Genomic DNA, 72,089 nt, shown 5'->3' with positions numbered 1-72,089 from the left:
GCCTGTATTGCTATGAACTTTCCTCTTATCACTGCTTTTATAGTGACCCACAGGTTTTGGGTTGTTATGTTTTCATTTTCATTCGTTTCTATGCATATTTTGATTTCTTTTTTGATTTCTTCTGTGATTTGTTGGTTATTCAGAAGCATGTTGTTCAGCCTCCATATGTTGGAATTTGTAATAGTTTTTATCCTGTAATTGAGATCTAATCTTAATGCATTATGGTCAGAAAAGATGCTTGGAATGATTTCGATTTTTTTAAATTTATCAAGGTTAGATTTATGGCCCAGGATGTGATCTATCCTGGAGAAGGTTCTGTGAGCACTTGAGAAAAAGGTGAAATTCATTGTTTTGGGGTGGAATGTCCTATAGATATCAATTAGGTCTAACTGATCTAATGTATCATTTAAAGTGCGTTTCTTTGTTAATTTTCTGTTTAGTTGATCTGTCCATAGGTGTGAGTGGGGTATTAAAGTCTCCCACTATTATTGTGTTATTATTAATTTCCCCTTTCATACTTGTTAGCATTTGTCTTACATATTGCGGTGCTTCTATGTTGGGTGCATATATATTTTTTATTGTTATGTCTTCTTCTTGGATTGATCCTTTGATCATTGTGTAGTGGCCTTTTTTGTCTCTTTTCACAGCCTTTGCTTTAAAGTTTATTCTATCGGATATGAGTATTGCTACTCCTGCTTTCTTTTGGTCTCTATTTGCGTGGAATATCTTTTTCCAGCCCTTCACTTTCAGTCTGTATGTGTCCCTTGTTTTGAGGTGGGTCTCTTGTAGGCAGTATATATAGGGATCTTGTTTTTGTATCCATTCAGCCAGTCTTTGCCTTTTGGTTGGGGCATTCAACCCACTTACGTTGAAGGTAATTATTGATAAGTATGATCCCATCACCATTTACTTTGTTGTTTTGGATTCGGGTTTATATGCCCTTTTTGTGTTTCCTGTGTAAAGATTATCCTTTAGCATTTGTTGGAGAGCTGGTTTGGTGGTGCTGAATTCTCTTAGCTTTTGCTTGTCTGTAAAGCTTTTGATTTCCCCTTCGTATTTGAATGAGATCCTTGCTGGGTACAGTAATCTGGGCTGTAGCTTATTTTCTTGCATCACTTTAAGTATGTCTTGCCACTCCCTCCTGGCCTGAAGAATTTCTATTGAAAGATCTGCAGTTATCCTTATGGGAATCCCCTTGTGTGTTATTTTTTCCCTTGCTGCTTTTAATATTTTATCTTTGTGTTTGGTCTTTGTTAATTTGATTAATATATGTCTTGGGGTGTTTTGCCTTGGGTTTTTCCTGTTTGGAACTCTATCGGGTTTCTTGGACTTGGGTGATTATTTCCTTCTCCATTTTAGGGAATTTTTCAGCTATTATCTCCTCAAGTATTTTCCCATGGCCTTTCTTTTTGTCTTCTTCTTCTGGGACTCCTATAATTCGAATGTTGGAGCATTTCATATTGTCCTGGGGATCTCTGAGATTGTCCTCATTTCTTTTAATTCATTTTTCTTTTCTCCTCTCTGATTCACTTATTTCTACCATTCTATCTTCTATTTCACTAATCCTATCTTCTGCCTCCATTATTCTACTATTTGTTGCCTCCAGAGTGTTTCTGATCTCATTTATTGCATTATTCATTATATATTGACTCTTTTTTATTTCTTCTAGATCCTTGTTAAACCCTTCTTGCATCTTCTCAGTCCTTGACTCCAGACTATTTATCTGTGATTCCATTTTGATTTCAAGATTTTGGATCATTTTCACTATCAATATTCGGAACTCTTTCTCAGGTAGATTCCCTATCTCTTCGTCTTTTGTTTGATTTGGTGGGCATTTCTCCTGTTTCTTTATCTGCTGGATATTCCTCTCTCTCTTCATCTTGGTTATATTGCTGCATTTGGGGTGGCCTTTCTATATTCTGGGAACTTGTAGAGTTCTCTTCATTATGGAGTTTCCTCACTGTGGGTGGGGTTGTATCAGTGGCTTGTCAAGGTGTCTTGGTTAAAGAGGCTTGTGTTGGAGTTCTGGTGGATAGAGCTGGATTTCTTCTCTCTGGAGTGCTATGAAGTGTCCAGTATTGGATTATGAGACGTCAATTGTTTTGGAATAACTTTGAGCTGCCTGTATATTGAAGCTCAGGCGTGTGTTCCTGTGTTGCTGGAGAATTTGCATGGTATGTCTTGCTCTGGAGCTTGTTGGCCCTTGGGTGGTGCTTGGTTTCAGTGTAGTTATGGAGGCGTTTTATGAGCTCCTATAGATTAATGTTCCCTGGATTCAAGATTTCTCTGATATTCTCAGGATTTGGACTTAAGCCTCCTGCTTCTGGTTTTGTTTTATTTTTACGATAGCCTCAAGACTTCTCCATCTATACAGCACCGATGATAAAACATCTAGGTTAAAGATGAAAGGTGTCTCCACATTGAGGGACACCCAGAGAGGTTCACTGAGTTACAAGGAGAAGAGAAGAGGGAGGGGGTAGTTAGAGGTGACTGGAATGAGATGAGGTGGGATCAAAAGAGGAGAGAGCAACAACATCACTCATTATTAGAGAAATGCAAATCAAAACCACAATGAGGTACCACTTCACACCAGTCAGAATGTCAGCGATCCAAAAATCTGCAAGCAATAACTGCTGGAGAGGGTATGGAGAAAAGGGAACCCTCCTACACTGTTGGTGGGAATGCAAACTAGTACAACCACTATGGAAAACAGTGTGGAGATTCCTTAAAAAAATTGCAAATAGAACTGCCTTATGACCCAGCAATCCCACTGCTGGGCATACACACCGAGGAAACCAGAATTGAAAGAGACACATGTACCCCAGTGTTCATCGCAGCACTGTTTATAATAGCCAGGACATAGAAACAACCTAGATGTCCATCAGCAGATGAATGGATAAGAAAGCTGTGGTACATATACACAATGGAGTATTACTCAGCCGTTAAAAAGAATACATTTGAATCAGTTCTGATGAGATGGATAAAACTGGAGCCGATTATACAGAGTGAAGTAAGCCAGAAGGAAAAACACCAATACAGTATACTAACGCATATATATGGAATTTAGAAAGATGGCAATGATGACCCTGTATGCAAGACAGCAAAAAAGACACAGATGTGTATAGCGGACTTTTGGACTCAGAGGGAGAGGGAGAGGGAGATTTGGGAGAATGGCATTGAAACATGTATACTATCATGTAAGAATCAAATCACCAGTCTATGTCCAATGCAGGATACAGCATGCTTGGGGCTGGTGCACGGGGATGACCCAGAGGGATGTTATGGGGAGGGAGGTGGGAGGGGGGTTCATGTTTGGGATCACATGTACACCCGTGGTGGATTCATGTCAATGTATGGCAAAACCAATACAGTATTCTAAAGTAAAATAAAGTAAAAATAAAAAAAAAAATTAAAAAAAAAAAAAAAAGAGGTGAGAGCAAGCTAGCCAGTAATCACTTCCTTATGTGCGCTCCACAGTCTGGACTGCTCAGTGGTGTTAACAGAGTTATACAGGGAAGAGGAGGGGGAGGAAGTAGACAGAGGTGGCCAGGAGGATAAGAGGGAAATGAAAAGGAGAGAGACAGATCCAGCCAGTAACCTGTTCCCTGAGTGTTCTCCACCGTCTGGAACACACAGAGATTCACAGAGTTGGGCAGAGAAGAGAATGGGGCGAGAAGAGACAGAGGCCACCTGGTGAAGAAAAAGGAGAGTCCAAAGGAGGAGAGAGTGGTCAAGCCAGTAATCTCGCTCTCAGGTAATATTGGGTACTAAAGATTGGGGTTTTAAATGTACAAAATTGACAACAAAAACCAAAAAGCAAAGATTAAAAATCTGGAGTAGAGACTGGATTTTCAAAAATACAATATTAAAGAAGAGAAGAAGAAGAAAAAACCAAGCCACAAGAATTATTAAAAGACAATAACATCAACCACAAAAAGACTATGTACGGGTTTGCTTTACAAATAATGTCTTTTTTTTTTTTTTCGAAAAGTAATAGTAGGTTATATAAAGAAAAATTAGAGAAGTAGAGGACTTAAAAATTTAAGAAAGTTTAAAAAAAGGAGAGAAAAAAAAAGAAGAAAAAACAATCACGCAACAACATCAACATTAAAAAAAAAAGAATGATCGTAAAAATAGTAAAGATATATCGGGCCCTTTCCCTGGTGTTGTGGGCAGTGTGGGGTCACTTCCAAGGCGGTTCCCTCTGTTTAATTCCTTCTGTTTGCTGGTCTCTTCAGCGTCTGATTTCTGTCTTGACTCAGGGAGGCGGTGGTGGACACATTTTTTTTTTTTTTTTTTAGGCTCACTTGTTTAGTTGTGCTGTGGGGAGGGAGGGATGCTGCAAACAAATATTACTGGTGTGTGCTTGCAGTGTCTCATCCACGCTGGGCTTGCCCCTGCTCGTGGCACACACCGCTCAGGCTCTACGTTGCTCCACCAGGGAACTGGGGAACTGTCTGAGGCCGGCCCTAGGCTTCATGCACCTTCCCGGTCTAAGCCTCTCAGGCTCGGCGCTCAGGTAGCCCTCAGAGATGCAGATTTGGTTGGGCCTGCGTTTTGTGCCCTTCCCAGGTCCGAGTAGCTTAAGAGTTAGGCGAGTGCAGTCACTACGACTTATCACCTTTCCCTGCTGCTCAGTTTTCTGGGTGTACCACTGGTGTTCCTTTTCAGGCAGATGATGACTGTCCAGAACCCCCAGAAGTCTTAGTTAGCAAAGAAGCCTGCTTACATTTTGATAGGTAATGCCTCTCTTGGGCTGCGATTGCCCCCTTCCAGCCCTTAAGGCTCTGGCTGCCTGTCACCGGAGGGGGATGTTCTGCAGCCGGCTATTTCCATTCCATCCTTTGTTCTGTGCATGGTCCTGATGATGTCTTATGTTTGAGTGTTTTGGGTGGTAGCTATCCCACAGTCTGATTTGCTAGCTGAAGTTAGTTCGCTCTGGTCATGCGCAAGGTATTCTGGCCCGATTCTTAAAAAAGCACTGCAGCCTGCACCTTCCACAGTGGCCCAATTCTTAAAAAGCACTGCAGCCTGCACCTCCTGGGCCTCCCTGTCCAGCCCCCACTTGCTAATGGCGGATGCAGGCATCTGCACTGCTTTTCCACTGGGGGAGTTACTGTTGGGCTTGTAATCTGTTGGTCTTAATTATTTATCTATTTTCCCTTTCTGTTATGTTGCCCTCTGTGCTTCCAAGGCTCGCCACAGACTTGGCAGTGAGAATGTTTGCTGGTGTTTGGAAACCTCTCTTCTTAAGAGTCTCTTCTGAGGACGGGACTCCCTTCCTGGGACAGAGCATCCTCCATACCTCCTTTGTCTCTTTTTTCATCTTTTATATTTTTTCCTACCTGTTTTTGAAGACAATGATCTGCTTTTCTGGGTGCCTGATGTCCTCTCCCAGCATTCAGAAGTTGTTTTGTGGAATTTACTCAGCGTTGAAGTGTTCTTTTGATGAAGTTGTGAGGGAGAAAGTGGTCTCCCCATCCTATTCCTCTGACATCTTAGGACCGCCCCCTGAATTATAGGTTTTAAAAGTAGAGTTGACATTGCCCTGTCGTGCCAACTGCAGTAAATTTATGTGACACCCCTGAGGGTAGATTTGTAGCTAAGAGGGAAGTAAAAGTCATATTTCGAGGGTATGGAACGGCTCCAACAATAGTTTAGATTTGGGAAAACATAACGGTCAGGTAGAGACCTTGGAACACTCTGGATTAAATTTTACTGCCACAAAAGCAACAAGTGACCTTTCCCCATACATTTTCTAATTTCATTTCTGGAAAAAATATTCTGTCTACTGTCTTCAGTTATGCTGCACTAGCTGTTTTTATTCTGCTTCTCATAATTATTCTTCCTTGTGTTGTCAAAACTCTTCAACAGAACACTCAAAAGCTCACGACAAATTACATCTGTCTTAAAAAATAAAAAAGGGGGAGATGCCGGGAGCCACGATGGGAGATCCCACCCTTGACAAGGTCATGTGGAAGAGAACTGTTAAGCAAGGCTTTAGAACTCAAGGGGCTCCCTAGGCTTTCTCGAGCAACTACCCCAAAACTAGAATCTGTCTGTTTTACTATTTCATGACTTTCACCAATTCCTCTGACATTAACAGGGGGCTATTCCTGACCACCTTTCTCTGGAGAAAATTAACTTAGGGCTATAGCTACTAAGTCTCCTGGACATGAGAGGACTATTTCCAATCAAAATCCCTCTGTTAGCATTCCAGCTTGCTTGGCAGGTATATCCAGACTCTTGCAGCTATGCATATGATTATTTACAGCCTCCCAACTATGAGAGGCATGGAAAGCCTAAAACATAGAGCCTTTTAAAGAGTTAAAATTTATTAGAGTAGTGCTGGCATAGGATTTCATTATTGGGCCAATGCTTGTTGCTAAGTTCCCATATCTCTTATCCACTGTGCACCTGGGAGTGCATTAGTTAACATAGTTGGAAAGTAAGAAAAACAAGTTTGCCTTGAAATTAACTACATCAGACTTTTGAGCTAATTGGTTCTTTCTTGTAACTCACTGCACTTTTGCTCTGTGAGAAATGTAACTTGTTTAATACTTTCTGAGGTTGACATAGATTAGAAATACAGAGAAAAAACACTTTGAGGGAAAATAAGTTTTCTGGTTGGGCAGCCTTTATCAAAAGAGGGTCATAAAATGTCCACAGGCCTCCAAGGCCAAAAGATAATGTACACAACATTACCTATGGGAAAGGATTGCAAAAAAAATCCTGGGTTCGATAAAGACAAAACAGATGTAATGTTTGGGCTGACTCTGTATGCCTTTGCGTCTTTCATTTCCCTCTATGTATAAGACAAGGTATAAAAATGCCTTTAAAAATAAAGTTATTGGGCCTCACTCGAAGAAGCTTGGTCACCCCGTGTTTTTCTTTTTTTCTCTCTTACTTTCTTTTTCAGGCTGATCCCTTGGAACACAGATGCTCTCTGCATTCACTTTTCTGCCTGGGCTTCTAAGACTTTATTAGCTTTCTATGTAAACCAAGGAATATCATCCTCTTTCTTGCCTCTATTTTCTTGTCTGCAGTATTCTTTCCTTATCTCTCTCTAAATCATCTGCCAACACGGTTTTTCCTTCAGATTCCCCTAGAACCTGCGGGGGCTGGACCCCGGCACTCTTCATTTTCTGCCATTAGAGTGGTATCATCTACATATCTGAGGTTGTTGACATTTCACCTGGAAATCTGGATTCCAACTTGTGATTCATCCAGCCTGGCATTTTGCATGATGTACTCTGCATAGAAGTTAAATAAGTAGGGTGACTATATACAGCCTTTTCACTCTCCATTCCCAATTTTGAACCAGTCCATTGTTCCATATCGAGCTCCAACTCTTTCTTCTTGATCTCCATACAAATTTCTTTGGCATTGCCTTTCTTTGGGACTGGAATGAAAACTGACATTTTCCAGTCATGTGGACACTGCTGAGTTTTCCAAATTTGCTGGCATATTGAGTGCAGCACTTTCAAGCATCATCTTTTATGATTTGAGATAACTCAGCTGGAATTCCATCACCTCCACTAGCTTTGTTCGTAGTAATGCTTCCTAAGGCCCACTTGACTTCACATTCCAGGATGTCTGACTGTAGGTGAGTGATCGCACCATTGTGGTTATCTGAGTCATTAAGGTCTTTTTTGTATAGTTTTTCTGTGTATTCTCACCACTTCTTAATATCTTCTGTTTCTGTTAGGTCATTATCATTTCTGTACTTTATCATGCCGATCTTTGCATGAAATGTTCCCTTGTTACATCCAATTTTCTTGAAGAGATTTCTAATCTTTCTCATTCTATTTTTTTTCTCTAATTTTTGCATTGGTCATTTAAGAAGGCCTTCTTATCTCTCTCTGCTTGGTATTCTCTGGAACTCTGCATTCAGTTGAGTATATCTTTCCCTGTATCCCTTGCCTTTCGCTTCTCTTCTTTCTTCAGGTATTTGTAAAGCCTCCTCAGACGACCACTTTGCCTTCTTGCATTTCTTTTTCTTTGGGATGGTTTCGGTCTCTGCCTCTGTACAATGTTACAAAGTTCCATCCAAACTTCTTTAGGCACTCGTCTACCAGATCTAATCTGTGAATCTATTCATCACCTCCTGTGTATAATCATACCACGTACATCACAGTAAAACTACCGAAAACCAAGAACAAAGAGAATATTTTAATAATAGCCAGGGACTAGAGATTAGTTTTCTATCACTAAACTAGCATCTGACATCTCAAAGAAAACAATGTACGCCAGAATTGCATGCAATACTGTTTTCAGAGTTCTAAGACAATGAAATTTAAAATCTAGAAATCTGTAGTCAATGAGACTATCCATCAAAACTGAAGGTAAATACTGTTCTTAGTTTTAGACAAGAGCAAACTGAAGCAATTTGTTATCAGAAAAGGAAATGTTGAAGCATATTCTTTAGGCAGAAGATACTACAGTGGGAGAGAAAGACTAATTATGATGTTAAAAGTCAAAATAGTGGTTATGTTTAGGAATGAGAGCTGCAGTAAGGAGTGACATATGGAGTCTTCCTAGGTACTAGTGATATTCTACTTGTTGATCTCAATTGCATGATATAGATGTGTTCTATTTGTGATATATCAATGAACTGTATGATTGGGTACATTTTTGAATGCTCAGTAAAAAGATTAAGAAAAGATAGGACGCTTTTGAAAAAATAAAAAAAAAAATTCTTCCTTCTTTTTAAAATTGAAGTATAGTTGATTTACAATGTTGTGTTACTTATTGTGATACAATAAAGTGATTCAGTTATTCATATATATGCAATATTAAAATATTTATTGTAAGATATTGACTATAGGTCTCTGAGCTATATAGTAGGACCTTGTTTTCTATATAGAATGGAGAGCTCTCTAAAGAAAAGCTTATATCTGCTAACATCAACCTCCCATTCCATCTGTCTACCTTGGCAGCTACAGTTTGTTCTCTATGTCCATGATTCTGTTTCTGCCTTACAGATACATTCATTTCAGTCATTTTTAGATTCCACATGTAAGTGATATCATATGATGTTTGATTTTCTTTTTTCTGACTTACTTCACTTAGTATGGCAATCTCTAGTTCCTTCTATGTTGCTTCAAATGGCATCATTTCATTCCTTTTTATGGCTTAGTGGTGTTCACCACTCAGTATAGTGACTATAGTGAGTATAGTCAGTATATAACTATATATATATATATATATATATAAAACATCAATTAACACAAATTTTTCAATTGGAGAAAAATAACTAGATTCTGTTTTCTAAAATCCTATATGTATTTCTTTATTATTATTTTAAAATTTATACTGAAAATCTTTTAGTGATGAAAAATTTATCTAATAAAGGAAATGAGTAGATGATCAGCAGAGTTATCATGTTAATAGCAAAAGTAAGTTAAAACTCCTTAACAATGTTTGAATACATAATAAATATTCAAAATGAAATATGATCAATTATGAAACTATGAGCGCTGTGGGACTATGACTATTTTGAAAATATCGACATGCTGTAAATGAATACATCATATGCATGATCGAATGCTTGATAGGACAAAATAAAGCGTTCAGAGCACCACCCAAGAAAATGTATTAGCATTCTCTTCATTTGGCAGATATTATGTAAATTATGCCAACACTATCAGTATGATAGAACATTTATGCAGAAGACTAATATTTACAACAAATAATACAGTAGCACATTATTTAGGGGATGAAATAGGAAACTAACCATTGAAATTATGGTAGATGTTATAGATCAAGCAATTTTTAAAATTTTAAAATATTTATTTCTTTGGCTTTACCAAGTCTTAGTTATGGCATGTGGGACCTAGTTCTCTGACCAGGGATTGAACCCAGGCCCCTTGCATTGGGAGCACAGAGTCTTAACCACTGGAGCACCAGGGAAGTCCAAATCAAGCAATTTTAAATAAGGTAAGAAATGCTAAATATTTTTCACTATGATTTGATGATATCATCTCAGATATGAGCCAGGTAAAACATAATTATTAGATTTATGTATTTATAAATACATAAAACTTTTTTTTGTGTGTGTGTTGAATAGCTAGCTTAGTACATGAGATGATTGGGAAGGAATTATATAAATCATACATAGCTACAAAAGCTGAATACAGACAAAAATGATTTGAAACATCAGGTATATGATAGTACCACCCTGTGTGCAAAATATAATTGACAAGCACCTTGAAATACTTAAAAAAATTTTGATGGCATTCTATATAATTTGATCTGTGCACATTAATTTGAAAATTTTGATAGCAAAAGATATAGTGAAGGACAGGAAAGCCTGACATGCTGCAATCCATATAAATGCCACATGGATTTATTATTGGAATACAAAGAAATGATGTGGGTACAGTTGATTCTGAAACAATCTGGAGTTAGGGGTCCAACTCTTTCTGCAGTTCAAAATCCATGTATAACTTCACAGTTGGCCCTCCAAAACCACAGTTCTACATGTGCAGATTCAGTTGACCTCTGATCATGTAGTACTGTAGACTGTATTAACTGAAAAAAATCAGCTATAAGTGGACTCATGTAGCTCAAATCACATTATTCAAGCGCCAGCTGTACACAATTTGCTCTCTGTGCGTGGAATTAATAGTCACTGACAAGCTTTGAAAGAAGTGTTGTGATTGATCATTGATGTCATTGGTTACTGATTGCACATTTATTATTTCCACTGTCTTTCATAGAATGATGAGCTACTATTACAGTTTGTGCTTAATTCAATTACTAGTATTTAATATACTGTGGTAATTGAATTTTGAGCCATATTGTTGGGAATTTGGCATTATTTAAATAAACCATGGTAACTGAAACCTTTATATGTTGAAATTGCATAAAGCAAGGACAGCATATATTAGAAAAAAAAGAAGATTGTGTTGGTCATGGATCCCTAGAATTCAGTTCTGTGTTTACTTTTGCCAAGTGAACAGTCTGAAACCTTTAAAAGAATGAGCTATTAGATACTTAATATTCAAAAGACACAACAGAAATGACAATAACATTTTATTTTAAAAGGCTAACAAACAAGGATATATTATACAACACAGAGAGTATAGCCAATATCTTATAATAACTACAAATGGAGTATAACATATAAAAGTTCTGAATCACTATATCATATGCCTGTGATTTATATACAGTTTTATGTAAACTGTACTTCAGTTTTTTAAAAAAGCTGAAAAAATACCAGAAGTAATATATCATCCAAAGAAATAAGAAAATTTAAAAATTATCATCTTACTTAGAGATCATGGCAAGGTTATTCAGTCTGTTGTCTAGCATCTGTTGATCAGAATAGATTTTCTTTTTAATCGGTTGTTTAGAAAAGGTTTTGTGCATTCTGTGCATGCTCAGTCACTTCAATCATGTCCATCTCTTTGCATACCCATGAGCTGTATCCCGCCAGGCTCCTCTGTCTATGAGATTCTCCAGGCAAGAAAACTGGAGTGGGTTGCCATGCCCTCCTCCAGGGCATCTTCCCAACCCAGAGGTCGAACCCACATCTCTTACATCTCCCGTATTGACAGGCAGGTTCCTTACCTCTAGTGTCACCTGTGCATTCTGCGGATTTGGGCAAGTGAATAGTGGCATATGGACTTCCCAGGTGCACTAGTGGTAAAGCACCTGCCTGCCAATGTATGAGACATAGAGACATGGGTTTGATCTCCGGGTGGGGAAGATATTAAATTCTGATTGGGCATTAAAAATTAAATAGAAATTTTCAATGCCAAACTCACGTTAGCAAACCTGTGATTAAGAACTTTCATAAGAATAATTCAAAAATTTTCTAGGCAGAGCACAAGGCAGTCATAAGTTTTCTTATTATTTCCATGTTCATATGGTTGGATTTTCTTTTTTCCTAATCCAGTTTCACTGAGGGTGTAGTAAAAAGTCCCATGCATGCGTGCATGCTACGTTACTTCAGTTGTGTCCAACTTTTTGTGACCTTACAGACTGTAGCCCTTGAGGTTCCTCTGTCTGTGGGATTCTCTAGAGAAGAATACTGGAGTGGGTTGCCATGCCCTCCTCCAGGGGATCTTCCCAACCTAGGGATCAAACGCACGTCTCTTATGTTTTGTACATTGGCAGGTGGGTTATTTACTACTGGCCCTACCTGGGAACCCTTAAAAAGTCCCATGACAACTTGCATTTTGGGAGATGGATGATTTCAAGACATTACCTCTTCACTCATGTGGCTACTATAGACATAAGTCTTGGGAACCAACTCATGACAATGCCCTGGGAAGCCGAAGTGTCAGCTTCCATTTCCCACTCTTATTTTCAATGTCTTGTTTGAGTTCCTTCTTAAAGATTTTATTCATCTTGTGAGGTCAGCATATGCTTGTATTAATAATTTACAAAACTATAGGTTACCTAATATACCTCTGTCTTGTGGTAGTTTTTTCTTGTTCATTTCTTGGCTTTTATTTATTTATTTTTTAAATTTTAATTGGAGGTTAATTACTTTACAATATTGTATTGGTTTTGCAATACATCAACATGAATGCACCACAGGAATACGCGTGTTCCCCATCCTGAACCCCCTTCCTTCTTCCCTCCCGTACCATCCCTCTGGGTCGTCCCAGTGCACTAGCCCCAAACATCCAGTATCATGCATTGAACCTGGACTGGCGATTCGTTTCATATATGATATTATACAGGTTTCAATGCCATTCTCCCAAATAATCTCAGCCTCTCCCTCTCCTACAGAGTCCAAAAGCCTGTTCTATACATTTGTGTCTCTTTTGCTATCTCACATACAGGGTTATTGTACCATCTTTGTAAATTCCATATATGTGCATTAGTATAGTGTATTGGTGTTTTTCTTTCTGGCTTACTTCACTCTGTACAATAGGATCCAGTTTCATCCACCTCATTAGAACTGATTCAAATTAATTCTTTTTAATGGCTGAGTAATACTCCATTGTGTATATTTACCACAGCTTTCTTATCCATTCATCTGCTGATGGACATCTACGGCTCCAGAATCACTGCAGATGTGACTGCCGCCATGAAATTAAAAGATGCTTACTCCTTAGAAGAAAAGTTATGACCAACCTAGATAGCGTATGCAAAAGCAGAATCATTACTTTGCCGACTAAGGTCCATTTAGTCAAGGCTATGGTTTTTCCAGTAGTCATGTATGGATGTGCGAGTTGGACTGTGAAGAAGGCTGAGCACCGAAGAATTGATGCTTTTGAAGTGTGGTGTTGGAGAAGACTCTTGAGAGTCCCTTGGACTGCAAGGAGATCCAACCAGTCCATTCTGAAGAACAGCCCTGGGATTTCTTTGGAAGGAATAGTGGTAAAGCTGAAACTCCAGTACTTTGGCCACCTCATGCGAAGAGCTGACTCATTGGAAAAGACTCTGATGCTGGGAGGAATTGGGGGCAGGAGCAGAAGGGGACGACAGAGGATGAGATGGCTGGATGGCATCACTGACTCAATGGACGTGAATCTGAGTAAACTCCAAGAGTTGGTGAGGACAGGGAGGCATAGCATGCTGCAGTTCATGGGGTCGCAAAGAGTCGGACACGACTGAGAGACTGAACTGAACTGAACTGAGGTTGCTTCCATGTCTTGGCTATTATAAACAGTGCTGTGATGAACATTGGGGTACAAGTGTCTCTTTCAATTCTGGTTTCCTTGGTGTGTATGCCCAGCAATGGGATTACTGTGTCATAAGGCAGTTCTATTTCCAGTTTTTTAAGGAAACTCCACACTGTTCTCAATAGTGGCTGTACTAGTTTGCATTCCCACCAACAGTGTAACAGGGTTTCCTTTTCTCCACACTGTCTCCAGCGTTTATCGCTTGTAGACTTTTGGATAGCAGCCATTCTAACTGGAGTGAAATGGTACCTCATTGTGGTTTTGATTTGCATTTCTCTGATAATGAGTGATGTTGAGCATCTTTTCCTGTGTTTGTTAGCCATCTGTATGTCTTCTTTGGAGAAATGTCTGTTTTATTCTTTGGTCCACTTTTTGATTGGGTCGTTTATTTTTCTGGAATTGAGCTATAGGATTTGCTTGTATATTTTTGAGATTAGTTGTTTGTCAATTGCTTCATTTTCTATTATTTTCTCCCATTTCAAGGCTGTCTTTTCACCTTGCTTATAGTTTCCTGTGTTGTGTAGAAGCTTTTAAGTTTAATTAGGTCCCATTTGTTTATTTTTGCTTTTATTTCCAATATTCTGGGAGGTGAGTCACAGAGGATCCTTCCGTGATTTATGTTGGAGAGTGTTTTGCCTGTGTTCTCCTCTAAGAGTTTTATAGTTTGTGGTCTTACGTTTAGATCTTTAATCCATTTTGAGTTTATTTTTGTGCATGGTGTTAGAAAGTGTTCTAGTTTCATTCTTTTCCAAGTGGTTGACCAGTTTTCACAGCACCACTTGTTAAAAAGATTGTGTTTAATCCATTGTATGTTCTTGCCTCCTTTGTCAAAGATAAGGTGTCCATAGGTGTGTGGATTTATCTCTGGGCTTTCTATTTTGTTCCATTGATCTAGATTTCTGTCTTTGTGTCAGTACCATACTGTCTTGATGACTGGCTTTGTAGCAGAGCCTGAAGTCAGGGAGGTTGATTCCTCCAGTTCCATTCTTCTTTCTCAAGATTGCTTTGGCTATTCGAGGTTTTTTGTATTTCCATACAAATTATGAAATTATTTATTCTAGCTCTGTGAAAAATACCTTTGGTAGCTTGTTTGGGATTGCATTGAATTTGTAGATTGTTTTTGGTAGTATACTCATTTTCACTATATTTTTTCTTCCAATCCATGAACATAGTATATTTCTCCATCTATTAGTGTTCTCTTTGATTTTATTTTACAAAAAAAAGAATTTTGCCTGTTGTTAATATATTTACACTAAGAAAACTTAAGGTCCAGTGATAAGGCAATGCTTTAGGTTTCAAAATTTAGCCAAGGTGGTGGGCAGCACTAAGAATGAATGGATAGGGAAGAGTGGTGATAAAAGAGAGAAGAGACCCAGGCGACTCAGGTTAAAGGTAAATAGAGAATATCATGGAACCATAGAAAAGAAGTTCAGGAGCTAGAGAAAGAAAAGACTATGTAAATAAAAATAAATGTCAATACAAACCAAGTCAAAAAATGTTAGAGTTGAAGCAGAATTGGAGAATGTCAAATTCCTTTAGTGCAGCCATTTTACAGTGGGAGAAATTGAGACCTTGGGCAATAATCCAGGTATTCTATAAGAAGTTTAGCCTGGATCTCAGGGTGGTACCCTTCCCACTGCTGTAGATGTGAGAGGCAGGAGGACCCAGAACAGAAGCAGAGACTGCTGCTGGGAGCCAGGAAGGGGAGAGACTCACTTGAAGAAGTACTGATGGGGAAATGAAAGACCAGTAAAAGACATGTGTTATGGGAAGCAGTGCAGTTTCTTGAATAGGGAAGTGGTCAGAGGGTGAGGTTTCTGCTGGCACAGAGGGGATGATGGCGTAGAGTGTGACACTGTGGGGTGGGCTCACAACAGTGGAGTGCTGAGGACAGTCTAGCAGTTAAACAACCCACTGATTGAGCTTGGTGGAGGCCTAGGTAAGAGCCCAGGCAAAGGTGAGCATGAGGACACTAGTGGCTAGGCACCAGTGGGGCGAGAAGAGGGAGCCTGGGGAAGGCTGGTGTCAGAGGAAGAGCACTGGGGTCCCCCACGATGGGCAAGGACCCTCAGGCAGGATGCATTCTTTTTAATATTTGTTTACTTATGTGGCTACCTTGGTTCTTCCTTGTGGCATGTGGGTCTTCACTGCAGCATGTGGGATATTTTGTTGCTGTGCATGCACCCTCTAGTTGCAGTGTGTGGACTTAGGTGCTCTGCAGGATGTGGGATCTTAGTTCCCTGACTGCGATTGAACCCATGTCTCCTGCATTGCAAGGTGGATTCTTAACCACTGGACCACCAGGGAAGTCCCAGGTTGGACTTTAATCAGAATGTCCCATCCATATCAGATTATTCTGTGGGGATCATGTGTGTCTAGAGAGCTTATATAACCACCTCCTTCTTTCCCTGTAGCACTTCATACAGATTTCAGACTCTTGGATACATGTTCATAAACATTCCCTGATATAAATAGTCTGTCATTTTCCCTTCTTGCACATCTCACTCCTTTCACCTCCTCAACCCTTTTTGTTGGGTAATGATACATTAATATATGAACCTTTGTGTATAAAAGTGACATATATAGGAGCTTGGATTATTTTTATGAAATGAAATGAGCTATTAATAGCATGAACTTGACATGATGAAGTTTGCTTTTTTTTGTAGCAATGATGACCATCGTGCTGAAAAGATAGAGAGAGGGTTTGGATTGCATTGTCTAGATAAGGAGTTGTGGCCTTGACCTGGGACACATGTTATGAAAGCAGAGCTAAATGATAGTGAGGTTAGAGAGGGGCATATTTTATAGATTATGGAGAAAAATGCCATGGTGACTGTAAGGAGTAAGTTCAGTTTAGTTCAGTCGCTCAGTCGTGTTTGACTCTTTGCGACCCCATGAATCGCAGCACGCCAGGCCTCCCTGTCCATCACCATCTCCCGGAGTTCACTCAGATTCACGTTCATTGAGTCAGTGATGCCATCCAGCAATCTCATCCTCTGTTGTCCCCTTCTCCTCCTACCCCCAATCCTTACCAGCATCAGAGTCTTTTCCAATGAGTTAACTCTTCACATGAGGTGGCCAAAGTACTGGAGTTTCAGCTTTAGCATCGTTCCTTCCAAAGAAATCCCAGGGCTGATCTCCTTCAGAATGGACTTGTTGGATCTCCTTGCAGTCCAAGGGACTCTTAAGAGTCTCCTCCAACACCACAGTTCAAAAGCATCAATTATTCAGTGCTCAATCTTCTTCACAAGAAGAGGTAAATTTTCAAAAAGTGCAGATTTCTAGGTTTCTGTTTGAATGAGTGGTTGGACATTGTCATGTCAGGGGATAGAGCTGATACCATCTTATTTCCCATAAATATTTTTTTTTTCTTATACCTATTCTTTCCCATGACAATAGAGTGAATTAGTTCATTGGTGACTCCAGGAGAGAAAATGGGCTTGAGATATGTCTCAACAGCTTCTTCCTGCTCTTTGTCTCTGGAGCCAAGCTGCTCTCAGAAGTTTCAGCTCTGGTCTCTCCTCCATCCCCTGACTTGATCAGAAACAGACCCTGAGGTGGAGGTTCTTGGAGATTTTCCAGAATTGCCTGGACTAGATTAGTGTATTAGTCTGTCTAGGCTGCATAGCAAAACACAAAACCTTGTTTACATAAAACCACAGACATATTTTTTTTACAATTCTTGAGAAGTCTGGTGAAGGTTCTCCTTTTGGCTTGCTTATGGACAGCCACCTTTTTGATATGTCCTCATGCGAACTTTCCTCAGTGCGTGTGGTGAGCAGGGGGTGGGAGGTAGGAGAAAGAGAGAGAAAGGGAAAGAGAGAGAGGGAGAGAGAGAAGGTGAGAGTTCTCTGGTGTCTCTTCTTAAAAGTTCCCACACTCAGGACATTATTTAACCTCAATTATCAATACTTTCTTAGAGGCGTCATTTTTAAATATAGCCACACAGGAAGTTAGGGCTTCAACATACGGATTTTGGAGCTTGAACAAAAACAGTTTATAAGAGTGAGTAAGTCCACTTCAATTTGCAGTACCAGCAAGATTACTTGGATTACACACTTAAGGAAAATTCTCTAGGAAGTTTATCAGAAATTAAATTGACAATTTCATCCACACATCTTATCCTCTATATCTGTATCTCATTTGGTTCTCAATTCAGGAGAATGGAAAGAATACTAGTTACTGGGTTCTATAATATGGTAACTGAGCAGGACCCTGCAAGGCATTTCTGGGAACAAACCCAGTGTTCTCTGCTTTTTGTCTGTAGAAAAGCTTTCCCCTCCTGGTCCTTCTCTGAATTCCCAAGGGCAAACTTAATTGGAGAAGTGAGGAAATGCAGAAACAAAGGAAAATAGTCAAGCATGACAAGACAATATTATAGTTTAGCTACAAAACAAAGTCAAAAACCTTTAATTCCTCCTCAAGGGACATAGATAATATTCCAAACCATATCCGTGTGCTATTTTGCAGATGCTAAAACCTTTGTCAGGTGAAAGAAGTTAACTGTAGGCTGACCACCAACAGGTAAATCTCAGACTAGTTACAACCAGAGGTTGATGATTTTAACTGCTGAAATACCACCCAGTTACCTCATCATCAACCCATCAGAAGTGTGTGCACAAGCTGATCATGCACCTGGAGACCTTCGCCTTCATTCAGTCTTTAAAAAATCTTTCCTTGAAAGCCTTCAGTGAGTTCAGGTCTTTCGAGCATGAGTTGCCCATTCTCCTTGCTCGGTCCCACGCTGGGCACCTTGCAATAAATGCTTCACCATCACTCAATGTCAGTAGATTGATTTTACTGCGAGTTGGACAAGTAGACCCAAGTTTGGTTTGGTAACAGTATTAACCAGTAAAGATAGTTGTGTTGCAGTTTTAAATAAATCTGAGGATCCAGCGGCTAAAGTCAACAAAGTATATTTCTCAGGCAAGCAAACCTCATGTAGGCCAGACAGCCCTTTTTCCTTTATCTGCCATCTGTAATCGGTGACTGTCAGGGTCCTTAAGTGGACCGGAACCTGGTGGTCCAGAGTTGGTGATAAGAAAGTGAAATAGAGAAAGAGGCTGATATTCCGTGGTTTATGCTGAGAACCAAAGACCTTGACACAGGGCTTGTATCGCTCACAAATGCACAGGGCACCTTCTCAAGGGGTTCTTGGAAGCCCGGACAGGAGAGTGAGCATTGCGGGTTTGTACGCTCCAGAGAATTAGCCAGAGGGAGAGAGGGAGAAAATGAAAGAAAGAAAGACACGGGGACCCAAGCTCTGATGGTTCAAAGATGCTTTGATGATCTTTCTGTGAGTATATATAGGCTGTTGTACAAGAAATTTCTTTCAATGATGATAAAGATCAGAAAACCAAACATACAGCAACCATTACCAAGGGAACAAGGGATTAATATTGGTCACAAGGTCAGGAGACAATCCATATCTCAAGAAAGAGGATCGAGATGAAGCAGTTTTGTTGTAAAGAGAATGTTTACTGAAGGAGATTCAAGCCTGTCTCATATAATGACCTCAGTCCTGGGAGCAGCTTGCCGTTCCACTGATAAGGAACAGATGATTTATGAGAAACAGCACATAGGAATCCTCCTGTTAAACATTCCCTAACAGGTGACCTCCAGGATGGCACCGCATGGCAAGATGATCAGCACGTTGCCTGCATGGTCAGGCCTGGAGGAAGCTACATCTCCAGCACACTGCATTTCATTGCTCAGAACTCAGCAACATGGCCTTGAGTCAATTACAAGAGAGAAAAAACAGAGGCATTTTAAGAACAGTTTACTAGGCAAAAAATATGGTTAACATGTAGCATTATATCAGCTATAGCTTCCTAAAATTGCAAACTAAGTGCTTGCTAATGACAAGAAGACTCAACAAAGATGAGATCTGGTGCTTGTGAGTGATTTGGGTGGGGCTTAAATAGTGTTTGGTTCTTGGAGGAGTTTGGAGGTCAAAGAGGTTGCCAAATATCTGTATCCAGAAGTCAAGGAAAGCATGGAAACAACCCCATGTCAAGTTGCCCCTCCCATTGTTCTTGCCGAGGTTCAGGTAGTTCTTTGAATAGCTTTTGTTCCATATCTTTGGTGATTTTCTAGAAATCTAAGGTTGGTTATTTTGAAAATTTTGTCCAACTATTATTATCACTATTTGGAGAAAGGACTTGCTGAGCTCCTAACTCTGACATTCAGGATACCCTGCTCCACATAGACATTTAATAACATGATAAATTGAACAAACAGGAATTTCAATTCCTAAAAATTAAAGCAAAATGCAACAAGGAGCATGACTGCTTATCAAGTTGTAACACACCAGAAGTCAGGGTGATATAAAGCATAAAAATTTATTTGTCTCCAGAAGATACACTGTAGGGGAAGAAAATAAATCTTAAATTACCCCACATCATAGTTTTGGTGGTAGGGTTTCTATTGTTCTAAGACTATCGTGTGTATATAGGCTAGTCAGATCGAGTGTACAGTGGGACAGGTAGATAGTATAGAGTATAGTGTATAGTGAAATTAGGTGAGTACATTTGTGTTGATTCCCTGGGAACCAGGACTTTCTTTGTGGAGAAGAGTAGTTGATATGAGATGGATAAATAAAACTCTGTAGTTTTAAACTTGAAGTATACATAAAAATGTAAAATATATTTATTGCAAGTATAAAGTAAAATATCATAATATTTAAACTTTAGAAAAAAGATCCTAGTCACTTAAAAATCCCCCAAACCAATGCTTAGGACTCAGATTATGGTTTCCACATATTATTTTCCCATTGAAAGTCATCAAAGCATCTTGGAGAAATGGCTAATTTCTAGTTTGGGGTAGGAAGTTTCTACAGGAGTCTGGAACAACTTTGCTGTACCAGAAGGTAAAGGGAAGCTCAATGATAAAGGCATGTTGAAAGGATTCATAAGTGACTGGATTTAAAATGTTCCCATGTCAGAGTTGGGACAATTTGAACCTCAAGAGAAACAATGGCCAGGATAGATTCCAATATTTTTAATATGCTGAAATTCATGAGTGTTCAATAATGCAAAAACTTACCCATTGTTCTCCTAGGAAGCCGTATAAGCAATTCATTCTCTCGAAAATTGGTAAATATATGGAAAGAATCAAGTACTCATTCTGCCTTTGGTTACCTCAGGGTAATGAGATAGTTACTTAAAATGAAACTTTTGTAGAAATATTCTAACTTAGAAGACATGATACCTTCACACATGCCCTACAGAAGTACCAGATCTAGGTAAGTTGTTCTTGAGGTGTGTTCAGGGACACTTGCTTGCTCCTGACATGAGTTCAAAGCTATTTTTATACCAACACCAACCTGTTATTTGAGTGTAAATTGTTTTCCAGAGACTATTGGACATCAGATTATATTTGGGAGCAGATATGAAAATATAGCAGTGTTCTACTAAGTCACACGTTCAAGAGAACTGCAAAAATTATTTTAAAATTCTCTATTATAATTAGTTTATTTTTATTTTGAATAGTTAATAATATGTATTTTAAAATGTTAATTTTTACCCCTAATATAGTATGCATCTACTATATATATATGTATCCATCCACCCATTTAAAATTCCATCCCTCACACATTGCTTGTGGGAATATAAGATTGTACAGGTACTATGGAAAACTGAATATTACACAAAATTAGACACTGAGGTAATCATTTCACTCAGCAATTCCACTTCTAGTTGTAATACCCATAATGACTGAGAACAGATGTTCAAAGAAATATTTGTACATGGAGGTACATAGAAGCACTGTTCACAATCAGATCAGTTCCGTTCATTTCAGTTGTTCAGTTGTTTCTGACTCTTTGCAACCCCATGAATTGCAGCACGCCAGGCCTCCCTGTCCATCACCAACTTCCGGAGTTCACTCAAACTCACGTCCATCGACTCAGTGATGCCATCCAGCCATCTCATCCTCTGTTGTCCCCTTCTCCTCTTGCCCCCAATCCCTCCCAGCATCAGTCTTTTCCAATGAGTCAACTCTTCGCATGAGGTGGCCACATATATATATATATATATAAATAATGTGTATAATATATATAATTTAGAAAGCATGAATTTTTGCCTAATTAAAAAATTAATGACATTTTGATTCCACTTGTTTGACTTGGTATGAATAGAATGCTAGATTTCTAATTAAAAAAAATAGATATGCAACAAGCAACAAGGTTTACTGTATAGCACAGGGAACTATAGTAAATATCTGTAGTAACCTATAATGAAAAATAATTTCAAAAATAATATATATGTGTATGTATAATTGAAACATCTTGCTGTGTACATGAAACATTGTAAGTCAATTATACTTCAATAAAATATATACATTAAGGAATAAAAGGAATCTATGGATCCTGGACAAGACTAAGCCAAGCAATGTTCCTGAGCTAAAAGGGAGTCTGTGAATTCACTTTCAAGTTTGGCATAACGTGGGATGTGTTAGTGCTCAGTCGTGTCCTTTTCTTTGGACCCCGTGGACTGCAGCCCACCAGGCTACTCTGTCCATGGGATTCTCCAGGCAAGAATCCTGGAGTGGGTTGCCATTTCCTTCTCTAGGGAAACTTCTAGACCCAGGGATCAAACCCAGGCCTCCTACATCACAGGCAGATTCTTTACGATCTGAACCACATGAAGAGGTAGTGTAGAGATATTATATGTGCAAACAGTAGGCACTCAATAAGTCCTTGTTAAAAAAAATGAATGAGTGCATATATAAATAAGTAGGTTAAAATATACTGGTCATTTTCAGATCTACTGTTAACTATTAGCATTTGGTTAAAATCACAACATTAAAAACAAAAAGTAATACCACAGGTTACTCATTTGCTTCAATTTCTTTTGTTTAGTGTAACACCTTGCCCAAACCCCAGAAATGTCAAAATTAAACCCCCAAATAAATGAGTAATATTTAGTAAGAGTTTATTGTGGATATAAAAACAGTTCACAAACAGGGAGCTTCCAAACTCAAAGACTGATGTGAAGCTTGGGGACCTGAATTTACAGAATGACTTACAGAGTAAAAATGAGGATGTTATTAATTTTTACAGTGATTGGTTATTACAGTGGAAGTTTCTCATGCCAGTTTTAGGAAGATGACTATGTTTCTTTTATGACTGTCAGAGCCATTTACAAAGAATAATCTAGGTTGAATTTCACTTACACTCTTGAAATAAGCCAGATTTCGTTTTTCGTACATGATTTTAATGTCTGCTCAGGAAATTCTCAAACCCAGACTCCATTTGTAGTTAATACTAATACTCTTAGATACTATGAACACCACGCAGACTGTATAAGATTGCACACAGTAGCTGCCCTCAGGCGACCATTAGATACCAGCTCACTTGGGCACCTGCCTTGTACTTCTGTGGAAGGTCCTCTGTTGTCCTCAGGCTTAGAAATCTTAATTCTGGACCCAGGGTGTATGTTTTTCCTGCTTTTGGACTAGACTGTAAGATATTTGTTGTATTTGGTTTTTTAGGGAACTTAAGGGAATCAGAGGTAAATTTTTACCTTTTCATCGCTACCTTTCACTCTGCTTTTCACCAGTAAAGACAGGATCTTGTCTTCTGAGCTTCTTTATTGGAGTAACTGAGATTCAGAAATAATTTATTTCCACTCAGGTTTTTGCTCTGGCAACATGAGCTTTTGAGAGAGGACCTGAACACGAGTCTCCTGCATTGCAGGCAGATTCTTTGTCATCCGAGCCACTAGGAGAGCCCAAGAAAACTGGACTGTGTTTTACAGGATTAGTGTGGAAAAAAAATTAAGTTCTGAGGGCCCTTATTCCTGGCCATCCTCTTCATGTCCCAGTGAGTCTGTCAATACCTTTAACCAAGTTTTAGGCAAGTAGGAGATACTAATGGTGATGGCAACAGTACAAGAGCACAGATTCACTTTTCCGGTGTCTGACTCCCTGAAATGGGGGCTGGGGTTCTCAGAATCTCTCTTTCTATGGTGTGTCTGCATTCTCAGAGCAGGTCTCTCTGGGAACGTACAGCAAGGCGCTGTGGCCACACACTGATCCATTTGGTATTCTCTCCGAGACTACCTGCACTACCTCTGTGTTACTGCTACCTCACTGTCTGTGCTATATTTGTTGCATAAGAGAATTACCTACTGGTTATGCCCACACATAAAATTTGCTCTTGCCAGTGAATCTATAGTTTGTTGTATAAACTGAATCTTGAGTGTCCAACTCAAAGCTTACAAAGAACAAACAATGGTGTAATGTCATGATGTACAGGCAGTTAATGTTGTGTGAATGCTGTTGTCTGTGGTTGTTACACAAAAAGTGAATGAGATTATACAGTGTACTGGATTCTGGGAATATTGTTCAAACTTCCTTACTTTGGAATTTTTTATTCTTGATTTTATAATTAGGTAGTGAAAATCTTGGATGAAGTCTATCTTATGTCCAGGAAAAAAGCATGTATTATTACTCACTTTGTATCTTCTTGTCTATGTAAATTAGATGACTTAGTGAAAACCTCTCCTTACACTCAAAATGTAGATGATATATATCAACAAATTTGGAATATTTTTCCTGAGTGGGGAAAAACAAGAATTATCCTGAGAGCCAACATACTGATTGCAGTCCAAATATTTCTCCAGTGAATTCTAAGTGTATTGTTAAAACTTGCCAAATGTATATAAAGAGGAAATAGGATATGACATCTTAAGACAAACATTTCTGAACTTTTGGTGAAAAAATGTCAAGTTACTTGCTGACATAGCAATGCTTTATTTGGTAATAGGAAAGGCCAAAATATAGATGGAGATTATAAAATACTACAAAAGGAGAAGGAAGTTCTAATGTTAATGAGCCTACTACAAAAAGTTATTTTGACTTGGCCTGAATTTGGGGCATAATTCCTGAAGTTTTATTTGTCTCATGAACATTGGTTACTGAAAGTAGTAGAGGAGGAGAGCTACTGAAAAGAAGGTCACATACCATTGGCCAATGTAATTTTCACCCTCAAAAATTCCTGTGGTGTAAGGGAATTTTGCTCAGATTATAAACTATTTATTATATGTAACTCTGGGATTTGGGTCCCAGAATCAAACGTAAAAAAGACAGTGATTTTTAACACACGTGCACACTCAAAAAATTTAACGTGGAATTAAAAAGCCAGGTAAGAAGAATGAGATAAGAAAGAAGGGCCATTGAGATGTTGGGAAGAGGTAATGACAAAGTGCCAGCGGTGAGAAGGCAATGGGGAGAGAGAACAAGATAGGTAGAGAAGCCAAAGATATTCTAGATTAAAAAACTGGAAACTGAGAAATTGTTTAATATTATCCTCTTATCTCAGAGATGTGGAAATAAGAATTCGGAGGGTGAAATAACCTTTCATCATCATTTGCTACCTTGGAATGCTCTTCCAAGGTAGTAAGTATAAAAGAGACTGAGTTCATGGGGCAGAAATGAGAGGCAGAGTGGGAGTCTAGAGCTGTGGAAGGTACAGTTTTTCTGAGGTGTGCAATTTGGGTCAGAGATTTTTCAGCTGGGGGAGAGAGGAAATCACTTTAGAGTACTGAAAAAAAGGCTTGCTGAAATAAGGGATTAAATACCAGCTCTGAGCGTCAGAAGTTCTACTTCCCAGTGAAATGCTTCTTCTACCTCTTCTATTGTTAGCGGTTATCCTCCCAGGTGGTGACAATAAGGACAGTAAGAGTAACTCTGGCTGCTCCCAGCACAGGTGCAGGGGTTCTGGATAAAAGCATGACACAGCTGCTGCTAAGGGTCTGGGCTCTGCTGTCTCCAGCCCTCTCCCCTATTCTGGAGGCTGGGGATGGAGCCAGAAGCCTTGGGGAGAGAACTGTTTCAGGCTCTATATTGTTCCGACTCTGGGTGCTTTTACATTCTGTCCTGATTGTACATTTTTCCTCATTCTTTTCAACCTTCCACCAACACAGTGTTCCAGTGGCCAACCTCCTACCATATCATCCCTATTTGGACCTTTGCCAACAGCTCCTGGGATCAATACCAAGGCTCAGGCTGGTTGGATGATTTGCAAATTCAAGGCTGGGACTCTGACTTGGGCGCTACCATTTTCCTGAAGTCCTGGCCCAAGGGGAACTTTAGTGATGAGGAGATGACTGAGCTGCAGGACCCATTCCGAGTCTACTTCATTGGATTCACTCAGGTTGCGCAGGACCATGTCAGTGAGTTCCAGTTGGAATGTGAGTACAGTCCTCTGATCTGGAGAGACTCTCACTGACTTTTCTCTCCCTTGGTCAGGCTAATATTTCCTCTGATCATGGTCTACTCCTTCCCTCTTTACTCAACTGCATGCACACAGCTCTCCAGAGTAGTCTCCAACCCTGACTCCTTACCTCCACCCAGGATCCCAGATTCGTCCCGTTTCTTGCACTTTTGTGTAACAGATGATGTTTCTGCTTTGTAGCTGCTTCCTGTTTTGCATGTACGTCACTTGCCACTCTCAAAACCTAGGGAAAACTCGTTTTCCTACTGTGTGCCTGAATGAACTAAAGTATGACTTCCCCATCCTCCAATTCATATCCTCCAGCATCTGCTGCCTAATCTCTCTCAGTGTAACCTTCCCCTTCACCCTGGAATGCTGGCCTCCTGACTCCATCACACATTGGTCCTCTTCTCCCCTCTTGCCCACTGTACACCCTTAAAAGAGCCCATCCCCACCGTTTACGATAGGCATACATCTAACCAATGCTCTTCTTCCTGAAAAGTCCTGAATACTGCAATTGGTTTTTGAGTTATAATTTCACATCTCAGACCTTTCTTGTCACTAAAATCAAAAGGCCTTTGTCTTCTCCTCATCCTTTTCTTCATTGTTTGCACTTTAATAACTTGTCTCAGTTTTCCTTTACACAGACCGCTTTGTGATCCAGGTCATAGCAGGCCGTGAGCTGCATTCTGGGGAGGCCATAGGAAGCTCTTTGAGAGGAGATTTAGGAGGATTGGATTTTGTGAGGATCCAGAATGACTCCTGTGTACCTGCACCAGACAGTGGCAGCAGGGGTCAGAAGTTTTGTGTGCTCATGACTCAGTATCAAGGCACCTCCAATATCATTGAGAGGCTCCTCTCAGAAACCTGTCCTCGATATCTCCTGGGTGTCCTCGATGCAGGGAAAGCAGAGCTGCAGAAGCAAGGTTAGTCTTGTTCTCTCCCCAAGACTGTTCTGTTTTACCTCCCACCACCTTCTTTAAATTTAAAACTGGAGAACACCTAAGTTGAGAGGTGTTTAATCAATAAGTGATCTGATTCCCATAGGAGTGGAAGAGGCAACTATCCAAATTTGTGTTTCCGAATCCCCATGCTCTGGATTAGAGTCATAATCTGACATTCTTACTGCTCCTTCCTACCCCATTGAAGCCTGTGGCCTGGTAGTCCAGTGGCCCCATTCCTGGGCCTGGCTGCCTACTGCTGGTGTGCCATGTCTTGGGATTCTACCTAGAACCTGTTCAGGTGATGTGGATGAGGGGCGAGCAGGAGCAGCCTGGGACTCAGCAAGGAGACATCATGCCCAATGCTGATTGGACTTGGTATCTCTGAGTAACCCTGGATGTGGCAGCTGGGGAGGTGGCTGGCCTGAGTTGCTGAGTGAAGCACAGCAGTCTAGGAGACCAGGACATCATCCTCTACTGGGGTGAGAAGGAACTGGAGCCCAACTGGGTATGGGAGGAGGTGGTCTTCAAGAACAGAGGGCACTCCTGAGGAAGGGGAGAGACATGATGGGTGAGCTATAGAGGGAGGGAAGGAGAGGGGGAAGAAAGAGCGACGGAGGGAGAGGTAGAAAGGAAGAACAGAGAAAGAGAGATAGAGTTTGAGATTTATTTCTGGGACTCCAGTGCCAGAGGAATGAAAATAGCTGAACTAAGGCAGGCAATAGGTAAGAATGAAGGACTATAAACTGGGTGGGATGGGGCAAGAAGAACAGACTGTGGGTGGCTGTGAGAATATGACATCTGGGAATATGAGCAAGGGAATCAGAGATGTCCAATCATCAAAAGCAGGTAAGCACAAAAGTGGGTGTTGACACTCGGGTGGGCAAGAAGGCCTGGAGAACTAGAGAATGGGTTTGAAGTGATATCCCTTTGTCTTCTCCCAATTGCCAGGACACCCTGCATCCATTGGCTTGATACTTGTGGCAATAATAGTGCCTTCCTTGGTCCTTTCTATATACCTTGCATTATGGTTTTGGAGACGCTGGGGAGTTTTCATTTTTTAATCTTTCTTTTCTGTCCATCGTTTTATTTTTTCCCTCTGTTTTATCTATTAATATTATGCCTTTTTAGCCTCAATATTTCCACTAGAAACTTTCCCCAACTTCCATCTGTAGATGAATTTTTTTAAAAAAATTGCAGTAAATTACATCATGGAAAATTTACTGCATTAGCCATTTTTACACATATAGTTTAGTAGTCTCAAGTACATTCACATTTTATGCAGCCAATCTCTAGAACTCTTTTCATCTTGAAAAACTAGAAGTCTATGCCCATTTAACTACTTTCCCCAATCCTTGCTCCCTCAGACCCTGGCAACCACCATTCTACTTTCTGTCTACATGAATCTCTATTCTCTAGGTAACTCTAGAAGTGGAATCATTTGCTATTTTGTGAATGGTTATTACATTTAGCATTATGTCCTCATAATTCATTCATGTGGTGATCTGTGTTAGAATTTCTTTCCTGTTAAAGATTGTTTTGTTTACCTGTTGATCTCTCAACAGACACTTGGGTTAATTCAACAGTCACTTTTTGCCTGTTATGAATAATGCTGCTATGAACATAGTGTACAAATATCAATTAAGAAGAGCAATTTTTTGCTTGTGTTCTTAACAGGTCATATCAGAATATCTCATGAGCCCTGAATGTCTCTTTTCCATTTGGAATAAGTATCCAGGAACCCTGAAACTCAAATTGTCAGCCTAGGAATCAATCTCATCATATTTTATCAAATGATCATCACATTTGATCAAATCATTGTTCCTGTAGGTTGTAAGATAAATCATAATTTATACACTAGCAGAAACATGAATGAAAATTGTTATGGGACAATATCACTAGCAGGATCCACTCAGATTTCAGAGATGTGATGTGTGAGAAAGAATATACCTTGGAATAAATGAAATGATGTACACAAATTCATGGTGACACTCCTTTGACTTCTTATTGAAAACTTTTTTTTTTGCTTCTGCTGAAATATCATTTTTCAAATTGAACTAACTGTAATTATGCTGAGAAAATTGCATTTGCAGAGCTGCTGAGCATTTTAAATAAAATGTCTCCATCTTGGCCTGGATGATTTTCTGCCTATAATGGTTAGCTGAGCAGCTTGTTTCTCCAGAAAGCCTTCGTTAGTGCTACAGTGAAAGAAACCCTCCCTTGACTGGTAACTTGCATAGATCCACTTTACTCTTACCCAGAACACTACAGTTCTTATTGTTTTTCTTTTCTTTCTACTTATAAGTTCCTTGAGAGAAGAGCTTGCTCTTGGTGGATTTCTGGCCCAAATGATGTTTTTGTGTGTAGTGTTTTTATTATTATCTAAAGCTACCTTGTGTGTATAGGCTAGTGAGATATGGTGTGTTGTGAGACTGGTTCATAGTATGGAATATAGCATATAGTGGGTTTAAGTAAGTACATAATTGTGTTGATTCACAGGAAACTAGAATTTTTCTATGTGAAAAAGTTGATGTGAGTAAATGAGTAAAACTCTATAGTTTTAAACTCGAATTGCAAGTATAAATAAAAAATCATAATATTAAGACTGAAAAAAAGTGTCCTGGCCACTTAAAAAACCCTAAAACGAAGGCTTAGAAATCAGATGAAGGCTTTCACATAATATTTTCCCACTACAAGGAACCAAAGTACCTTGGAAAAATGGCTGCTTTCTAGTTTGGAGCAGGAAGTTTCTCCAAGAGTCTGGAACACCTTTGCCATACCAGAAGGTAAAGGGAAACCCAATGATAAATGTATGATAAAAGGATTCATAAGAGCCTGGGTTGAAAAAACTCCCATATCATAATTGTGACAGTTTGAGTCTCAGGAGAAACAATGGCTAGGATTTGATGTTGTTGTTTAATAGCTAAGTTGTGTTGAATCTTTGTGACCCCATGGACTGCAGCATGCCAGGCTTCAGTGTCCTTCACGGTCTCCTGGAGATTGCTCAAATTCATGTCTATTGAATCAGTGACGCTATCTAATCATCTCATCCTCTGCCACTCCCTTCTCCTTTTGCCTTCCATCTTTCCCAGCATCAGATTGTTTATCAGTTCATCAGCTCCTTCCATCAGGTGGCCAAAGTGCTGGAGCTTCAGCTTCATCATCATCAGTCTATCCAATGAATATTCAGGGCTGGCTTCCTTTAAGACTGACTGGTTTGATCTCCTTGCAGTCCAAGGAACTCTCAAGAGTCTTATTCAGCCCTTCAGTTAGAAAACATCAATTCTTTGTCACTCAACCTTCCGAACAGTCCAACTCTTACATCCGTACATTGTTGTTGTAGTTCAGTCTCTCAGTCCTGTCTGACTCTTTGTGACCTCATGGACTGCAGCACGCCAGGCTTCCCCGTTCATCACAAATCTGGAGTTTGCTCAAACTCATGTCCATTTAATCAGTGATGCTATCCAATCGTCTCATCCTTTGTTGCCTCTTTCTCCTCTTGCTCTCAGTCTTTCCCAGCATTAGGGTCTTTTCCAATGAGTCGACTCTTCACATCAAGTGGCCGAAGTATAGGAGCTTCAGCTTCAGCTTCAGCATCCATCCTTCCAATGAATATTCAATGTTGGTTTCCTTTAAGATACACTGGTTTGATCTCTTTGCTGTCCAAGGGATTCTCAAGAGTCTTCTTCAGCACCACAGTTTGAAAGCATCGATTCTTAGGCACTCAGCTTTCTTCATGGTCCAAATCTCACATCTGTTAATGACTACTTGAAAAACCATGACTTAGACAATACAGACCTTTGTTGTCAAGATGATGTCTCTTCTTTTCAATATGCTGCCTAGGTTTCCCATTGCTTTTCTTCCAAGGGCAAGTATCTCATTTCTGTGCCTGCAGTCATCGTCCACAGTGATTTTGGAGCCCAAGAAAATGAAATCTGTCACTGTTTCCATTTTTTCCAATCTATTTGCTGTCAAGTGATGGGACCAGCTACCATGACCTTAGTTTTCTGAATATTGAGTTTTTTAAAAATTATTTTTTATTTTATTTATTTTTTACTTTACAATATTGTATTGGTTTTGCCACACATCAACATGAATCTGCCACAGGAGCACATGAGTTCCCAACACTGAACCCCCATCCCGCCACCCTCCCCATATCATCTCTCTGGGTAATCCCAGTGCACCAGCCCCAAGCATCCTGTATCCTGTATTGAACCTAGACTGCCGATTCACTTCTTACATGATAGTATACACATTTAAATGCCATTTCCCCAAATCATCCCACCCTCTCCTTCTCCCCCAGAGTCCAAAAGTCTGTTTTTACATCTGTGTCTCTTTTTCTGTCTCACATACAGGGTTATCATTGCCATCTTAATTCCATATATATGTGTTAGTATACTGTATTGGTGTTTTTCTTTCTGGCTTACTTCACTCTGCGCAATTGGCTCCAGTTTCATCCACCTCATTAGAGCTGATTCAAATGTATTCTTTTTAGTGGCTGAGTAATACTCCATTGTGTATATGTACCAAGCTTTCTTATCCATTCATCTGCTGATGGACATCTAGGTTGCTTCCATGTCCTGGCTATTATAAACAGTGCTGCAATGAACATTGGGGTACACGTGTCTCTTTCAATTCTGGTTTCCTCAGTGTGTATGTCCAGCAGTCAGATTGTTGGGTCATAAGGCAATTCTATTTCCAGTTTTTTAAGGAATCTCCACACTGTTCTCCATAGTGGCTGCACTAGTTTGCATTCCCACCAACACTCTAAGAGGTTTCCCTTTTAACCACACCCTCTCCAACATTTATTGCTTATAGACTTTTGGATCACAGCCATTCTGACTGGTGTGAAATGGTACCTAATTGCGGTCTTGATTTGAATTTCTCTGATAGTGAGTGATGTTGAGCATTTTTTCATGTGTTTGTTAGCCATCTGTATGTCTTTCGAGAAATGCCTATTTAGTTCTTTGGCCCATTTTTTGATTGGGTTATTTATTTTTCCAGAGTTGAGCTGCATAAGTTGCTTGTATATTTTTGAGATTAGTTCTTTGTCAGTTCCTTCATTTGCTATTATTTTCTCTCATTCTCAAGGCTGTCTTTTCACCTTGCTTATAGTTTCCTTTGTTGTGCAGAAGCTTTTAATTTTAATTAGATCCAATTTGTTTATTTTTGCTTTTATTTCCAACATTCTGGGAGGTGAATCATAGAGAATTCTGCTGTGATTTATGTTGGAGAGTGTTTTGCCTATGTTTTCCTCTAGGAGTTTTATAGTTTCTGGTCTTACATTTAGATCTTTAATCCATTTTGAGTGTATTTTTGTGAATGGTGTTAGAAAGTGTTCTAGTTTCATTTTTCTACAAGTGGTTGACCAGTTTCCCAGCACCACTTGTTAAAAAGATTGGCTTTAATCCATTGTATATTCTTGCCTCCTTTGTCAAAGATAAGGTGTCCAGAGGTGTGTGGATTTATCTCTGGGCTTTCTATTTTGTTCCATTGATCTATATTTCTGTCTTTGTGCCAGTACCATACTGTCTTGATGACTGTGGCTTTGTAGTAGAGCCTGAAGTCAGGCAGGTTGATTCTTCCAGTTCCATTCTTCTTTCTCAAGATTGCTTTGGCAATTCGAGGTTTTTTGTATTTCCATACAAATCTTGAAATTATTTGTTCTACCTCTTTGAAAAATACCACTGGTAGCTTGATAAGGATTACATTGAATTTGTAGATTGCTTTGGCTATTATACTCATTTTCAGTATAATGATTCTTCTGATCCATGAACATGGTATATTTCTCCATTTATTAGTGTCCTCTTTGGTTTCTTTCATCAGTGTTTTATAGTTTTCTATATATAGGTCTTTAGTTTCTTTAGGTAGATATATTCCTAAGTGTTTTATTCTTTTCATATCAATGGTGAATGGAATTGTTTCCTTAATTTCTTTTTCTACTTTCTCATTATTACTGTATAGGAATACACAGAATTTCTGTGTGTTGACTTTATATCCTGCAACTTTACTATATTCATTGATTAGCTCTAGTAATTTTCTGGTGGAGTCTTTAGGGTTTTCTATGTGGAGGATCATGCCATCTGCAGTGAGAGTTTTACTTCTTCTTTCCCAATTTGGATTTCTTTTATTTCTTTTTCTGCTCTGATTGCTGTGGCCAAAACTTCCAGAACTATGTTGAATAGTAGTGGTGAAAGTGGGCACCCTTGTCTTGTTCCTGACTTTAGGGGAAATGCTTTCAATTTTTCACCATTGAGGATAATGTTTGCTGTGGGTTTGTCATATATAGCTTTTATTATGTTGCGGTATGTTCCTTCTATTCCTGCTTTTTGGAGAGTTTTTATCATAAATGGATGTTGAATTTTGTCAAAGGCCTTCTCTACATCTATTGAGATAATCATATGGTTTTTATTTTTCAATTTGTTAACATGGTGAATTACATTGATTGAATTGCGGATATTGAAGAATCCTTGCATCCCTTGGATAAAGCCCACTTGGTCATGGTGTATGATCTTTTCAATGTGTTGTTGGATTCTGATTGCTGGAATTTTGTTAAGGATTTTTGAATCTATGTTCATCTGTGATATTGGCCTGTAGATTTCTTTTATGTGACATCGTTGTCATGTTTTGTTATTAGGGTGATGGTGGCCTCATAGAATGAGTTTGGAAGTTTACCTTCCTCTGCAATTTTCTGGAAGAATTTGAAAGTAGGACAGGTGTTAGCTCAAAATTCTCCAAGCCAGGCATCAGCAGTACATGAACCGTGAACTTCGTGATGTCCAAGCTGGTTTTAGAAAAGACAAAGAAACGAGAGGTCAAATTGTCAACATCTGCTGGATCATGGAAAAACCAAGAGAGTTCCAGGAAAACATCTATTTCTACTTTATTGGCTATGCCAAAGCCTTTGACTGTGTGGATCACAATAAACTGTGGAACATTCTGAAAGAGATGGGAATACCAGACCACCTAACCTGCCCCTTGAGAAATCTGTATGCAGGTCAGGAAGCAACACTTAGAACTGACATGGAACAACAGACTGGTCCCCAATCGGAAAAGGAGTATGTCAAAGCTGTATATTGTCACCCTGCTTATTTAACTTATATACAGAATACATCATGAGAAATGCTGGACTGAAAGAAACACAAGCTGGAATCAAGATTGCCGGGAGAAATATCAATCACCTCAGATATACAGATGACACCACCTTTATGGCAGAAAGTGAAGAGGAACTCAAAAGCCTCTTGATGAAAGTGAAAGAAGAGAGTGAAAAAATTGGCTTAAAGCTCAACATTCAGAAAACGAAGGTCATGGCATCCGGTCCCATCACTCCATGGGAAATAGATGGGGAAACAGTGGAAATAGTGTTAGACTTTATATTTTTGGGCTCCAAAATCACTGCAGATGGTGACTGCAGCCTTGAATCAAAAGACGCTTACTCCTTGGAAGAAAAGTTATGACCAACCTAGATAGCATATTCAAAAGCAGAGACATTACTTTTCCGACTAAAGTCCGTGGAGTTAAGGCTATGGTTTTCCAGTAGTCATGTATGGATGTTAGAGCTGGACTGTAAAGAAGGCTGAGCGCCAAAGAATTGATGCTTTTGACCTGTGGTATTGGAGAAGACTCTTGAGAGTCTCTTGGACTGCAAGGAGATCCAACCAGTCCATTCTGAAGGAGATCAGCCCTGGGATTTCTTTGGAAGAACTGATGCTAAAGCTGAAACTTCAATACTTTGGCCACCTCATGTGAAGAGTTGACCCATTGGAAAAGACTCTGATGCTGGGAAGGATTGGGGGCCAGAGGAGAAGGCAACGACAGAGGATGAGATGGATGTATGGCATCACTGACTCGATGGACGTGAGTCTGAGTGAACTCTGGGAGTTGGTGATGGACAGGGAGGCATGGCATGCTGTGATTCATGGGGTCGCAAAGAGTCGGACACGACAGAACGACTGAGGTAAACTGAAGTGAGATGTTAGCTCTTCTGTAAATTTTTGGTAGAATTCAGCTGTGAAGCCATCTGGATCTGGACTTTTGTTTGCTGGATGATTTCTGATTACAGTTTCAATTCCCGTGCTTGTGATGGGTCTGTTAAGATTTTATACTTCTTCCTGGTTCAGTTTTGGAAAGTTGTACTTTTCTAAGAATTTGTCCATTTCTTCCGCTTTGTCCATTGTATTGGCATATAATTGCTGATAGTAGTCTCTTATGATCCTTTGTATTTCTGTGTTGTCTTTTGTGATCTCTTCATTTTCATTTCTAATTTTTTTGATTTGTTTTTTCTCCCTTTTTTTCTTGATGAGTCTGGCTAATGGTTTCTCAATTTTATTTATTCTTTCAAAGAACCAGCTTTTGGCCTTGTTGATTTTTGCTATGGTCTCTTTTGTTTCTTTTGCATTTATCTCTGCCCTATTTTTTAAGATTTCTTTCCTTCTACTAACCCTGGGGTTCTCCATTTCTTCCTTTTCTAGTTGCTTTAGGTGTAGAGTTAGGTTATTTATTTGACTTTTTACTTGTTTCTTGAGTTATGCCTGTATTGCTATGAACTTTCCTCTTAACACTGCTTTTATAGTGTCCCACAGGTTTTGGGTTGTTGCGTTTTCATTTTCATTCATTTCTATGCATATTTTGATTTCTTCTGTGATTTTTTGGTTATTCAGAATTGTGTTGTTCACCCTCCTTATGTTGGAATTTTTAATAGTTTTTCTCCTGTAATTGAGATCTAATCTTACTGCATTATGGTCAGAAAAGATGCTTAGAATGATTTCAATTTTTTTGAATTTATTAAGGTTAGATTTATGGCCCAGGATTCGATCTATCCCTGAGAAGTTTCCGTGAGAACTTGAGAAAAATGTGAAATTCATTGTTTTAGGATGAAATGTCCTATAGATATCAATTAGGTCTAACTGATCTATTGTATCACTTAAAGTTTGTGTTTCTTTGTTAATTTTCTGTTTAGTTGATCTGTCCATAGGTGTGAGTGGGGTATTAAAGTCTCCCACTATTATTGTGTTATTGCTAATTTCCCCTTTCAGACTTGTTAGGATTCGTCTTAGATATTGTGGTGCTCCTATGTTTGGTGCATATATATTTATAATTGTTATATCTTCTTCTTGGATTGATCCTTTGATCATTATGTAGTAGCCTTCTTCATCTCTTTCCACAGCCTTTTTTAAAAAGTCTATTTTATTTGATATGAGTATAGCTACTCCTGCTTTCTTTTGGTCTCTATTTGCGTGGAATATCTTTTTCCAGCCCTTCACTTTCAGTCTGTATGTGCCCCTTGTTTTGAGGTGGGTCTCTTGTAGACAATATATATAGGGGTCTTGTTTTTGTATCCTTTCAGCCAGTCTTTGCCTTTTGGTTGGGGCATTCAACCCATTTACGTTTAAGGTAATTATTCACAAGCAGGAGATACAACCAGTCTATTCTGAAGGAGATCAACCCTGGGATTTCTTTGGAAGAAATGATTCTAAAGCTGAAACTCCAGTACTTTGGCCACGTCATGAGAAGAATTGACTCATTGGAAAAGACTCTGATGCTGGGAGGTTTTGGGGGCAGGAGGAGAAGGGGATGAATGAAGATGAGATGGCTGGATGGCATCACGGACTCGATGGACGTGAGTCTGCGTGAACTCCGGGAGATGGTGATGGACAGGGAAGCCTGGTGTGCTGCGATTCATGGGATCACAAAGAGTCGGACACAACTGAGCAACTGAACTGAACAGAGCTGATGATCCCATCGCCATTTACTTTATTGTTTTGGGTTCGGGTTATACACCCTTTTTGTGTTTCCTGTATAGAGAAGATCCTTTAGTAATTGTTGAAGAGCTGGTTTTTTGGCGCTGAATTCTCTAAGCTTTTACTTGTCTATAAAGCTTTTGATTTATCCTTCATATTTGAATGAGATGCTTGCTGGGTACAGTAATCTGGGTTGTAGGTTATTTTCTTGCATCACTTTAAGTATGTCTTACCATTCCCTCCTGGCCTGAATAGTTTCTATTGAAAGATCAGCTGTTATCCTTATGGGAATCCCCTTGTGTATTAATTGTTGTTTTTCCCTTGCTGGTTTTAATATTTGTTCTTTATGTTTGATCTTTATTAATTTGATTAATATGTATCTTGGGGTGTTTTGCCTTTGGTTTATCCTGTTTGGGACTCTCTGGGTTTCTTGGATTTGGGTGATTATTTCCTTCCCCATTTTAGGGAAGTTTTCAACTATTATCTCCTCAAGTATTTTTTGATGGTCTTTCTTTTTGTCTTCTTCTTCTGGAACGCCTATAATTCAATTGTTGGAGTGTTTCATATTGTCCTGGAGGTCTCTGAGATTGTCCTCATTTCTTTTTATTTGTTTTTTTTTCCCCTCTCTGATTCATTTATTTGTATCATTCTATCTTCTAGTTCACTAACCCTATCTTCTGCCTCCATTATTCTACTATTTGTTGCCTCCAGAGTGTTTCTGATCTCATTTATTGCATTATTCATTATATATTGACTCTTTTTTATTTCTTCTGGGTCCTTGTTAAACCTTTCTTGCATTTTCTCAATCCTTGACTCCAGGCTATTTATCTGTGATTCCATTTTGATTTCAAGATTTTGGATGATTTTCACTATCATTATTTGGAGTTCTTTGTCTGGTAGATTCCCTATCTCTTCCTCTTTTGTTTGGTTTGGTGGGCATTTATCATGTTCCTTTACCTGCTGTGTATTGTCTGTCTCTTTATCTTGATTATATTGCTACGTTTGGGGTGGCCTTTCTGTATTCTGGCAGTTTGTGGAGTTCTCTTTATTATGGAATTTCCTCACTGTGGTTGGGGTTGTATCAGTGGCTTGTCAAGGTTTCATGGTAAGGGAAGCTTGTGTCAGAGTTCTGGTGGCTGGAGCTGGCTTTCTTCTCTCTGGAGTGCAATGAAGTGTCTAGTAATGAGTTATGAGTTGTCAATGGTTTTGGAGCAACGTTGAGCTGCCTGTATATTGAAATTCAGGGGTGTGTTGCTGTTTTGCTGGTGAATTTGCATGGTAGTTCTTGCTCTGGAACTTGTTGGCCCTTGGGTGGTGCTTGGTTTCAGTGTAGGTATGGAAGCATGATGAGTTCCTATTGGTTAATGTTCCTTGGAGTCAGGAGTTCTCTGATGTTCTCAGGATTTGGACTTAAGCCTCCTGCTTCTGGTTTTCAGCTTTATTTTTACAGTAGCCTCAAGACTTCTCCATCTACACAGCACCAATGATAAAACATCTAGGTTAGAGATGAAAAGTTTCTCCACATTTAGGGACACCCAGAGAGGTTCACTGAGTTACACGGAGAAGAGAAGAGGGAGGGGGTAGTTAGAGGTGACTGGAATGAGATGAGGTGGGGTCAGAAGAGGAGTGAGCAAGATAGCCAGTAATCACTTCCTTTTGTGCACTCCACTGTCTGGACCACTCAGAGATGTTCACAGAATTATACAGAGAAGAGAAGAGGGAAGATGGAGACAGAGGTGGCGAGGAGCATAAAAGAGGAAAATGAAAAAGAGAGACACAGATCCAGTCAGTAACCATTTCCCTACGTGTTTTCCACTGTCTGGAACACACAGAGATTCACAGAGTTGGGTAGAGAAGAGAAGGGGGAGGGAGGAGACAGACAACCTGGTCGAGAAAAAGGAGAGTCCAAAGGAGGAGAAAGCGGTCAAGCCAGTAATCTCACTCTCAAGTAAAAATGGGCACTGAAGATTGGGTTTTTAAAGGTACAAATTTGATAACAAATACCAAAAAGCAAAGATTAAAAATCTATTGTAGAGGTTGGATTTTCAAAAATACAATATTACAGAAAAGTAGAAGAAGAAAGAACAGAAAAAGGGAAAACAAAAAGAAAACAAAGTCAGAAAAATTATTAAAAAGGAAAAAAACACAACAGCAACCACACACACACACACACAAATATATATATATATATATATATATATATGTATGTATATATACATATATATACATGGCATTTGCTTTAGAAATAGTCTTTTTTTTTGAAAAGTAATAGTAAGTTATAAAAATAAAAATTAAAGGATAAATAGAGAACTTAAAAATTAAAAAAAAATGTTAAAATAAAAAAAGAAAAAGTAATGAAGAAAAAACAAATAAACAACAACAAAAAAAGAATGATCATAAAAATAGTAAAGGTATATCTGGGACTTTCTCTGGTGTTGTTGTAGGCAGTGTGGGGTCAGTTCATTTTTGGATAGTTCCTTGGACCAGCTTACATTTCTCGAGATCTATAGGCCCCTTCCTTTGTAGTCGGTACTAATGACGGGGTTTTAATCTATTGCACCTGTCACTTCCAAGGCGGTTCCCTCTGTTTTAGCTTCTTCTGTTTGCTGGTCTTTTCAGTGTCTGTTTTCCGCCCTGACATAAGGGGGTGGTGGTGGACACTTTTTTTTTTTTTTAGGCTCACTTGTTTAGTCACACTGTGGGGAGGGAGGGATGCTGCAGACAAATAACACTGGTGTGTGCTCCTAGTGTCTCAGCCATGCTGGGCCTGCCCCTGCTCATGGCGCACTCCACTCAGGCTCTAGGTTGCTCTGCCAGGAACCATCTGAAGCTGGCCCTGGGCTGCATGCACCTCCCCAATCTCAGCCGCTCAGGCTCAGGCACTCAGGTAGGCCTCAGAGGCGTAGACTAGGTTGGGCCTGTGTTTTGTGCTGTTCCCAGGTCTGAGCAGCTCAGGTGTTTGGCGAGCGCAGTTGCTGTGACTTATCGCCTTTCCCGTCCCTGCTGCTCAGTTTTCTGAGTGTACAACTGGCACCCCTTCTTAGGCGGATGGTGACTGTCCAGAACCCCAAGAAGTCTTAGTTAGCAAAGAAGCTTGCTTGCAGTTTGGTAATGTCTCTCTGGGGCTGCAATTGCCCCCTTCTGGCCCTTCATGCTCTGGCTTCCTGTCACCGGAGGGGGATGGTCTGCAGCCAGCTAATTCTGTTCCGTCCTTTGTTCTGTGTGCGGTCCTGGCGGTGTCTTATGTTAGAGCTTTCCGCGTGTTAGCTATCCCACAGTCTGGTTTACTAGCCCAAGTTAATTCGCTCTGGTTACACTTGGGCCATTCCGGCACGATTCTTAAAAAGCACTGCAGCCTGCGCCTCCCTGCCCAGTCCCCACTTGCTAGTGGTGGATGCAGGTGTCTGAGTTGCTTTTCTGCTGAGGGAGTTACCGTTGGGCTCATAATCTGTTGTTTTTAATTATTTATTTTTCCTCCCTGTTATGTTGCCCTCTGTGCTTCCAAGGCTCGCCACAGACTTGGCAGTGAGAGTGTTTCTTGGTGTTTGGAAACTTCTCTCTTTAAGACTCCCTTCCCGGGACAGAGCTCCCTCCCTACCTCTTTTGTCTCTTTTTTCATCTTTTACATTTTTTCCTAGCTGTTTTTGAAGACAATGATCACTTTTCTGGGTGCCTGATATCCTCTGTTAGCATTCAGAAGTTGTTTTGTGAAGTTTACTCAGCATTGAAATGTTCTTTTGATGAATTTGAGAGGGAGAAAGTGGTCTCCCTGTCCTATTCCTCCACCATCTTAGGACCAGCCCTGAATATTGAGTTTTAAGCCAGCCTTTTCACTCTCCTATTTCACCTTTATCAAGAGACTCTTTAGTTGCTCTTTGCTTTTTCCATAAGGGTAGTGTCATCTGCACATCTTAGATTGCTGATATTTCTCCTGACAATCTTGATTACAACTTGTGCTTCATCCAGCCTGGTGTTTGTATGATGTACTCTGCATAGAAGCTAAATAATCAGGTTGAAAATGTACAGGCTTGATGTACACCTTTTCCAGTTTTCACTAGTTTGTTGTTTCATGTCCTTTTATAACTGTTGCTTCTCGACCTGCATACAGGTTTCTCAAACCATCTCTTGAAGAATTTTCAAAAAATTGTGATCCACACAGTCAAAGGCTTTAGCATAGTCAATGAAGTAGAAAGTGAAAGTTGCTCATCTGTGTCCGACCCTTTGCCACCCCATGGACTGTATAGGCCAAAATACTGGAGAGGGTAGCTTTTCCCTTCTCCGGGTGATCCTCCCAACCCAGGGATCGAACCCAGGTCTCCTGCATTGCAGGTGGAGTCTTTACCAGCTGAGCCACAAGGGAAACCCTCAATGATGCAGAAGGAAATTCTCACATCCATACTCCATGCATATGAATTTTTAATGCTTTTTTCTTTTTGAGTTCCCTTCCTTTATCTATGTTCCAGCAGATGTTAACAATTTGATCTCTGGTTCTTCTACCTTTTCTAAATTCAGGTTGGACATCTAGAAGTTAACTTTTGGCACATGGTTTAAATTACAACATTAAAAACAAAAGTTATAGCACAGGCTACACAGTTGCTTGAGTTTCCTTTGTTTAGTTTATCAACATGCCCAGAATCCAGAAATGAAAAAATTAAAAGCAACAAATCAGAGAGTAATATCTTTAAGAATTTATTGTGGATATAAAACAATTCACAAATAGGGAGATTTTAGGGGCATGAAATTACAGAATGGCTTACAGAGTAGAAATGAGGAAGTTATTAATTTTTACGGTGTTTGGTTACTACAGTAGAAGTTTCTCTGCCATTTTTAGGTAGTTGACTTCTGTTTGTTTTATGATTGTCAGAGCCATTTATGAAACAAACCTAGCTTGGGTTACACTTACTTTTGTGAAATAAGTTGGTTTTAGTTTTCTTACATGGCTTAAACGTTTTCCCTGGTGGCTTCCCTGGTGGCTCAGAGGTTAAAGCGTCTGCCTCCAATGTGGGAGACCCGGGTTTGATCCCTGGGTTGGGCAACCCAGGAGAAGGAAATGACACCCCACTCCAGTAGTCTTGCCTGGAGAATTCCATGGACGGAGAAGCCTGGTAGGTTACAGTCCATGGGGTCGCAAAGAGTCGTACACGACTGAGCGACTTCACTTAACTTACTTCATTTAAACGCTTTTGTCTGTCAAGAGATTCTCACATCCATACTCCATTTGTATGTAGTTTCAATACTCTTTAGATACTGTGGCCGTCACTGAGACTGTGTAGGATTGCTCAGTAGCTGTGCTCAGGCAACCATTGGATACCAGCTCACTTGAGCAAGTGCCTTGTACTTCAGTGGAATGTCCTCTGGTGTCCTCAGGATTGCAGAAATCTTACATCTGGACCTGAGGTGTGTGTCTTCCTTGATTTTGGAGTAGAGTTTAAGGTACTTGTTGTATTTATTTTTGTAGGGAACTTTAGGGAATTGGAGGTAAAATTTCACCTTTTTATCTCTACCATCTCAGTCTAATTTTCATCAATAAAGGAAGATCTTGTTTACTGATCCTCTTGATTGGAGTAATAGAGATTTTGAAATAATTTTTTTTTCCACTCAGGTTTTCCCTTTGGTACCATGGGTTATTGACAGAGGAGCCTTTATAGTATTAGTGTGGAGTCAAGATCAAGCTCTGAGTACCATACTTCCTGGACATCATCTTCATGTCCTAGTTGAGTCTGTCAGCACATTTAGCCAAGTATTAGCCAAGCAGGAGATACTAATGGTGAGGATAAAATGGTATAGAGAGCATAGGTTCACTGTTCCAGTATCTGACTCCGTGAAATGGGGGCTGGGGTTCTCAGAATCTCCCTTTCTCCTGTGCATCTCCATTCTCAGAGGAGGTCTCTCTGTGAATGTGCACCAAGGTACTGTGGCCACTCACACGGACCCATTTAGCATTCTCTCCAAGACTACCTGCACTGCCTCTCTGTTACTGCTGCCTCCCTGTCAGTGCTATATTTGCTGTATGAGAGAATGAGATAAGTGGACAAACCAAAGGATACTTCTAGATTAAAAGAGACTGGAAGTTCAGCAATTGTTTAGTATTACCCTCTTCTTTAATAGAGGTGGAAATAAAGGATTGGGAAGGTGAAATAACTCTTCAGCACCACAAGGGAGATTTTCCAAGCTAGTACATATAAAGGAGATGAAGACCAAAGAATGGAAATGAGGTGGAGTGGGAGTTCAGAGCTGTGGGAGGCACAGTTTTTCTGAGATGTGCAATGTGGGTCAAAGATTTGTCAGTTGGGGAAGAGAGGAAGTCAATTTAGAGTACTGAAAAAAAAAGCTGAAATTAGAGATCAAATACCAGCTCCGAGAGTCAGAAGTTCTACTTCCCAGTGAAATGCCTCTTCTACTACTTCTGTTACTTGGAGTTATCCTCCCAGGTGGTGACAATGAGGATGGTAAGAATAACTCTGGCTGCTCCCAGCACAGGTGCAGGAGTTCTGGATAAAATCATGCTGCACCTACTACTATGGGTCTGGGCTCCGCTGTTTCCAGCCCTCTCCCCTATTCTGGAGGCTGGAGATGGAGCCAGAAGCTTTGGGGGCAGGGGACTGCTTCAAGCTCTGTATTGTTGTTCAGACTCTGGGTTCTTTTTCATTCTATCCTGATTCTACATTTCCCCCTCATTCTTCTTATCTTTCCACCACTACAGTGTTCCAAGGGCCAACCTCCTTCCATCTCAAGCAGATTTCAACCTTTGTCAACAGCACATGGGCTCAAAATCTAGGCTCAGGCTGGTTGGATGACTTGCAGATTCATGGCTGGGAGAGTGACTCGGGCACTGTCATTTTCCTGAAGCCCTGGTCCAAGGGAAACTTTAGTAATGAGGAGATGACTGAGCTGGAGGACATCTTCCGAACCCACTTCATTTTCTTCACTCAGGCTGTGCAGGATGGAGTCAATGAGTTCCAGTTGGAATGTGAGTATAGTCCTCTGATCTGGAGAGACTCTCAGTGACTTTTCTTACTCTTGTGTCAGGCTATTGCTCCCTCTGATGATGCTCCCTTTCTCCATTCTTTATCCAATTGCATGTACACACTTGTCCAGAGTAGCCTTCAACCCCGACCCCATACCTCCACCCAGTATCTGAGATTCTTCCTGTTTCTTGCTCTCTTCTGTGTACATGACCACTCTTGTGGTTATTTCTTGTTTGTGTCTATGTAACTTGCTTCTCTAACCCCAAGAAAGAACCTCCTTTTCTTACTCTGTGCTTGAGTGAACTTAAGTGTGACTTTCTACTCCTCCAACTGATGTCCTCAAGCATCTGTTGCCTGATCCTTTCTCTACATGTAACCCTTCCCTCCACCGTGAAATGCTGCACTTCTGACTCCATCACACGTCGCCCCTCTCCCCTCTTGCCCACTCTACATCCTTAAAACTGCCTAAACCCACCGTTGATGATATGCATACCTTTCCCCAGTGCTCTGTCTGAAAAGTCCTGAATACTGCAATTGGTTTTATGTCAATAACTTCACCTCTCAACTTGTCACCACTAAAATAAAAAGTCCTATGCCTTTTTCTCATCTCTTTCTTTCCTGTTTGCTTTTTTAATAACTTGTCTCATTTTTCCTTTACACAGACCCTTTTGTGATCCAGATCATATTAGGCTGTGAGCTGCATTCTGGGAAGGCCATAGAAAGCTCTATGAGAGGAGCATTAGGAGGACTGGATTTTGTGAGGATCCAGAATCATGCCTTTGTGTTTGCACCAGACAGCGGCAGCAGGGGGCAGAAATTTTGTGCACTCATGACTCAGTATCAAGACATCTGCAATGTCATTGAGAGGCTCCTCTCAGAAACCTGTCCTCAATATCTCCTGGGTGTCCTCGATGCAGGGAAAGCAGACCTGCAGAGGCAAGGTTAGTCTTATGCTCTCTCAGATGTTTCTTTTTCTCCTCCCACCACTTTCTTTAAATTCAAAAGTGAGAAGTCCCTAAATAGAGAAATGGTTAATCAATTAGTCATTTGGTGCCCATAGGAGTGGAAGAGGCAACTGTCCAAATTTGTGGGTTTCTGAGTCCCCAGGCTCTGGATTAGAGTCATAATCTGACATTTCTACCGCTCCTTTCTACCCCAGTGAAACCTGAGGCCTGGCTGTCCAGTGGCCCCACTCCTGGGCCTGGCCGCCTACTGCTGGTGTGCCATGTCTCAGGATTCTACCCAAAACCTGTGCGGGTGATGTGGATGAGGGGTGAGCAGGAGCAGCCTGGCACTCAGCAAGGAGACATCATGCCCAATGCTGACTGGACTTGGTATCTCCGAGTAACCCTAAATGTGGCAGCTGGGGAGGCGGCTGGCCTGAGTTGCCGAGTGAAGCACAGCAGTCTAGGAGACCAGGACATCATCCTGTACTGGGGTGAGAAGGAACTGGGGCCCAACTGGGAATGGGAAGAAATGGTCCTCAAGAACAGAGAGGGGAACAAAGGAAGGGGAGGGATTTGATGGATGAGAGAAGGATGGAGGGAGGAAGACAGGCATGGCGAGAGGGTAGGCGGGGAGGAAAAAGAATCAGGGAGACAGAAAGAGAGTCAGAGGGACAGACTTTGAGGTTTATTTCTAGGACTTCAGTGCCAGAGGTATGAAAATAGCTGACCTAAGCTGTACAATAGATAAAAATGAAGTAGTCTTCACTACTAGAGTAGTAGTCCCACTGTAGTCTTGGTGGGATTCAGCAAGACGGAGAAATTAAGGGTGGCTGTGAGTATAAGACTTCTGGGAATAGGAGAAAGGGAACCAGAGTTGCCCATGCATTGGAAGCAGTTAATGATGGTGCTGACACTCAGAGGGGCAAGAAGGCCTGGAGAACTAGAGAATTGGTTTGAAGTGACATTCCTTTGTCTTCTCCCAATTGCCAGGACACCCCACATCCATTGGCTTGATACTTGTGGCAATTATAGTGCCCTCCTTAATCCTTTCTTTAAGCCTTGCATTATGGTTTTGGAGACGCTGGTGAGTTTTCATTTTTTAATCTTTTTTTTCTTTTGTCCATCCTTTTATTCTTTCCCCTCCTTTTTATCTATTAATATTACATCTCTTTAGTCTTAAAATTTCTGCTAGAACATTTCTCTTTGTCCCCAGATCCCATCTGTAGGTAAATTTATTTTTTAAAAATTGCAATAAAATACATCATGGAAAATTGACTGCATTAGCCATTTTTACACATATAGTTTAGTAGTATTAAGTACATTTACATTTATGCAGCCAATCCTTAGAATTCTTTTCGTCTTGAAAAACTAGAAGTCTATGCCCATTAAACCACTTTCCCCAGTCCTTTCTCCCTCAGACCCTGCCAACCACTATTCTACTTTCTGTCTATATGAATCTGTCTACTCTAGGTACCTCATAGAAATGAAATCATTTGTCTTTTTGTGAATGGCTTGTTCCACCTAGCATTAAGTCCTCATAATTCATTCATGTGGTGGCCTGTATTAGAATTTCTTTCCTTTTAAATGTTATTTTGTTTACCTGTTCATCTCTCAATAGACAATTGGGTGAATTCACATTTTAGCTGTTGTGAATAATGATGCTATGAACATAGTGTACAAATATCTCTTAAGTTGAGCATTTTTTTGGTTGTGTTCTTAACAGGTCACGTTAGAATATCTTGTGAACCCTGACCATGTCTCCTTTTCCATTTGGAATAAGTATCCAGGAACCCTGAAACTCAAGTTGTCAGCCTAGGAGTCAGTCTCATTATATTTTATCAAATAATCATCACATTTGATCAAATCATTGTTCCTGTGGGTTGTAAGAGAAATAATAATTTATACCCTAGCAGAAACAAAAATGAAAATTGTTATTATGAGACAATATCCCTAGCAGGAACCACTCAGATTTCATAGATGTGATTTGTGAGAAAGTATATACCTTGTAATAAATGAAATGATGTACACAACTTCATGGTGACATGCCTTTGACTTCTTATTTTTTTTTTGCTTCTGCTGAAATATTGTTTCAAATTGAACTAACTATAGTTATGCTGAGGTAATTGTATCTGCAGAGTTGCTGAGCATTTTTAACATAATTTCATTCTCTTTATTTGAATGATTTTCTAACTACGAGGGTCAGCTGAGCAGCCTGTTTCTCCGGATAGCCTTCCTTACTGTTAGAGTGGAAGTAACTCTCCCTTGACTGGTACTGTGCAGAGTTTCACTTTACTCTGTACCCAGAACATTGCAGTTCCTTTTCTTTTCCTTCTACTTATAGTTCCTTGAGAGAATGGCTTGTTCTCAGTGGATCCCTGTCAAAAACTTATTTCTGGTGGTAGAGTTATTACTGTTATTGTAAGACTATCATGTGTGTATAGGCTAGGGAAATATAGTATACAGTGGGACAGGTGGATAGCATATAGTATATTGGTGGACAGGTGGATAGTATATAGTTTAGGTGATTATATAGTTGTGTTAAGTCACTTGGAACCAACATTTTCTGTCTAGAGAAGTTGATGTGAGATAGATGTAATATTAAACTCTGTAATCTTAAACTTGAATTCCAAGTATAATTAAAAAATCATAATATTTAGGCTTAAAAAATGTCCTGACCACTTAAAAAGCCACAAAACCAAAACTTAGTGTTCACATTATGGCTCTGACATATTTTCACACTAAAGGAACCAAACACCATGAAGAAATGGCTGGTTTCTAGTTGGGGCAGAAAAATTCTTCAAGACGCTGGAACAACTTTGCCATCAGTTCAATTCACTTCAGTTCATTTGCTCAGTCGTGTCCGACTCTTTGTGACCCCATGAATTGCAGCACACCAGGCCTCCCTGTCCACCACCAACTCCCAGAGTTCACCCAAACTCATGTCCATCGAGTTGGTGATGCCATCCTGACTTCCATAGGACTGCAGGAAACAGACTTCAGGCTTGGAGAGCACAAACAAAACCTTGTGTGTACCAAGTCTCAGAGAAAAGGAGCAGTGACTCCACAGGAAACTGAAGCAAAACTACCTGCTAGTATTGGAGGGCCTCCTGTAGAAGTGTGGGTTAGCAGGGGCACACTACAGAGACAGGGGAACTGGCAGCAGCTGTCTGGGAAGGTCTCCTTTGGCATAAACACTCTTGGAGTTCACCATTAACCTGACCATAGAGCCTGTAGACTGAGGGCTCAGTCACCTCAGGGGGGGGAAAAATCAGAGAAGGAGTGCAACCACACTCATCAGCAGATAATTGGATTAAAGCTTTATTGAGCAAGACCCTTCCCATCAGAGCAAGACCCAGTGTTTCTCACCACCATTCTCTCCCATCAAGAAGCTTACATAAGCCTCTGAGCCTCGTCCATCAAAGGGCAGACAGAAGAAGCATGAATAACCACAGTCCCACAGCAACTAAAACAAACCACATTACAGAACGTTAACAAGCATGAAAAAGCAGAAAGTTACATCCCAGGTGAAGGGAGAAGATAAAACTATAGAAAAACAATTAAATGAAGCAGAGATAGGCAATCTTCCAGAAAAAAAAAGAATTCAGAATAATTATCAGTTCAGTTCAGTTACTCAGTCATGTCTGACTCTTTGCACCCCATGGACTGCAGCACACCAGGCTTTCCTGTACATCACCAACTCCTGGAGTTAACTAAAAATCATGTTCATTGCATCAGTGATGCCATCCAACCATCTCACCCTCTGCTGCCTTCTCCTTTTATTTTTTTCCAGTCTTTTCCAGCATCAGTGTCTTTTTCACTGAGTTGCCTTTTTTCATCTAGGGGCCAAAATACTGGAGTTTCAGCTTCAAAATCAGTCCTTCCAGTGAATGTTCACGGTTGATGTTCTTTAGGATTGACTGGTTGGATCTCCTTTAAGTCCAAGGGACTCTCAAGAGTCTTCCCCAACACCACAGTACAGAAGTGTCGATTCTTCAGCACTCAGGTTTCTTTAGAGTCCAACTCTCACATCCATACATGACTACTGGAAAAACCACAGTTTTGACTAGACAGACCTTTGTTGGTAAAGTAATGTCTCTGCTTTTTAGTATGCTGTCTAGATTGGTCATAGATTTTCTTTCAAGGAACAAGCGTCTTTTAATTTCATGGCTGCAGTCACCATCTGCAGTGATTTTGGAGCCCAGAAAAATAAAGTCAACCACTGTTTCCACTGTTTCCTCATCTATTTGCCATGAAGTGATGGGACCAGATGCCATGATATTAGTTTTAAGCCAACTTTTTCACTCGACCCTTTCACTTACATCAAGAGACTCTTTAGTTCTTTTTCACTTTCTATCACTAAGGGTGGTGTCATCTGCTTATCTGAGGGTATTGATATTTCTCCCAGCAATCTTGAATGCAGCTTGTGCTTCATTCAGTCTGGGATTTCTCGTGATGTACTCTGCATTTAAGTTAAATAAGCAGGGTGACAATATACAGCCTTGATGGACTCCTTTCCCAATATGGAACCAGCCATGTGTTCCATGTCCAGTTCTAACTGTTGCTTCTTGACCTGCATACAGATTTCTCAGGAGGAAGGTCGGGTGGTCTGGTATTCCCATCTCTTTCAGAATTTTCCAGTTTGCTGTGATCCATACAGTCAAAGGCTTTGATATAGCCAATAAAGCAACTCTCGGAACTCTATTGCTTTTTCGATGATCCAGCAGATGTTGGCAATTTGATCTCTGGTTCCTCTGCCTTTTCTGAAACCAGCTTGAACATCTGGAAGTTCACAGTTCACGTACTGTTGAAACCTGGCTCAGAGAATTTTGAGCAATACTTTAGTAGTGTGTGAGATGAGCACAATTTTGCGGCAGTTTGAACATTCTTTGACATTACATTTCTTTGGTGTTGGGATGAAAACTGACCTTTTCCAGTCCTGTGGTCATGCTGAGTTTTCTAAATTTGCTGGCATATTGAGTGCAACACTTTCACAGCATCATCTTTTAGGATTTGAAATAGCTCAACTGGAATTCCATCACCTCCACTAGCTTTGTTTGCAGTGATGTTTCCTAAGGCCCACTTGACTTCGCATTCCAGGATGTCTGGCTCTAGATGTGTGATCACACCATCATGATTATTTGGGTCATGAAGATCTATTTTGAATCCTTCTGTGTATTATTGCCAGCTCTTCTTAATATCTACTGATTCTCTTAGGTGTGTACCATTTCTGTCCTTTATCGAGCCCATCTTTGCATGAAATGTTCCCTTGGTATCTCTAATTTTCTCGAAGAGATGTCTAATCTTTTCCATTCTATTGTTTTCCTCTATTTCTTTTCTTTTTTTTCCTCCACGTCTACTTTTTTTAAAAAAAATTATTTCTACTTAATTTTGCTTTACAATACTGTATTGGTTTTGCCATACATTAACATGAATCTGCCACTGGTGTACATGAGTTCCCAAGCCTGAACCCCCCTCCCACCTTCCACCCCATATCATCTCTCTGGATCTTCCCGGTGCACTAACCCCAAGCATCCTGTATCTTGCATCAATCATAGACTGGCAATTCGTTTCTTACATGATAGTATACATGTCTCAATGCCATTCTCCCAAATCATCCCACCCTCTCCCTCTCCCTCAGAGTTCAAAAGTCCGTTTTATACATCTGTGTCTCTTTTACTGTCTTGCATAACCCTCGGCCATAAATCTCACCTTGAGAAATTCAAAAAAATTGAAATCATTCCAAGCATCTTTTCTGACCATAATACAGTAAGATTAGATCTAAATTATAAGAGAACAACTATTACAAATTCCAACATATGGAGGCTGAACAACAGGCTTCTGAATAACCAAAAAATCACAGAAGAAATCAAAAAAGAAATCAAAATATGCATAGAAATGAATGAAAATGAAAACACAACAACACAAAACCCTGTGGGACACTATAAAAGCAGTGCTAAGAGGAAAGTTCATAGCAATACAGGCATACCTCAAGAAACAAGAAAAAAGTCAAATAAATAACCTACTTTACACCTAAAGCAACTAGAAGAGGAAGAAATGGAGAACCCCAGAGTTAGTAGAAGGAAAGAAATCTTAAAAACTAGGGCAGAAATAAATGCAAAAGAAACAAAAGAGTCCATGGCAAAAATCAACAAAATCAGAAGCTGGTTCTTTGAAAGGATAAATAAAATTGAGAAACCATTAGCCAGACTCATCAAGAAACAAAGGGAGAAGAATAAAATCAGTAAAATTACAAATGAAAATGGAGAGATCACAAAAGACAACACAGAAATACAAAGGATCATAAGACACTACTATCAGCAATTATAAGCCATTAAATGGACAACGTGGAAGAAATGGACAAATTCTTAGAAAAGTACAACTTTCCAAAACTGAACCAGGAAGAAATAGAAAATCTTAACAGACCCATCACAAGCACCCAAATTGAAACTGTAATCAGAAATCTTCCAGTAAACAAAAGTCCAGGTCCAGACGGCTTCATAGCTGAATTCTACCAATATTTTCGAGAAGAGCTAACATCTATCCTACTCAAACTCTTCCAGAAAATTACAGGGGAAGGTCAACTTCCAAACTCGTTCTATGAGACCACCATCACCCTAATACCAAAACCTGACAAAGATGTCACAAAAAAAGAAAACTACAGGCCAATATCACTGATGAACATAGATGCAAAAATCCTCAACAAAATTCTACAATCAGAATCCAACAACACATTAAAAAGATCATACACCATGACCAAGTGGGCTTTATCCAAGGGATCCAAGGATTCTTCAATATCTGCAAATCAATCAATGCAATTTCACCACATTAACAAATTGAAAAATAAAAGCCATATGATTATCTCAATAGATGTAGAGAAGGCCTTTGACAAAATTCAACATCCATTTATGATAAAAACTCTCCAGAAAGCAGGAATAGAAGGAACATACCTCAACATAATAAAAGCTATATATGACAAACCCACAGCAAACATTATCCTCAATGGTGAAAAATTGAAAGCATTTCCCCTAAAGTCAGGAACAAGACAAGGGTGTCCACTTTCACCACTACTATTCAACATAGTTCTGGAAGTTTGGGCCACAGCAATCAGAGCAGAAAAAGAAATAAAAGGAATCCAAATTGGAAAAGAAGAAGTAAAACTCTCACTGTTTGCAGATGACATGATCCTCTACATAGAAAACCCTAAAGACTCCACCAGAAAATTACTAGAGCTCATCAATGAATATAGTAAAGTTTCAGGATATATAATCAACACACAGAAATCCCTTGCATTCCTATACACTCATAAAGAGAAAGTAGTAAAAGAAATTAAGGAAACAATTCCATTCACCATTAGCAAATGAAACAACTGACAAACAACTAATCTCAAAAATATACAAGCAACTCCTGAGGCTCAATTCCAGAAAAATAAACGACCCAATCAGAAAATGGGCCAAAGAACTAAATAGACATTTCTCCAAAGAAGACATACGGATGGCTAACAAACATGAAAAGATGCTCAACATCACTTATTATTAGAGAAATGCAAATCAAAACCACAATGAGGTACCACTTCACACCAGTCAGAATGGCTGCCATCCAAAAATCTGCAAGCAATCAATGCTGGAGAGGGTGTGGAGAAAAGGGAACCCTCCTACACTGTTGGTGGGAATGCAAACTAGTACAGCCACTATGGAGAACAGTGTGGAGATTCCTTAAAAAATTGCAAATAGAACTACCTTATGACCCAGCAATCCCACTGCTGGGCATACACACCAAGGAAACCAGAATTGAAAGAGACACATGTATTCCAATGTTCATCGCAGCACTGTTTATAATAGCCAGGACATGGAAACAACCTAGATGTCCATCAGCAGATGAATGGATAAGAAAGCTGTGGTACATATACACAATGGAGTATTACTCAGCCATTAAAAAGAATACATTTGAATCAGTTCTGATGAGATGGATAAAACTGGAGCCGATTATACAGAGTGAAGTAAGCCAAAAAGAAAAACACCAATACAGTATACTAACACATATATATGGAATTTAGAAAGATGGCAATGACGACCTTGTATGCAAGACAGCAAAAAAGACACAGATGTGTATAATGGACTTTTGGATTCAGAGGGAGAGGGAGAGGGTGGGATGATTTGGGAGAATGGCATTGTAACATGTATACTATCATGTAAGAATCTAATCGCCAGTCTATGTCTGACGCAGGATACAGCATGCTTGGGGCTGGTGGACGGTGATGACCCAGAGAGATGTTATGGGGAGGGAGGTGGGCGGGGGGGTTCCTATTTGGGAACGCATGTACACCCATGGTGGATTCATGTCAATGTATGGCAAAACCAATACAGTATTGTAAAGTAAAATAAAGTAAAAATAAAAATTAAAAGAAAATAAAGAAACTGAAAACCTATATATAGAAAACTATAAAACACTGATGAAAGAAATCAAAGAGGACACTAATAGATGGAGAAATATACCATGTTCTTGTATTGGAAGAATCAATATAGTCAAAATGAGCATACTACCCAAAACAATCTACAAATTCAATGCAATCCCTATCAAGTTACCAGCGGTATTTTTCACAGAACTAGAACAAATAATTTCAAAATTTGTATGGAAATACAGAAAACCTCGAATAGGCAAAGCAATCTTGAAAAGGAAGAATGGAACTGGAGGAATCAACCTGCCTGACTTCAGGCTCTACTACAAAGCCACAGTCATCAAGACAGTATGGTACTGGCATGAAGACAGAAATATAGAACAATGGAACAAAATAGAAAGCCCAGAGATAAATCCACAAACTAATGGACACCTTATCTTTGGCAAAAGAGACAGGAATATACAATGGATTAAAGACAATCTCTTTAACAAGTGGTGCTGGCTGTTTATAATAGCCAGGACATGGAAACAACCTAGATGTCCATCAGCAGATGAATGGATAAGAAAGCTGTGGTACATATACACAATGGAGTGTTACTCAGCCATTAAAAAGAATACATTTGAATCAGTTCTGATGAGATGGATAAAACTGGAGCTGATTATACAGAGTGATGTAAGCCAGAAAGAAAAACACCAAACAGTATACTAACACATATTTATGGAATTTAGAAAGATGGTAATGATGACCCTGTATGCAAGACAGCAAAAGAGACACAGATGTGTACAGCGGACTTCTGGACTCAGAGGGAGAGGGAGAGGGTGGGATGATTTGGGAGAATGGCATTGAAACATGTATAGTATAATGTAAGTATCAAATCACCAGTCTATGTCCTATGCAGGATACAGCATGCTTGGGGCTGGTGCACGGGGATGACCCAGAGGGATGTTGTGGGGAGGGAGGTGGGAGGGGGGTTCATGTTTGGGAATGCATGTACAACCGTGGTGGATTCATGTCAATGTATGGCAAAAGCAATACAGTATTGTAAAGTAAGATAAAGTAAAAAAACAAACAAACAAACAAAAAAAACAAGTGGTGCTGTGAAAACTGGTCAACCACTTGTAAAAAATGAAACTAGATCATTTTCTAATACCACACACAACAATAAACTCAAAATGGATTAAAGATTTAAACGTAAGACCAGAAACGATAAAACTCCTAGGGGAAAACAAGCAAAACACTCTCCGACATAAATCACAGCAGGATCCTCTATTTCTTTTCATTGATCACTGAGGAAGGCTTTCTTATCTCTCCGTGATGTTTTTTGGAACTCTGCATTCAAATGGGTATATCTTTCCTATTCTTCTTTTCCCTTGATTTTCTTCTTTTCATAGTTGTTTGTAAGGCCTTCTCAGACAAACATTTTGCCTTTTGGCATTTCTTTTTCTTTGGGATGGTCTTGATCACTGCTTCCTGTACAATGTTGTGGACCTCAGTCCGTAGTTCTTCAGGCACTCTGTCTATCAAATCTAGTCCTTTGAATCTATTTGTCACTTCCACTGTATAGTTGAAAGGGTTTGATTTAGGTCATACCTGAATGGTCTAGTGGTTTTCCCTACTTTCTTCAATTTAAGTCTGAAATTGGCAATAAGGATTTCTTGATCTGAGCCACACTCAGCTCCTGGCCTTCTTTTTCCTGACTGTATAGAACTTCTCCATCCTTGATTGCAAAGAATGTAATCAATCTGATTTCGGTATTAACCATCTGGTGATGTCCATGTGTAGATTTTTCTCTTGTGTTGTTGGAAAAGGGTGTTTGCTATGACCAGTTCTCTTGGCAAAACTCTGTTAGCCTTTGACCTGCTTCATTTGTACTCCAAGGTCAAATTTGCCTGTTACTCCAGGTCTCTTGACTTCCTACCTTTGAATTCCAGTCCCCTATAGTGAAGAGGACATCTTTTTTTCAGTGTTAGTTCTAGAAGGTCTTGTAGGTCTTCATAGAACTGTTCAATTTCAGCTTCTTCAGCATTCCTGGTTGGGGCATAAACTTGGATTACTGTGATATTGAATGGTTTGCCTTGCTAAAAAACAGAGATCATTCTATTTTTTTTTTTTCCTTTGGATTGCATCCAAGTACTGCATTTTGGACTCTTTTGTTTACTATGATGGCTACTCCATTTTTTCTAAGGGATTCTTGCCCACAGTAGTAGATATAATGGTCATCTGGGTTAAATTCAGCCATTCCAGACCATTTTAGTTCACTGGTTCCTAAAAATGTTGATGTTTACTATTGCCATCTCCTGGTTGACTGCTTCCAATTTGCCTTGATTCATGGATCTAACATTCCAGGTTCCTAGGCAATATTGCTCTTTACAGCATCAGACTTTACTTCCATCACTTGCCACAGCCACAACTGTGTATTGTTTTTGCTTTTGCTCCATCTCGTCATTCTTTCTGGAGTTATTTCACCTCTGATTTCCAGTAGCATACTGGGTACCTACCGACCTGGGGAGAATAATGATAGTGAATCTGATTTAGGATCTCAGAAAAAGAAAGCAGGCCAGGATTGAGAAGATGCAAGAAATGTTTATCAAAGACCTACAAGAACTAAAGAATAAACAGTTCTGTAAAACACTAGAAAGCATCCATAACAGAACAACTGAGGCAGAAGCACAGATAAGTGACCTGGAGGACAGAATGGTAGAAATCACTGCTGTAGAACAGAATATAGAGAAAAGAATGAAAAATAATGAAGACAACCTTAGAGACATCTTGAACAACATTAAATGCATGAATATTCACATTGTAGGCATTCCAGAAGCAGAAGAGAGAGAGAAAGGACCTGAGAGAATACTTGAAGAGTTAATAGCTGAAAACTTCTCTAACACAGTAAAGGAAATAATTGACCAAGTCCAGGAAGCACAGAGAGTCCCACGCAGGATAAATCAAAGGAGGAACATACCTAGATACATGGTCATCAAACTAACGAAAATTAAAGACAGAGATAAAATATTTAAAACAGTGCCATACTGTTTTGATGACTGTGGGTTTGTAGTAGAGCCTGAAGTCAGGCAAGTTGATTCCTCCAGTTCCATTCTTCTTTCTCAAGATTGCTTTGGCTATTCGAGGTTTTGTGTATTTCCATACAAATCTTGAAATTATTTGTTCTAGTTCTGTGAATAATATGGCTGGTAGCTTGATAGGGATTGCATTGAATTTGTAAATTACTTTGGGTAGTATACTCATTTTCACTATATTGATTCTTCCGACCCATGAACATGGTATATTTCTCCATCTATTAGTGTCCTCTTTGATTTCTTTCATCAGTGTTTTATAGTTTTCTATACATAGGTATTTAGTTTCTTTGGGTAGATATATTCCTAAGTATTTTATTCTTTTCGTTGCAATGGTGAATGGAATTGTTTCCTTAATTTCTTTTTCTACTTTCTCATTATGAGTGTATAGGAATGCAAGGGATTTCTGTGTGTTGATTATATATCCTGCAACTTTACTATATTCATTGATGAGCTCTAGTAATTTTCTGGTGGAGTCTTTAGGGTTTTCCATGTAGAGGATCATGTCATCTGCAAACAGTGAGAGTTTTACTTCTTCTTTTCCAATTTGGATTCCTTTTATTTCTTTTTCTGCTCTGATTGCTGTGGCCAAAACTTCCAGAACTATGTTGAATAGTAGCGGTGAAAGTGGACACCCTTGTCTTGTTCCTGACTTTAGGGGAAATGCTTTCAATTTTTCACCATTGAGGATAATGTTTGCTGTGGGTTTGTCATATATAGCTTTTATTATGTTGAGGTATGTTCCTTCTATTCCTGCTTTCTGGAGAGTTTTTATCATAAATGGATGTTGAATTTTGTCAAAGGCCTTCTCTGCATCTATTGAGATAATCATATGGTTTTTATTTTTCAATTTGTTAATGTGGTGAATTACATTGATTGATTTGCAGATATTGAAGAATCCTTGGATCCCTTGGATAAAGCCCACTTGGTCATGGTGTATGATCTTTTTAATGTGTTGTTGGATTCTGATTGCTAGAATTTTGTTGAGGATTTTTGCATCTATGTTCATCAGTGATATTGGCCTGCAGTTTTCTTTTTTTGTGACATCTTTGTCAGGTTTTGGTATTAGGGTGATGGTGGCCTCATAGAATGAGTTTGGAAGTTTACCTTCCTCTGCATTTTTCTGGAAGAGTTTGAGTAGGATAGGTGTTAGCTCTTCTCTAAATTTTTGGTAGAATTCAGCTGTGAAGCCGTCTGGACCTGGGCTTTTGTTTGCTGGAAGATTTCTGATTACAGTTTCAATTTGGGTGCTTGTGATGGGTCTGTTAAGATTTTCTGTTTCTTCCTGGTTCAGTTTTGGAAAGTTGTACTTTTCTAAGAATTTGTCCATTTCTTCCATGTTGTCCATTTAATGGCTTATAATTGCTGATAGTAGTGTCTTATGATCCTTTGTATTTCTGTGTTGTCTGTTGTGATCTCTCCATTTTCATTTCTAATTTTATTGATTTGATTTTCTCTCTTTGCTTCTTGATGAGTCTGGCTAGTGGTTTGTCAATTTTATTTATCCTTTCAAAGAACCAGCTTTTGGCCTTGTTGATTTTTGCTATGGTCTCTTTTGTTTCTTTAGCATTTATTTCTGCCCTAATTTTTAAGATTTCTTTCCTTCTGCTAACTCTGGGGTTCTCCAATTCTTCCTTTTCTAGTTGCTTTAGGTGTAGAGTTAGGTTATTTATTTGACTTTTTTCTTGTTTCTTGAGGTATGCCTGTATTGCTATGAACTTTCCTCTTAGCACTGCTTTTACAGTGTCCCACAGGTGTATGGTACTGGCACAAAGACAGACATATAGATCAATGGAACAAAATAGAAAGCCCAGAGATAAATCCACACACATATGGACACCTTATCTTTGACAAAGGAGGCAAGAATATACAATGGAGTAAAGACAATCTCTTTAACAAGTGGTGCTGGGAAAAGTGGTCAACCACTTGGAAAAGAATGAAACTAGATCACTCTCTAACACCGCACACAAAAATAAACTCAAAATGGATTAAAGATCTAAATGTAAGACCAGAAACTATAAAACTCCTAGAGGAGAACATAGGCAAAACACTCTCAGACATAAATCACAGCAGGATCCTCTATGATCCACCTCCCAGAATTCTGGAAATAAAAGCAAAAATAAACAAATGGGATCTAATTAAAATTAAAAGCTTCTGCACAACAAAGGAAAATATACACAAGGTGAAAAGACAGCCTTCTGAATGGGAGAAAATAATAGCAAATGAAGCAACTGACAAACAACTAATCTCAAAAATATACAAGCAACTTATGCAGCCCAATTCCAGAAAAATAAACGACCCAATCAAAAAATGGGCCAAAGAACTAAATAGACATTTCTCCAAAGAAGACATACGGATGGCTAACAAACACATGAAAAGATGCTCAACATCACTCCTTATCAGAGAAATGCAAATCAAAACCACAATGAGGTACCACTTCACACCAGTCAGAATGGCTGCCATCCAAAAATCTGCAAGCAATAACTTCTGGAGAGGGTGTGGAGAAAAGGGAACTCTCCTACACTGTTGGTGGGAATGCAAACTAGTACAGCCACTATGGAGAACAGTGTGGAGATTCCTTAAAAAATTGCAAATAGAACTACCTTATGACCCAGCAATCCCACTGCTGGGCATACACACCGAGGAAACCAGAATTGAAAGAGACACATGTACCCCAATGTTCATTGCAGCACTGTTTATAATAGCCAGGACATGGAAACAACCTAGATGTCCATCAGCAGATGAATGGATAAGAAAGCTGTGGTACATGTACACAATGGAGTATTACTCAGCCATTAAAAAGAATTCATTTGAATCAGTTCTGATGAGATGGATGAAACTGGAGCCGATTATACAGAGTGAAGTAAGCCAGAAAGAAAAACACCAATACAGTATACTAACACATATATATGGAATTTAGAAAGATAGCAATGACGACCTTGTATGCAAGACAGGAAAAAACACACAGTGGTGTATAACGGACTTTTGGATTCAGAGGGAGAGGGAGAGGGTGAGATGATTTGGGAGAATGGCATTCTATCATGTATACTATCATGTAAGAATCTAATCACCAGTCTATGTCTGACGCAGGATACAGCATGCTTGGGGCTGGTGCATGGGGATGACCCACAGAGATGTTATGGGGAGGGAGGTAGGAGGGGGGTTCATGTTTGGGAACAAATGTAAGAATTTAAAAAATAAATAAATAAATAAATAAAAAGGAAAAAAAAAATTTAAAACAGTAAAGGAAAAATGACAAATAACATACAAGGGAACTCCCATCAGGCTATCAATTGACTTCTCAACAGAAACTGTACAAGCCAGAAGGGAATGGCATGACGTATTTAAAGAGATGAAAGGGAAGATCTGACAACCAAGAATACTCTACTTATCAAGACTCTCCTTCAGATTTGATGGAGGAGTCAAAAGCTTACCAGACAAGCAAAAGTTAAGAGAATTCAGCACTACCAAACCAGCTTTACAACAAAGGTGAAAAGAACGTCTCTAGGCAGGAAACAATATAAGGAAAAGACCTACCTACAGAAAATGAACCCAGGACAATTAAGAAGATGGCAATAGATTCATATATTGATAATTTCCTTAAATGTAAATGGATTAAATGCACCAACCAGAAGATACCGACTGGGTGAGCAGATGAAAACTGTGCACGTGTGCATTTACACTTACCACATCACTCTGCTTGACCCCCAAATTGCATGCAATCATTTTATATTGTTAGGCTAATCATGTTCCTGCTATGGCTCGCAACTGTTCTTATCTTTTATGTTTGGTTTGGCTATTGATTGTGGAAACTGAAAAACATCTTTTACTATTGTGATTATGTAATTATTACTCACTTAATACCATTGTATCATGGTCAACAGAAAAATTATAGAACTTTATATCACCAAAACTACTATTTAATAGAAAATCCTGCAATCACTTTTCAAAATCCAGATGCATATCAGAATTATCTTGAAATTAAAAAAAAAAAACACAATTGCTCAGGTATGGCTTTTCTTTTTCTTTTGCCAGAGCTCCAGATATTTTTCTAGTAAGCAGACATTTTTAAAAGCAACTGGACTGTATGAGGATCTTTTACCTTTATCTAGTTTGTTTCACTTTTTAAATTTCATATTCATTGCTCCCGTTTCATTTAGTTCATGTTCTCCAATTTATAGAGCTCTCTTTTTTTTAAATGTTGTTTTTTAATCCTTCATCAGGCATAGTAAAAAAGCTTTTGTATGCATATATATAAATAATAATTATAATACATATATTTTAGAAAACTTATGAATTTTTCCCTAACTAAAAAAATTAATGACATTTTAACTACACTTGTTTGACTTAGTATGATTAGAATGCTAGATTTCTAGTTTTAAAAAATAGATATGCAACAAACCACAAAGGTTTGTTGTATGACTCAAGTAACTATAGGCAATATCTTGTAATAACCTATAATGGAAAATAATTTCAAAAATAGCAAATGCATATATGTATAACTGAATCACACACACACAAATGAATTGTTTTTGAAATTTAGTAATGCTTATCTTTTTGCCAGTTTTTCTAAATATCCCTTGTACATCTAATAACAACGTATGAGATGCAAAATTTTAAATATATTTGTGTAGGATATGATTAATATAAGTTAATTAAATATAAATCTATTATATTTGAATTGTTAATGACATCATTCAAGATGCTCCTATTCTTATCTTTTCTGCACTAGATAAAATATTCTCAGAGAGATAAAATATTCTCAGAGAAATGTTAATGTCTCACTATATTTTTTCCTTTTCTTTATGTTTCTTCTGATTTTTGGTTTATGTATCTGTTTCTTTGTTGTTAAGGTGCCTAATGGTTTATGATGTTTATCTTCTTTGTGAATTGTACCTTTTATTATGAAAAATATTCATCTTTGCTTCATTTAAAATAAATAAATTAAAAAATAATCTACAAAAATATATTGTACAACACAAAGAATATAGCCACTACTTCATAAATTGAGTTTATATATTTTATAAATGTAATTGTATAAATTTTGTATATTTTATAACTGGAATTTAACCTTTAATGGAAACGGGGACTTCCTTGGCAGTCCAGTGGTTAAGAGTTTATTTCCGTTACTAGGGAGATGTGTTTGATCCCTGGTTAGGGAAGAAAGATCCCACATCCCCCTGGGTGTGGCCAATAAATAAATAAATAAAGAAGTAAATGGAATGGAAATGAAAAAAAAATGTGAATCACTATATTGTATACCTATTACTTGTATGACATTGTACATCAACTATAATTCAAGTAAAATTAAAATTAAAAGTATAATTTGAAGATTATATGATTATATATAAGTAAAATATTGGGAATAAAAAGAACTCAGGAATTATCTAAAAATGAACAAATATAAACTGAAAGGATTTCTAGAAAATTGGTATCCTTTCAGATGATAAAATTTCTACCTATAAAACTAATGGAATAAAAAGTGAATCATTAGAGCTAACATGAAAATTTAGCAAGGAATGTAGACACAAAATAAATATTAAAAATAAACAAACTTTAAAAAATAAAAGTAATAAATAAATACAATAAGATACCATCCATGGACGGAGAAGTCTGGTAGGCTCCAGTCCATGGGGTCACAAAGAATCGGTGAGCGACTTCACTTTCTTTCTTTACCATTTATAGTAACATCAAAAACTATAAAATAGCTAAAAATCAGATAAAGAGAGAGTATAACAGTATTTTGCAGAGAAATTCTAAAACTATAAAGATCATGAGAGTATTTCCAATTAATAGAATTTGAATGGAAGAAGTTATTATTCCAAGGAATTACAATTTTCTTTCTTTAAATTATTCTATAACTTCAGTAAATTCTTAGTTAAAATTCCAGGTGAATTTTTGTAGGTACTCAGTAAACTTTTTTTTTTATATCATGTGGAAGAAAAAATGACTATGTAGGTCTAAATCATTTTGGAAATAGAAGACTGAAGTTTTATTCACAATGGAATAAAGTCTTAAATGCAAAAGAGAATACTAGAAAGTTAACAGTATATAATATGGCAAAATATTCAGGCTATACTATTTAGTATACTATTCAGGCAAAATATTCAGGCTATACTATTAAATTAGCTTTCAGACTTGAAACTCTAGAGCCTTGGGAGAACTGGCCTATGGTGGGTTGTTCCTCCCTTGCCAAATACATGACTAGTTAACTAGCGGACACGTAAGGGGGCCTAAGTGCTGGTGTCTCTCCTTCCCCGCCTTGACTCCTAAGGGCTTAGTTCCTATCAGAGCCTATAACTAACTTAGGTCCTGCTGGGCAGTGGCCCTGGGTTTGCCACATCTTGGGGGATAGGAATAGGCATGTCCAGGAGGAGGGGGGTGACATAAGTGTGCCCCTGTTTGCATATTGTTTCTTCTGTGCCACAAGATATATTGATACTTCTTCCCCATCCCCCACCACCCAAAAGGATTAATTTAAAAGTAAAAATTGTTGAATTTTGCTTTCTAAAATTAAGACTTTCTCCTCAGTTCAGTTCAGTTCAGTTCAGTCGCTCAGTCATGTCCAACTCTTTGCGACCCCATGAAATGCAGCACACCAGGCCTCCCCGTCCATCACCAACTCCCGGAGTTCAGTCAGACTCACATCCATCGAGTCAGTGATGCCATCTAGCCATCTCATCCTCTGTCGTCCCCTTCTCCTCTTGCCCCCAATCCCTCCCAGCATCAGAGTCTTTTCCAATGAGTCAACTCTTTGCATGAGGTGGCCAAAGTACTGGAGTTTCAGCTTGAGCATCATTCCTTCCAAAGAACACCCAGGGCTGATCTCCTTCAGAATGGATGGTTGGATCTCCTTGCAGTCCAAGGGACTCTCAAGAGTCTTCTCCAACACCACAGTTCAAAAGTATCAATTCTTCGGCACTCAGCCTTCTTCACAGTCCAACTCTCACATTCATACATGACCACTGGAAAAACCATAGCCTTGACTAGACAGACCTTAGTCAGCAAAGTAATGTCTCTGCTTTTGAATATGCTATCTAGGTGGGTCATAACTTTTCTTCCAAGGATAACGTATATATCCAACAAAATCAGTGGGAAAAAACTTGAGGGAAGTATTTGAAATTTTGAAAAAAAATGCATATATGTATTTTGTACATATATACAGAGAATAATATGGGAAACTTTTTAAAAGAGTGCTGAATGAATTACATTAATAAAGAACACATATAATACTTTTGTTGAAATTAGAGTTGAACTTTAGTAGCTACAGAAATGCAAATTAAGATAAGATCTCATTTTATACCATTTAATTTGCAAAATTAAAAAGCTGTAGCAGCCCAGTGTTTGCAGGGATGTGAAATAATTAAGTTGACCAAATATTTGTTTTAGTTTTTAATGTCATGGAAAATCTGAAGGAACATTTTGGGAAACCCAGTAAGTGTAAATTCCCATGAAGGGATGGTGATGAGGTAATTCTGGAGAGTTTGCTGTAGTAAATTGTCTAATGACATTCATATTGACACTGAAATCCTACTTCTGATTATGAGTATTGGTAAATATTTACCCAGCTCATGGAAAAAGCAAGAGAGTTTTAGAAAAACATCTATTTCTGCCTTATTGACTATGCCAAAGCCTTTGACTGTGTGGATCACAATAAACTGTGGAAAATTCTGAAAGAGATGGGAGTACCAGACCACCTGACCTGCCTCTTGAGAAATCTGTATGCAGGTCAGCAAACAATAGTTAGACCTGGACATGGAACAACAGATTGGTTCTAAATAAGGAAAGGAGTATGTCAAGGCTGTATATTGTCATCCTGCTTATTTAACTTCTATGCAGAGTACATCATGAGAAATGCTGAACTGGAAGAAACACAAGCTGGAATCAAGATTGCTGAGAGAAATATCAATAACCTCAGATATGCAGATGACACCACCCTTATGGCAGAAAGTGAAGAGGAACTAAAAAGCCTCTTGATGAAAGTGAAAGAGGAGAGTGAAAGAGTGGCTTAAAGCTCAACATTCAGAAAATGAAGATCACGGCATCTGGTCCCATCACTTCATGGGAAGTAGATGGGGAAACAGTGGAAACAGTGTCAGACTTTATTTTTGGGGTCTCCAAAATCACTGCAGATAGTAACTGCAGCCATGAAATCAAAAGATGCTTGCTCCTTGGAAGGAAAGTTATGACCAACCTAGATAGCGTATTCAAAAGCAGAGACATTACTTTGCTGACTAAGGTCCCTCTAGTCAATGCTATGGTTTTTCCTGTGGTCATGTATGGATGTGAAAATTGGACTGAGAAGAAGGCTGAGCGCCGAAGAATTGATGCTTTTGAACTGTGGTGTTGGAGAAGACTCTTGAGAGTCCCTTGGACTGCAAGGAGATCCAACCAGTCCCTTCTGAAGGAGATCAACCCTGGGATTTCTTTGGAAGGAATGATGCTCAAGCTGAAACTCCAGTACTTTGGCCACTTCACGTGAAGAGTTGACTTTTTGAAGAAGTCTCTGATGCTGGGAGGGATTGGGGGAAGGAGGAGAAGGGACAACCGAGGATGAGATGATGGATGGCATCACTGACCTGATGGACGTGAGTCTGAATGAACTCCGGGAGGTGGTAATGGACAGGGAGGCCTGGCGTGCTGGGATTCGTGGGGTCGCAGAGTCAGACATGACTGAGCTACTGAACTGAATTGAAGAGGAAAAATATGTAGAGATGTTTATCTCAGAGTTTTTATGGTAGTGAAGTGTTAGAAGCATTATAGATGTTCATCTCTATTATGGGATTCTTGGTAGCAAATAGAGACAACAGACTCAACACAGAGTAGTACGGGAAGATATTTAAAAGAATGCTGAACGAAATAATATTAGTAGGTGAAGTATATGCAGCGTAATACCATTTGTGGAAATTAAAGTTGTACATATCAAATATAGTACATTTTATAAGAATATCTAATGGGATAACATATTTATATATTAGAATGTGGGAAAGATAAGGCTATGTGGATAAACTGATGACTCAAATATTTCACAGAGAAAGACTGCTGGAACAAATGATGTCCATGAGACCATAATGGAGGAGAATGATTAACTCAACAATCTGTACTTGAGATTTCAAAGGCAAAACACAGCACAGAAAAATGAACATTGGAAAATATTTAATGAAAGAGTTAGAGTGATGGGTTTACACCATGAGTAGTTTCTTCTCAGGGGAAAATATATAATATTGTACAAAGTACTTGCATGTCTAAGAACAGAATCAAAATATCTGCAATATCAAAACACTGGTTGAAAATGTCAAGGTTTTTGCAATCAGCAAAGATACAGATAGAGAAAAATTTCTATATTTTACCACTGGGTGGCAATAGCGATTAAAGCAGCTTCAGCATCTTAGTTATTGAAAAATTTGAAGTGTTAGGCTCAGAGGGTAAAGAGTCTGCCTGAAATACAGGAGATCTGGGTTTGATCCCTGCAAGATGAAATTTCCCTTGAGAAGGGAATAGCTACTCAATCCAGTATTCTTGCCTGGAGAATTCCATGGACAGAGGAGCCTGGTGGGCTACAGTCCACAGAGTCACAAGGAGTCAGACACAATTGAGCGATTAACACTTGTTTCACTTTAAAGGCCTCCACATCATCAAACAGCTTACAAACTCATGCTTAAATGCATAATTACTTTGTATATCTAAAAATAATTGAAAATTACTTACAAAAACATGCAGAAAACCTCCTTACCTTTCTTGGTCCTGAGGCCACAAGGAAGTTTCTCTCACTAGTCGTCATAGAGGAGAAACTATTTGGTATAGTAAAAGATGTTCTCAAGGAGTATTCTTTGAGTAAATTTCACGAGGTTCACAGGCATGTTTAGGTTTCTTAAAGTAGGGTAATCGTGTCAGCCTGAAGAAAAGAAAAAATTGGCAAAGTATTTTTACACAACATGCAGGATCTGGTCCATGGGAGCAGCTCTTTGATATTCTGGAAAACTCAATGGCAAGTTTTGCATAACCTACATGAGTGAGTAGACTGTAAGTCCCATAAATATTGTTTATGTTGAAATAATGTGAATTATGTTTTTAATCATCACAGACTTTTAGGTTATGTACTCTAACATGCACCTGTGTATAAACAATGGTTTATACTATGTTAAATGCAGAGAAATAACATTAATAATTGGTGGATTAATAATAACACAGATGGAATTTGCAATTGGAAATTTTTGTGGCTTTTAGATACTTACTCCAGGACAGTTGTTTGAATTTCAGGTTTGCTCCCAGGAGACTGATAGTATCTGTAGTGAGGACCAATATTCTTCTTGAGACATAATTTGGTTCTGCTCTAATACAGAGGCTTTTCTTGACCCTCCTACAACTCTGTTCAACTCTAATATGCAACCAATTGCACTTCATAGACAATGCCAAAGACTTTAGAAAGTGAAATATTTAAAGTGAGTATGAGCCCTAATTTGGGTATAAATTGTCCTGAAACAAACATCCACGGTTTTGAACAGTGATATTTCCAGATGACCTATTTAAGTTACTAACTATACATTTAGTACCTAAACAGATAGATACTGCCAAATAGGGTTATATGGAAGAGACTAGTGATTATCTCCAAGAATTTATTTTGTAGTTCCTCTGGCAGAGGAACCAGAGATCAAATTGCCAACATCCGCTGGATCATGGAAAAAACAAGAGAGTTCCAGAAAAACATCTATTTCTGCTTTATTGATTATGCCAAAGCCTTTGACTGTGTGGATCACAATAAATTATGGAAAATTCTGAAAGAGATGGGAGTACCAGACCACCTGACCTGCCTCTTGAGAAATCTGTATGCAGGTCAGGAAGCAACAGTTAGAACTGGAGATGGAACAACAGAGTGGTTTCAAATATGAAAAGGAGTACGTCAAGGCTGTATATTGTCACCCTGCTTATTTAACTTCTATGCAGAGTACATCATGAGACACTCTGAACTGGAAGAAACACAAGCTGGAATCAAGATTGCCGGGAGAAATCTCAATAAGCTTAGATATGCAGATGACACCACCCTTATGGCAGAAAGTGAAGAGGAACTAAAAAGCCTCTTGACGAAAGTGAAAGAGGAGAGTGAAAAACTTGGCCTAAAGCTCAACATTCAGAAAACGAAGGTCATAGCATCTGGTCCCATCACTTCATGGGAAATAGATGGGGAAACAGTGGAAACAGTGTCAGACTTTATGTTTTTGGGCTCCAGAATCACTGCAGGTGGTGACTGCAGCCATGAAATTAAAAGACGCCTACTCCTTGGAAGAAAAGTTGTGGCGAACCTAGATAGTATATTCAAAAGCAGAGACATTACTTTGCCGACTAATGCCCCTCTAGTCAAGGCTATGGTTTTTCCAGTGGTCATGTATGGATGTGAGAGTTGGACAGTGAAGAAGGCTGAGGGCCAAAGAATTGATGCTTTTGAACTGTGGTGTTGAAGAAGACTCTTGAGAGTCCCTCGGACTGCAAGGAGGTCCAACCAGTCCATTCTGAAGGAGATCAACCATGGGATTTCTTTGGAAGGAATGATGCTCAAGCTGAAACTCCAGTACTTTGGCCACCTCATGAAAAGATTTGACTTATTGGAAAAGTCTCTGATGCAGGGAGGGATTGGGGCAGGAGGAGAAGGGGACGACAGAGGATGAGATGGCTGGATGGCATCACTGACTCGATGGATGTGAGTCTGAGTGAACTCCGGGAGTTGGTGATGGACAGGGAGGCCTGGCGTGCTGCCATTCATGGAGTCGCAAAGAGTTGGACACAACTGAGCGTCTGAACTGAACTGAACTAGAATAAATCAGCTCCCAATTATAGCCAGCAGAATAAGACTGCACCTCTTAGGCAGCCTTTTAGCTGGCTGTGGTCATGTGCCTGGGGTCAATTCAACGTAGTGTAAAGCTACCGCAAAGTTGAACTGAGGCAGTGTGGGGTGTGTATGCTTGGCGTATTCCTTTTTCCTTATGCTGACTAAAAGGAGAATTTGATGAAAGAAACTCTTGAATCATTTCAGAGAACAGGATGATCTTTGGAATGAGGACCAAGCATGGTAAAGAAAAAAGAAAACAAAAAAGCAAAACCCCATGCCCCCCAAACAAAAGAGGAAACTGGAACCAAGTCCCCCACACAATGAAATGTCATAACAACAATGAACTGCCTGCTTCTTGTCTTTTCACAAGAAATATAACTGCATGTTTTTAAAGATTTTGTTAATCTGAATTTTCTGTCACTTACAGTCAAACTTGATCCTAACTAATCTAGGTTGTTGCCTGAATATCAATGAAAGGTTGATAACTTTGGCTTTCCTTTTGCCACTGTGGCCAGAGCCATGATCATGCTCAGGCTTCTGTGTGCTCCAGTGCAAGAAACAGAGATGGTTGGACCCCATTAAGACTAACGAAATATCCGGTGCCAACTCTCATCAGCAGATCCAGAAGCTGATGCTTGAAGCTGGATAAAACACCTTGGTCTGCCGAAAGGGTAGGCATATGGGCACAGGTATGTGAAAGGGTATCCAATGCTGAATAAGGTAACCTAGATGAAGAGGATGAGAAAGATGAGAATTGCACACAGACTATTCAGAAAATACCACAAATCTAAGAATAATGACTGCCATATATATCACAGCCTCTACCTGAAAGTGATGGGTAATATATTAAAAATCAAGTGTGTTTTCAAAGAACATATCTGTAAGCTGAAGGGGGACAATGCTTGTAAGAAGCTTCAGGCCCACCAGGCTTAGGACTTTCAGATCTACAGCTAGAGAAGTAGAAATGTCTCTGAAGAGGGGCTCCAGGTCAAGAAGGAGGAAATCATCAACGTTCTGTCCAAGGAGGAAGAGACCAAGAAATAGGTTCTATCCTACTTGTTTGTACACAGTGGCCTTGGCAATTATGTAGATCACTCATTCAATGAAACAGGACTTTGTCTGCCTAAAAAAGAAAAGGTTGACAACTTTGATTAAAAAAAAATTTGCTAAGGCTAAATTAAATTTTTCACAATAACATCTATGTTACCTGTATCTCATTTTATTTTTATCTATATGTTTTCTAAGGCAAAGGAGAAAATGCAAGTAGTCATTCCAAAATTTATATGCAAAGAAACATGTTAGATATCAGTGTGAACTTCTGGGAAAATGGTAGAGAGAAATATTTCATAATTCATCTCATTGAGATATCCAAAATAGAAAAAGGAACTTTCTGTGTTGAACTCAGAGATGAGCTGCAACTTAAAACCAAGAAAATTCTGTAACTTATAAACAAAGTTGGAATAACATTTAAGCACACAGTTTCACTCATTTTAAATAAAATGGAAGGTCAAAGGATGTCCATGGTTTAGGATAATAAGTTTAATTCAGAAGAGAATTAATGAAAGTTCAGTTCAGTTCAGTCGCTCAGTCGTGTCCGACTCTGTGCGATCCCATGAATGGCAGCACACCAGGCCTCCCTGTCCATCACCAACTCCCAGAGATCACTCAGTCTCACGTCCATCGAGTCAGTGACGCCATCCAGGCATCTCATCCTCTGTCGTCCATTTCTCCTCTTGCCCCCAATCCCTCCCAGCATCAGAGTTTTTTCCAGTGAGTCAACTCTTCTCATGAGGTAGCCAAAGTACTGGAGTTTCAGCTTGAGCATCATTCCTTCCAAAGAAATCCCAGGGCTTATCTCCTTCAGAATGGACTGGTTGGATCTCCTTGCAGTCCAAGGGACTCTCAAGAGTCTTCTCCAACACCACGGTTCAAAAGCATCAATTCTTTGGCGCTCAGCTTTCTTCACAGTCCAACTCTCACATCCATACACGACTACTGGAAAAACCATAGCCTTGACTAGAGGGACCTTAGTAGGCAAAGTAATGTCTCTGCTTTTGAATATGCTATCTAGGTTGGTCATAACTTTTCTTCCAAGGAGTAAGCGTCTTTTGATTTCATGGCTGCAATCACCATCTGCAGCGACTTTGGAGCCCAAAAAAATAAAGTCTGACACTGTTTCCACTATTTCCCCATCTATCTCCCATGAAGTGATGGGACCAGATGCCATGATCTTCATTTCCTGAATGTTGAGCTTTAAGCCAACTTTTTCATTCTCCACCATCACTCTCATCAAGAGGCTTTTTAGTTCCTCTTCACTTTCTGCCATAAGGGGGGTGTCATCTGCATATCTAAGCTTATTGATATTTCTCCCGGCAATCTTGATTCCAACTTGTGTTTCTTCCAGTCCAGCGTTTCTCATGATGTACTCTGCATATAAGTTAAATAAGCAGGGTGACAATATACAGCCTTGACGTACTCCTTTTCCTATTTGAAACCAATCTGTTGTTCTATGTCCAGTTCTAACTGTTGTTTGCTGACCTGCATACAGATTTCTCAAGAAGCAGGTCAAGTGGTCTGGTATTCCCATGTCTTGAAGAATTTTCCACAGTTCTTGTGATCCACACAGATAAAGGCTTTGGCATAATCAATAAAGTAGAAATAGATGTTTTTCTGGAACTCTCGTGCTTGTTTCCATGATCCAGCAGATGTTGGCAATTTGATCTCTGGTTCCTCTGCCTTTTCTAAAACCAGCTTGAACATCTGGAATTTCACGGTTCACGTATTGCTGAAACTTGGCTTGGAGAATGTTGAGCATTACTTTACTAGCATGTGAGATGAGTGCAATTGTGCGGTAGTTTGAGCATTCTTTGGCATTGTCTTTCTTTGGAACTGAAATGAAAACTGACCTTTTCCTGTCCTGTGGCCACTGCTGAGTTTTCCAAATTTGCTGGCATATTGAGTGCAGCACTTTCACAGCATCATCTTTCAGGATTTGAAATAGCTCAACTGGAATTCCATCACCTCCACTAGTTTTGTTCATCGTGATGCTTTCTAACACCTTCTTGACTTCACATTCCAGGATATATGGCTCTAGGTGAGTGATCACACCATCGTGATTATCTTGGTCATGAAGATCTTTTTTGGATAGTTCTTCTGTGTATTCTTACCACTATGTATATGTCAATCCCAATCTCCAGATTATTCCTTCCCCTTTCACCTGTGACAGTAAGTTTGTTTTCTACATCTGTGACTCTATTTGCATCTTGGAAATATGTTCATTTTTACCATTTTTTAGATTTCATATACAAGGCACATAGTATGCTGTGTCTCTGTCTGACATTTCACTCAGTATGACAGTCTTGGGTCCATCCCTGTTGCTACAAATTACATTATTTTGCTCTTTTTTTTTTTTAATTGGCTGAGCAATATTCCACTGTATATATGGGCTACAAAACTTCCCTGGTGGCTCAGATGGGAAAGCAGCTGTCTGCAATGCGGGAGATCTGGGTTCGATCCCTGGGTTGGGAAGATCCCCTGGAGAAGGAAATGACAATCCACTCCAGTACTATTGCCTGGAAAATCCCATGGACAGAGGAGCCTGGTAGGCTACAGTCCGTGGGGTCGCAAAGAGTCACACACGACTAAGCCACTTCACTTTCACTTTTTTCTTTATCCATTCCCAACATAGAGATTTTTGTATGCTGTGTAGCCTTTTTATTGTTGTGGCCTGGACAGGCTCTAGAAGGACTTTGCTTCTAGTGTCCACTTGAGGCTTACTGTGCTAGGTTGCTGCTACTTAGGATGGTTTTGTCCAAGTGGCTATTTTTCATACAGATGAGTGTCCTAGGTCAGTTTCTAAGGAAACACACTCAGGTGCATGCAGGAGGCTTGCTGGGGGTGCTCTCAGCAACAGGAGGACTGAGGAGAGGGTGAGGCTGAACTGTGCTGCAGATTCAGTAGAGGATCTAATCACACTCACAGAGACTTCTGGAGCTAGGAGGACCCTTCAGAGACTTCCTAAAGCTAGGTAATGTGATGTACATTTTACTCACATATTTGATATGTGCTTTCTGCAGGGAAGGTTTGTTCCTTTGGCCCAACCACCTCTTCCAGTGTAGGCACTTCCTGGAGAGGAGCATGTCTATGAGCTGTCAGCAGCCAACACTCCCTGAGACTGAGAAAACATGCCTGCCTATCTTGAAGGGGAAATCTGGTGGCTCCACAGCATCTGCTAGAGCAAGGGTGCATTTCTGTGAAAGTAGAGATTTACTTGCTAAGCCTTCAATAAACACACACACCTCACAAAGTCAGTGTTGAAAACACAGGCCACAAAGCAAATCTTA

General features: G+C 39.3%; 1 protein-coding gene and 2 pseudogenes across 1 annotated transcript; all 3 read left to right on the top strand.

Annotated features, from left to right (window-relative positions):
* The first annotated feature begins 25,261 nt into the window (after window positions 1–25,261).
* On the top strand, window positions 25,262–28,500 carry LOC138072615 (T-cell surface glycoprotein CD1b-2-like; annotated as a pseudogene).
* A 14,429-nt stretch (window positions 28,501–42,929) lies between these two features.
* Window positions 42,930–45,544, top strand: LOC138072706 (T-cell surface glycoprotein CD1b-2-like). The gene is made up of 5 exons (XM_068963798.1): window positions 42,930–42,990; window positions 43,245–43,511; window positions 44,172–44,450; window positions 44,669–44,947; window positions 45,447–45,544. The coding sequence occupies exons 1-5, from the start codon at window positions 42,930–42,932 to the stop codon at window positions 45,542–45,544; spliced, it is 984 nt and encodes a 327-aa protein (XP_068819899.1).
* Window positions 45,545–55,422: 9,878 nt separating this feature from the next.
* On the top strand, window positions 55,423–68,790 carry LOC138097810 (large ribosomal subunit protein eL19-like; annotated as a pseudogene).
* Window positions 68,791–72,089: the final 3,299 nt, after the last annotated feature.

The sequence above is a fragment of the Capricornis sumatraensis genome, chromosome 2, assembly GCF_032405125.1.
Source record: "Capricornis sumatraensis isolate serow.1 chromosome 2, serow.2, whole genome shotgun sequence".
Classification (NCBI taxonomy): domain Eukaryota; kingdom Metazoa; phylum Chordata; class Mammalia; order Artiodactyla; family Bovidae; genus Capricornis; species Capricornis sumatraensis.
This window is presented reverse-complemented; position numbering and strand designations above follow the sequence as displayed.

Bases quoted from the DNA above. Each gene is read 5' to 3' on its own strand.
- LOC138072706 (XM_068963798.1), top strand. From the start codon at position 42,930: ATGCCTCTTCTACTACTTCTGTTACTTGGAGTTATCCTCCCAGGTGGT. The intron at 42,991-43,244 runs GTAAGAATAACT...CCACCACTACAG, and splicing joins AGGTGGTGACAATGAGGATG to TGTTCCAAGGGCCAACCTCC. The intron at 44,451-44,668 runs GTTAGTCTTATG...TTTCTACCCCAG, and splicing joins AGCAGACCTGCAGAGGCAAG to TGAAACCTGAGGCCTGGCTG.